This window comes from Salmo trutta, chromosome 24 (assembly GCF_901001165.1).
Source record: "Salmo trutta chromosome 24, fSalTru1.1, whole genome shotgun sequence".
Classification (NCBI taxonomy): Eukaryota; Metazoa; Chordata; class Actinopteri; order Salmoniformes; family Salmonidae; genus Salmo; species Salmo trutta.
Genome location: NC_042980.1, coordinates 43,348,414 through 43,408,574, shown reverse-complemented (window position 1 = coordinate 43,408,574; position 60,161 = coordinate 43,348,414). Strand labels below are relative to the sequence as shown.

The following is a 60,161-nucleotide window of genomic DNA, read 5'->3' as shown; positions in this document are numbered from 1 at the left end:
AAGAGTGTGATACCATACATTCTGCAGTGAAGAGAAAGAGCGTGATGCCATACATGATGCCATACATGCTGCAGTGAGGAGAAAGAGTGTGATGCCATACATTCTGCAGTGAAGAGAAAGAGTGTGATACCATACATTCTGCAGTGAAGAGAAAGAGTGTGATACCATACATTCTGCAGTGCAGGGGTGCAATACAATTCAGCTAAAGTGCTTTTTTATCACATCCTACAGAATGGTATTGCTGCCAAGAACCATTCATTCCTCGACTACTGAATACTCTGGCCGATGTGAAATGCACTTGTGATGAACTGACTATTTGTCGAAGGTAACATCATACCCTGATGCAGAAGGTAGAGGTCAATGAAAACCTTAATTTTCAAACCCAACCAACGACAGAGTATGTTTTGGTGCTTGAGGAGCGGGAAAATGAATTAACTGTTGCTGGCCTTTCCATTGTGAGTTATGTGACGACTGTGAAAGCCTGGAGGAATAGAATTGAAATGACCCTTCTCGCAAAGACAATGAATATTTAATTCAAGTTGAAGAATAGACTGTCCCTGAATGCGTCGTCCTTGACCGTAGATGCAGTCCTAACAATATCTATATGAAGACGAGAAGCGTTATCAGTGGAAGACCTGACTCTATTCATCTCGGGCTATGGGGAACCCGAACAATCCCCCCTACCTCAATCTATCATTTATAAACTCTGGATTGTTTATGCACCTGCTATAAGCGTATGCACTCCCTATCAGTCAGCCAAGCTGTATGAATATATTTAACAACACACTGAGACGGGCAACAATGGGACATCTGTTTTATGTTTGGAGCACTGAACGAAATGTAGTTTATTATATAAACCCACACTCTACAAATACACTGCCCAGTATGAGTGTGTCAGTTTGAGATACTTTTCTTCTTATCTCAACCAACAGGACAATGTTCCCCTGTAGGATGGATCTGTTGCCGGTCAAAATCAGATAATTAATTGGGTGGACATAGAGGAGGCGGGAGAAGGATATTGATTGGTTCACATATTACATTCAAGCATTCTCTTTCAATTATTAAAGGGTTATCCTTTCAGTACATAAGAAAGATTAAGTCTCTGATGTACAAAGACAACGGCATGTATCACGCTAAGTAACAGTCTGGGACGTCAACAACTCTTTCTCTGTTTCTAACGGTTACAATCCAGAGTAATTTAGTCTACCCAAAGCAGGCAGAGCTTTTTTTCTGAGGTATTATGCATATCTCCAGCCCATTTTATAGCAGTGAAGCCAAACACTTACTAATTTAGAGCAATGTTACTTCATTTATTCTCATGAGCTTTAGAGACTAGCTGAGAGCTGTTTCTAGAGAGCCCACAAATAGGGATTTTTTTTTGTAGAAAGAGGCTGTGGTTCCTCTCTCAGTCTGTCGTCGCTGGGAGCTGGTGTCACCATAGTTCAGGCTGTCAACAGCAAACTTAGTATGGCCTTTTCTGTCAGGCCACATTACTCCTTTGTCCTACACTCCCTCTCTCATTCTCCTCATTCTTCTCACTCTTCCCTCCTTTTTTTCAATTTCTCCAGGCATTCACTCCAAACTGCTGAGGACATTGCTAATCTTGCTAATCTGATCAAACACTGTGATTAGGCACCGTTGTATAAAATAAACATCACAAACACTTGATTTAATACGATTACCTTTTAAAGTGAATTTATGTAGAACAGCCCTTGTAATAGACACCCACCACTAGTGTATAATAGATAACTACAGTAACTTATCTATACATTTCATTTCATAGTCACTTTGTTCTATGTGGGGGAGGGTTTTGTATGAAAGTCTTCTGTTCTTTGTGCGCTGCACTCTAACGTTCTCCTCGTCGCTTCTCAGGGAGCTCATAAATCTTCTCAACACCCAGAGACATTTCAAATAAATTCTTCATTGGCCTGTCATAATGCCTTCCCTCTCCCATATCCCGGTAAGACACTGCCGTGATCCACTCTGAAATGGCCTCATGTGCGGGGCATCAAGGATTTCTCCAGCTCCATCTCCGGGAGAGTTCTCTGAACTGTGAATTCCTCCTTCAGACAGCCAAAGGCCCGGAGCCATGGGCCGCCAGCACTGTTGATGCACTATGCTGCTTCACATGTCTAAAACCGCATGACATGTTAAGGTTCGCCATACCCTTGGATTATTTTTCCCTGGCAACGATTATGTGATGGACATTGGTTTAAGCAAGACCAATGATTGAAGCACCGATGTTCTAACTTTGAAGTGTTAACATTGTGATGAGTTGATCAGACAATTCTAAAACATTCTCTTGAGATGTCTGATGCTGCTCTTCTATTGGTTGCACACCTCTCTACCAGCATGTACAGTCTTAGAATTAATAGTGACTCAAGGAACCCTGGAGACCCTCAAGGAACCGTGGAGATTCTCGAGGAACCACGTAGATTCTCGAGGAACCCCTGGAGTTCCTCAAGGAACCCTTGGAGATTCTCAAGGAACCCTGGAGATTCTCAAGGAACCCCTGGAGTTCCTAAAAGAACCATTGTGAGTCAATGGATGGTTCATTATTGCACCTTTTTTTAGATGAGGGATTCTTGGAGGAACCTTTAATGTTTCAATGTATTGTAGTAAAGGGTTCCTGGACGAACCCTGGACTGGAGGCGTGGCTTAGTAGGGACGTGGCTTTCAGATAGATATTTTTAGGCTACCAGTTCGAGTAAATGTAATTTGTGTTCTGTTGTATTGTCATCAAATGTTAAGGTTGAACACTGACCGTTTTGTAGCCTCAATGAGGCTTACAGAGGTGTATGAGTTAATCAAGATCCTATGCAAATCCCCAAGTTGAAAATGTTACCACATTATTTCTATACAGTGCCTTCAGAAAGTTTTCACACCACTTGACTTTTTCTACATTTTGTTGTGTTATAGCCTGAATTTAAAATGGATTACATTTCCATTTTTGGTCACTGACTTACACACAATACCCCATAATGTCAAAGAGGAATTATGTTTATTTAAACCCCTTTGTTATGACAAGCCTAAATAAGTTCAGGAGTAAAATGTTGCTTAAAAAGTCACATAATAAGTTGCATGGACTCACTCTGTGCGCAACACACGTGTTTAGAGGTGAAAGAAATGCACACCTATTTAGGTGAGGTGCTGGCCAGCGGAGTAGAACACTTAAAAAATAAAGGAGAGCCACACACTCTAGGAGCTCAGATGCAATAATTTAATAACCTAATATCCAACGTTTCGACAGACAAGCTGTCTTAAGCTGTCTTCATCTGAAGACAGCTTGTCTGTCGAAACGTTGGATATTAGGTTATTAAATTATTGCATCTGCACTCCTGGAGTGTGTGGCTCTCCTTTACTTTTTCAATACTAGTGTTTAAAATGATTTTTCTATGACTCCTCATGTCTGTACGCCACACAAACAATGATCTGTAAGGTCCCGGAGTCAAGCAGTGAATTTCAAACACAGATTCAACCACAAAGACCAGAGTGGTTTTCCAATGTCAATGCCTTGTTAAGGAGCCTTTTGGACCTAGACTTGGTGCTCCGGTACCGCTTGCCAAGCAGTAGAAGAGAGAACAGTCTATGACTTGGGTGACTGGATACTTTGACAATTTTTTGGGCCTTCTTCTGACACGCCTAGTATATAGGTCCTGGATGTCAGGAAGCTTGGCCCCAGTGATGTACTGGGCTGTACGCACTACACTCTGTAGCGCCTTACGGTCGGATGCCGATCAGTTGCCTAACCTAATTGACAGAGTGAAAAGAAGGAAGCCTGTACAGAATACAAATATTCCAAAACATGCATCCTGTTTGCAACAAGGCACTAAAGTAATACTGCTATAAATGTGGCAAAGAAATGAACTTCATGTCCTGAATACAAAGTGTTATGTTTGGGGCAAATCCAATACATCACATTACTGAGTACTACTCTCCAATATTTTCAAGCACAGTGGTGGCTGCATCATGTTATGGGTATAAATGTAATCATTAAGGACTGGGGAGTTTTTCAGGATAAAAAAATGTATGAAATGGAGCTAAGCGCAGGCAAAATCCTAGAGGAAAACCTGGTTCCACCAGACACTGGGAGACTAATTCACCTTTCAGCGGAACAATAACCTAAAACACAAGGCCAAATCTACACTGGATTTGCTTACCAAGAAGACAGTGAATGTTCCTGAATGGCCGAGATACAGTTTTGACTTAAATCTACTTGAAAATCTATGGCAAGACCTGAAAATGGTTGTCCAGCAATAATCAACAACCAATTTGACAGAGCTTGAAGAATTTTGAAAATCATAATGTTCAAATATGCACAATCCAGTTGTGGAAAGCTCTTAGAGACTTACCCAGAAAGACTCACAGCTGCAATTACTGCCAAAGATACCTCTACAATATATTACAAAAAATACTCAAAATCGAACCCCTCTAATCACAAACATTTTACGGTTTGAACGTTTACACAGGGGTTCCACGAATACCCTTTTCAGAGGGGTTCCTCAAGGAACCTTTTTTGAACTGAAAAGGTTACACCGTGTGGCAATTTTTAGAACCCCAAAAGGTTCTCCCATGCTCCTTTACTTCTAAGAGTGTAGATGCATAGACAGACCCAAAACAGAACCATAAGGAAACGTATGACTTTAATTGTAAGGTATTATATCTGCTTCTCTTCTCGTTATCTCCTCTTCACTACATTTCTACTCTGCTCCTCTGACCCCTGCTCTTTATATTAGCCCAATACTTTGTTGTGACCCACTGAGCCCACAGAAACACTATAACCCTCTTTCGTGAGTCACAGAATAGACAACGTGTAGTCTCTTCCAGAGACAAGGGTGAAAGTCAAGGACAGCATCTCAGGGTGAATTGGTTAAATCCTTGAGAGAAAATAAATACAAGAAAATCATTCTAGGAACATCCAAATAAGAACTTGGTTGTTTCAAGAATCTCTCCAGACTTGGTCATAAACATTACATGATCAGTATGAAGAACCCAGTAGTCTATTACAAACCAAAACACAGTCGTCTATTACAAACCAAAACCCTGGAGTCTATTACAAACCAAAACCCAGTAGTCTAATACAAACCAAAACCCAGTAGTCTATTACAAACCAAAACCCATTAGTCTAATACAAACCAAAACCCTGGAGTCTAATACAAACCAAAACCCAGGAGTTTAATACAAACCGAAACCCTGGAGTCTAATACAAACCAAAACCCTGGAGTCTAATACAAACCAAAACCCTGGAGTCTAATACAAACCAAAACCCATTAGTCTAATACAAACCAAAACCCGGTAGTCTAATACAAACCAAAACCCAGGAGTCTAATACAAACCAAAACCCAGTAGTCTAATACAAACCAAAACCCGGTAGTCTAATACAAACCAAAACCCAGGAGTCTAATACAAACCAAAACCCAGTAGTCTAATACAAACCAAAACCCTGGAGTCTAATACAAACCAAAACCCATTAGTCTAATACAAACCAAAACCCTGGAGTCTAATACAAACCAAAACCCATTAGTCTAATACAAACCAAAACCCAGTAGTCTATTACAAACCAAAACACAATCGTTTAATACAAACCAAAACCATGTAGTCTAATGCAAACCAAAACCCAGGAGTCTAATACAAACCAAAACCCAGTAGTCTAATACAAACCAAAACCCAGTAGTCTAATACAAACCAAAACCCTGGAGTCTAATACAAACCAAACCCAGGAGTTTAATACAAACCAAAACCCTGGAGTCTAATACAAACCAAAACCCAGTAGTCTAATGCAAACCACAATAATGCACTGCATGTGAATCCTACCAGCTTCACATAGAGGTGAGAAGAACTCACTTCCAAGGCTCTTCAAAATCTGCCTGTTAATTTTTCATGGCCCAGCCTTTTTAGAGAGATGTCAGTTTGATTTAATGTTCGACTGACAGTTATTGGAATTTGGTGTTTACCTCTTGTCACCACAGAAAACTGGGGGCCAATTCATACTTTGGATGCACATAAAACCGCATAAAACATTAAGAAGATCCTGATGCCTTGAAAACCGTTATAAAAGCTTTCCATGTCTCTCTCTCTCAGTGTTTAATTGATTATGTTCTTTTCAACTATGTGTTTAGCAGACCCAAACTTAATCTGAAAATGCATCACTATTTTCTACACTCCATGTTTAGAGTGATTTTCTCTCTAAGAGGGCCGTTTTCAATGTGTTTTTTTCCCCCCTCTCAGCCCAATCCACATCGTCACTCACTATCTGACAGTTCTGTTGACAGCTCATGTTTGAGCGATGGATCTGCAGCCTGCTTTAATGTTGTCAAACTGACGTTGGTGATGTTGAACGCTTGTTTTTCATCTGATCACATCCGCCATGAGGAAAAAACAACCGAGTTGCATTAAATGTTCAATAACATGTGTTAGCTAGTTTCTGAGAGAATCTTTATTAAAACAGAGCTTGCTGTGAAGAAAGTGTCTCCTGTGGTTCAAAGGCTTTGGAGGGGGAGAATAGAGGATTGATGTTTGCGCTGCAAACCCTGAGCGTAACTGGCCCTGGGTCTAATCAGAGACCAACAGCCCCCCCCCCCCACTTCCACACAGCCATAGGATTTTCTCTCACTATTCAGCTCTGATAGATGAGCCTCTCTTTGTATTTCAGCCATGTACTTTCTTAAATCTGAAAAGCCAATTCATCTGAGGCAAACGCAAGAGGAGGAAAAAACCGTATGGACCCCCCCCCCATTTCGCTAAAGTTCATGTGTCGCTCACAAGCTCTCCAAGCACTTTGTCTCACGCCCATTAATTGTCTTAGCACTCAGCCCTGTTTCACATGCACTGACTATTACAAGAGACCCCAAACCAAAACACTTGTTCTACTGTATGTTCTCCATGGCCATAACCCAGCTAGCACAGTGGATCTGGGCCAATTCCGGCTGAGAGTATGGACACTCGGCTGACAGTCAGACTCGGCATGTGACCCAAGTCTGGGCCGCCTTCAGCACTATTACTTATGTCTAGGATGCAGGGATTGAGCTCGGGCCGATTCCGATGAGAGTTATCTGGCCCAAACGTATTACTTGGGTCTCGGGACGATTGGGGCTACTGTCTGGCAGATGATTTGTAACGGCCGTCGAAGGGAGTAGACCAAGGTGCAGCGGGTTGAGTGCTCATAATTAACTTTATTTAGAACACTAAACAAAACAAGAAAACCACGACAGCCAAACAGTACTGTCAGGTACATAAAACACTGAACAGAAAATAACCACCCACAAACACAATGAGAAAAAACCCTACTTAAATATAGTCTCTAATCAGAGGCAACAAGATACAGCTGCCACCAATTCGAGACCAATCCCAAACACTTCCAACCTAGACATAGACAACCTAAAATAAACATAGAAATAGACTAACATAGAACATAACCGAAAACCCCCGAAACACACAAACCAAACACCCCCTGCCACGCCCGGACCAAACTACAAAAACAAATAACCCCTTTTACTGGTCAGGACGTGACAGTACCCCCCCCCCCCAAAGGTGCAGACCCCGAATGCACGTAAACACAAAAACCCAACAAAAATAACCCCAAACTTAAAGGGAGGGAAGGGAGGGTGGCCACCGTCACCGACGGCTCCCGTGCTACACCCCCCCTAATCCTCCAACTACGGAGGTGGCTCTGGCTCCGGGCTTAGTCCCCATTCTAACTTGCCCACCCCCGTTGAAGGCTCATGGCTGTAGACCACTGCTGAAGGCTCTGGGCTAAGGTGCGTCGCTGGAGACTTCGGGCTGAGGTGCGTTGCTGGAGACCTCGGGCTGAGGAGCGTCGCTGGAGACTCAGGGCTGAAGAGCGTCTCTGCAGGCTCCGGACTGTGGGCCGTCTCTGCCAGTTCCGGACTGTGGGCCGTCTCTGACGGTTCCGGACTGTGGGCTGTCTCTGACGGCTCCGGACTGTGGACCGTCTCTGCAGGCTCCGGACTGTGGGCCTTCTCTGCAGGCTCCGGACTGTGGGCCGTCTCTGCAGGCTCCGGACTGTGGGCCGTCTCTGCAGGCTCCGGACTGTGGGCCGTCTCTGCAGGCTCCGGACTGTGGGCCGTCTCTGCCGGCTCCGGACTGTGGGCCGTCTCTGCCGGCTCCGGACTGTGGGCCGTCTCTGCCGGTTCCGGACTGTGGGCCGTCTCTGCAGGCTCCGGACTGTGGGCCGTCTCTGCAGGCTCCGGACTGTGGGCCGTCTCTGCCGGCTCCGGACTGTGGGCCGTCTCTGTCGGTTCCGGACTGTGGGCTGTCTCTGACGGCTCCGGACTGTGGACCGTCTCTGCAGGCTCCGGACTGTGGGCCGTCTCTGCCGGTTCCAGACTGTGGGCCGTCTCTGTCGGTTCCGGACTGTGGGACGTCGCCGGAAGCACTGGACGGGGAACTGTCGCCGGAAGCTCTGGACGGGGCACTGTCGCCAGAAGTAAGGACGGGGCACTGTCCCCGGAAGCTCTGGACGGGACACTGTCGCCGGAAGCTCTGCACGGGGAACTGTCGCCGGAAGCTCTGGACGGGGAACTGTCGCCGGAAGCTCTGGACGGGGAACTGTCGCCGGAAGTTCTGGACGGGGAACTGTTGCCAGAAGCTCTGGACGGGGCACTGTCACCAGAAGTAAGGACGGGACACTGTCGCCGGAAGCTCTGGACGGGGCACTGTCGCCGGAAGCTCTGCACGGGGACTTTGCACTGTAGGCCTGATGCGTGGGGCTGGCTTAGGAGGCGCCAGACTAGTAACCCGCACCACAGGGCTAGTGCGAGGAGCAGGAACAGGACGTACTGGGCTGGGCAGGCGCACTATAGGCCTGATGCATGGGGCTGGCTTTGGAGGTGTCAGACTATTGACACACACCACAGAGCTAGTGCGAGGAGCAGGAACAGGACGTACTGGGCTGGGTAGGCACACTAGAGACCTGATGCGTGGGGCTGGCTTTGGAGGCGCCATACTATTGACACGCACCACAGGGTTAGTGCGAGGAGCAGGAACAGGACATACTGGGCTGGGCAGGCGCACTTGAGACCTGATGCGTGGGGCTGGCTTTGGAGGCGCCAGACTAGTAACATACACCTCAGGGCTAGGGCGAGGAGCAGGAACAGGACGTACTGGACTGGGCTGCCGCACTGGAGGAAGAGTACGAGGAGCAGGAACAGGATACACTGGGCCATGAACCCTCACCGGCGGTCTGATGCTTGCAACTTGTAACACCAGTCCTGGCTCGATGCTGACTCTAGCATGACACCTGTGAGGAGCTTTCACCAAACGCACCGGGCTGTGTACACGTATTGGCGATACCGTGCGTATCTCCGCATAACATGGTGCTTGCTTGATCCGTCGCTCCCCATAGTAAACACAGGTGCCCCTTCGTGCCCTTTCCGCCAGTACCTCTCTCCGGAATCTTGCGTCAAGCTCCTCGCTTGATTCCTTGACTGGCTCCCTTTTTCTCCATGGCTCTCTCCTGTATGACCGGGAAGTTAGGTCAGGGCTCCCCCTGACTCAATTAAAATCCCCGTAAGTCCCCCCCAAAATCATTTTTTGGGGGGCTGCCTCCTCTCCTCCTGAAATGGAGGATATAATGACTCATACCTCCGTCGTTCCCTTTTAGCTTCCTCCAGCCCCTCCTTCGGGCGCTTGTACTCCCCAGCCTGGTGCCATGGTCCTTTACCATCCAGGATCTCCTCCCATGTCCATGACTCCAAATATTTATCCTGCTGCTCCTTCTTTCGCTGCTTAGTGGGTGGTTCTGTAACGGCCGTCGAAGGGAGTAGACCAAGGCAGGTTGAGTGCTCATAATTATTAACTTTATTTAGAACACTAAAAAAAACAAGAATAGCACGACAGCCAAACAGTACTGTCAGGTACACGAAACACTGAACAGAAAATAACCACCCACAAACACAATGACAAAAAAACCCTACTTAAATATACTCTCTAATCAGAGGCAACGAGATACAGCTGCCTCCAATTAGAGACCAATCCCAAACACTTCCAACCTAGACATAGACAACCTAGAATAAACATAGAAATAGACTAACATAGAACATAACCCAAAAACCCCGAAACACACAAACCAAACACCCCCTGCCACGCCCGGACCAAACTACAAAAACAAATAACCCCTTTTACTGGTCAGGACGTGACATGATTAACGGGCTGCTTTATATAATTAACATTTCATTCTTTATTTATTTTTCCATATTTTCTCATTGTCTCTGTGATCAAAAAATACAATTAACATTTAAATTAAATTCTTTGAGTGTCTTGATAAAGTAGTATTTTAGTATTTTGATACTTTGTGCAAGTCAAACTGCGATGCCAGTTCGATATCCGTGCCAGCCGTGACCGGGAGACCCAGGAGGCGACGCACAATTGGCCCAGCATCGTCCGAGTTGGGGGGGGTTTGGCCGGACGGTATGTCCTTGTCCCATCGCGCTGTAGCGACTCATGTGGCGGGCCAGGCGCATGTACGCTGACACAGTCAACAGGTGTATGATATTTTGTCCGACAATTTTTTGGGGGTGGATGGGTATAATTTGCAAGCAGAAAATGTACAATAGTAATATTTAAAATTACTAAATTGGGTAATTTTGTATACATTTACATCGGGCCGCTTCTGGTAAGATGCCAGCAAAGTCTGCTCAATTTAGGTAGATGAAAACGGCCCGATGTACTTGGGCCGATTCTGGGCAGTCGTTCATTCTGATTCCGGGCCGAGTCCGACACCCGATTTCGGGCCAATTCAATCAGTTCCGGCACTCACCCTGATGAGGGACACACCTGGGCCGATTCCTCATTGCTAGCTGGGAAGTATGTTCTCCATGGTTACAAGTATGTTCACCATGGCTACAACACAATTTATTTTCTATAACTGGATACAGACCCTTTTTTCAGTTTTAGACATTTACCTTTGAGTTATTTATCAAGACACACTTATCAAGAGTTATTTACAGGCGCAATTAGGGTTAAGTACCTTGCTCAAGGGCACATTAACAGATTTGTCACCTAGTCGGCTCGAGGATTCAAACCAGCATCCTTTTGGTTACTGGCCTAACGCTCTTAACCACTAGGCTACCTACCACCCCTAGCAGAGGGAGATATCACACACTGGAAATATACAATTTCTATTGTCTGGTAGATAATCTGGTAAATAATCTAGTAGATAATCTGGTAGATAATCTGGTAGATAATCTGGTAAATAATCTGGTAGATAATCTGGTAAATAATCTGGTAGATAATCTGGTAGATAATCTGGTAGATAATCTGGTAGATAATATGGTAAATAATCTGGTAGATAATCTGGTAGATAATCTGGTAAATAATCTGGTAAATAATCTGGTAGATAATCTGGTAAATAATCTTATATATGCTATGCTCTCTAGGGAAAACAGTTTATTCAAACCTTTAACCATTGCTATCTCATTCATACATGTACTGAGCAACATGAATAACCCATGTAAACAATCATCTCATTCTCCTGGAGTAGGACATATCAACAGATATATTAGGACATAACAACAGTTATATTCTCCAGGAGTAGGACATAACAGTTATATTCTGCTGGAGTAGGACATAACAACAGTTATATTAGGACATAACAACAGTTATATTCTCCTGGAGTAGGACATAACAACAGTTATATTAGGACATAACAACAGTTCTATTCTCCAGGAGTAGGACATAACAACAGTTATATTCTCCTGGAGTAGGACATAACAACAGTTCTATTCTCCTGGAGTAGGACATAACAACAGTTATATTCTCCTGGAGTAGGACATAACAACAGTTATATTCTCCTGGAGTAGGACATAACAACAGTTATATTCTCCTGGAGTAGGACATAACAACAGTTCTATTCCCTAGGACTAGGACATAACAACAGTTATCTTCTCCTGGAGTAGGACATAACAACAGTTATATTCTCCAGGAGTAGGACATAACAACAGTTATCTTCTCCTGGAGTAGGACATAACAACAGTTATATTCTCCTGGAGTAGGACATAACAACAGTTCTATTCTCCAGGAGTAGGACATAACAACAGTTATATTCTCCAGGAGTAGGACATAACAACAGTTATTTTTATAGTTATCTTTATGGTTTAAAGATCCTCAAGTGAACTGAAGATCAATTTCTCTTCCTTAATACAGTAACTGCAATACAGAATCACTACCAACCCACTGGGCTAAAACTGGTTGAATCAACGTTGTTTCCACGTCAATTCCACATCAATTAAGTGAAAACGGATTCTGAAAACTGATTGGATTTACAAAAAGTAATCAACTTAAGGGAATTTCATCATTTTTTTTCACCCGACTTTTCAGCTAAATCCAATGACAGAGTGAAATGTAAATCAAAACTAGACGTTGAACTTACATCTGTGCCCAGTGGGAAGCTCTTATTTTTAGAGCAAATTATCTTCCAATTCTGGAGTCTGGTAATGTAAATATCCTCTCCTGTATTTTCATCTCAGTGTGAGACTGTATACTGCCATGTGTTGGGGAAGAAATGGTGTCATGTGTAATTAACCAATTTTGCCAGTGATTGTGAACACCTTGTTGACATCTTCATTCCACATGAGCTGTTACTGAATATTTTTTGGGACAAATTTGCATAATTATACCTCTTCCTGCCTTCTGATGCTACTGCCTCTCATTCAGTGTTGCTTCTAGTGAGAAAAAGGAGGGAAATAGCCACATCTTTAACCCCTGTGGCAAAAAAATTAAGTATTCGTGATGAGAGTGTTTCTCCCATCTGTACCATTTTTAAGGCGCGACGGCTTCACTAAGAGGGAAGTACGCCTAAAAAATAATTGTGGATCACATATTATTGAAATCACCGGTATGTTGCTTTAGTTCTTATTGATATTTCAGCTAATTCTGGTTCAGAGTATGTGCAGATCAGCTGGCTGTTGTGTTCTGTGACATTTCCAATCTCTCCCTAGCTCAGGCCTCTACACCCACCTGCTTCAAGATGTCCACTATCATCCGCGTGCCCAAGAAAGGGGAACTAACTGAACTGAAAGACTAAAGACAAGTAGCACTCACTTCCGTCATCATGAAGTGCTTTGAGAGGCTAGTCAAAAACCATATCAGCTCCTTCCTCATCGACACACTCGACCCTCTCTAATTCGCCTACCGCCTTGACAGATCCATGGAAAACACATTTGTCATTGCACTGCATACTGCCCTTACCCAACTGGCCAAAAAGAATGCATATGTGAGGATGCTGCTCATTCCTTCAATACCATAGTGTCCTATAAGCTCATTACAAAGCTCATAGCCCTGGGTCTGAACTCCTCCCTATGCAACTGGGTCCTGGACTTCCTGACGGGCCGCCCACCACACTGATCATCAACACAGGGGCCCCACAAGGGAGTATCCTCAGTCCCTTCATGTATTCCCTGTATATCCACGACTGCGTGGCCAAACACATTTCCAACTCCATCATCAAGTAGTAGGCCTGTCGACTGTATTCTCCAAAGTAACATTGGAAGTACAAAAACAACAATATTCTCCAAGAAGCCAGACAGCCTAATGAATGATAACAGACAGTTATAACTGGTCTGTCAGAATGTACTGTCAGGTACAGGAGATGCTTTTCCATTGAGTCTTACCCCTACACCAGGAGATAGTTTTCCATTGAGACTTACCCCTCCACCAGTGTGTCGCCAGTGTTTTATGTTCATATACAATCTAGTGTTATTGTGTTTTATGTTCATATACCATCTAGTGTTATTGTGTTTTATGTTCATATACCATCTAGTGTTATTGTGTTTTATGTTCATATACCATCTAGTGTTATTGTGTTTTATGTTCATATACCATCTAGTGTTATTGTGTTTTCCACCAGGAATAGTTTCTTTGTGAGAAGGTGTTAAAGTTCACAGTTAGCCATTGTTATGTTAATGCAAGTTGAAAGTACCCAGGGCCATGCCATGACTCCAAGTGAGAGCAGGTTCTCCGGAGCCATGGGCCCAGTGAAACACGGGTGGCGGCCCACGTAGATGGAAACAGAAATGTCTGAGCCTTTAGGGTAAAATACTGGGATAAATCCTCAGTGGAAATACGTCATGATCAGAGAGTTCCCTCACAGCTCTAACGCTTTGGATTTCCCTCTGTATCGTCGTCTTACTCATCTATAATAATCACTTTGTTTATCTCTGCTGAGGGACACCTCTAACAGACACCTTGAACATTGGAAGATACGTAGCTCTCAGTACAAGCATAAAGAGAAAAAAATACATTCAATATTCAAGCACTTCATTGTCTCCAGGCTCTAGGAGAAGAATCAATAAAACATCATATCTGCACCGATCTGAATTGATGGTTTCCGATGAGGTTTGAACCACTTGTGACGGGACAACCATCTATTCTTGCACAGAACACAAAAAAACACCACCAGAGTTTCATTTTGATCTTTGAATTAATCAGTTGAGAGCTCCTTCTGAACAAAAAGTACTGATGTTGCCTTTGGGATCTGCGGTCATACGGGAATTTATGGCAAGTGTTTAAAAGCATGTTTTTGATGAATGCGTTTCAACAGCTATAATAAGCTCATAGAGACTCGAACAAACAATCTAGGGACCTTCTTATATATGTGGAGTACAAAATCCAGCTAATCGCATTGTATTGTTCTACCACATATTCTCATTAGATAAATCTCACCCCATAGAGCAGTGATGGGCACAAAAACGTTGAACTCATCTTGAGGAGCAGCAGCGGCTCGCAGGTCTACGTACCCACATCCATACCCACACATGTTGTCAGAGCAAAACGTTTCAGCCATCCTCCTCTTGACAGGGGAGAGACATTTTTGAAGTTTTAGAGTTCATTTCCCACAATTCTATTTTGCCATGGGGCGTAGAGAAAATGTTGGAGTTTTATAGCAAGTTTGCTGCAATTCTACACATTTTGCCATGCGGGAGAAAAATGTTTGCCGTTTTTAACTTCACCCTAGTCAACAGCCATTGCGATCACGTGGCGCGAAATACAAAAACCTCAAAAATGCTATAACTTCAATTTCTCAAACATATGACTATTTTACACCATTTTAAAGACAAGACTCTCGTTAATCTAACCACATTGTCCGATTTCAAAAAGGCTTTACAGCGAAAGCAAAACATTAGATTATGTCAGGAGAGTACCCTGCCAAAAATAATCACACAGCTATTTTCAAAGCAAGCATATATGTCACAAAAACCAAAACCACAGCTAAATTCAGCACTAACCTTTGATGATCTTCATCAGATGACACTCCTAGGACATTATGTTATACAATACATGCATGTTTTGTTCAATCAAGTTCATATTTATATCAAAAAACAGCTTTTTACATTAGCATGTGATGTTCAGAACTAGCATACCCACCGCAAACTTCCGGGGGAATTTACTAAATTACTCACAATAAACGTTCACAAAATACGTACATAACAATTATTTTAAGAATTATAGAATTATATTATATTCAAAGGCTGAAAGAAAAAATTTGAGAATTCTCACGAACGCGCATCTCCAGTGTCACTGTCCCCAGGCTGACCACTCACAAATTCTCCTGCTGTTCTTCGCCCAGAGACAGCAGACACCCCATTACACTTTCTGGCGGCTTTAGAGAGCCAATGGGAGCCTTATAAAGTGTCACGTTACAGCACAGATGCTGTATTTTCGATAGAGATGCAACAGAAGGACAACAAATTGTCAGACAGGGCCCTTCCTGTATGGAATCTTCTCAGGTTTTGGCCTGCCATATGAGTTCTGTTATACTCACAGACACCATTCAAACAGTTTTAGAAACTTTAGAGTGTTTTCTATCCAAATCTACTATATATGCATATTCTAGTTTCTGGGCAGGAGTAGTAACCAGATTAAATCGGGTACGTTTTTTATCCGGCCGTGCAAATACTGCCCCCTAGCCCCAACAGGTTTTAATATGATATCCGAGTGAGAGTGACTAACAAAATCAGGGGGGGCCTCCCAGTTGGTAATTCGATCATGATTACTACAGGTTTAGATAGCTAACTAGACAAATTTACCAGCCGTTAGCTGACATGGCTTATTGAGTGAGTGACATGACAAGAAAAATACTTTTGATGCACAATGAAATGTCAAAATTGCACCTTGTGTATTCTACTATTCTAACTCTCAGCAGTATTATAATTATTTTATTTTTTCCGTTTTTGGATATCGGTCTGCGAGCCTTAAAAATGGGTTTCCCATCCCTGCTGTAGAGCACTGGTTTTCAACTGGTGTGCTGCTTCACACCCGTGTGCCCTGAGGAACTCTCAGGTGTGTTTCTTCACACCGTGTGCCCTGAGGAACTCTCAGGTGTGTTTCTTCACACCGTGTGCCCTGAGGAACTCTCAGGTGTGCTGCTTCACACCGTGTGCCCTGAGGAACTCTCAGGTGTGCTGCTTCACACCGTGTGCCCTGAGGAACTCTCAGGTGTGCTGCTTCACACCCGTGTGCCCTGTGGATCTCTCAGGTGTGCTGCTTCACACCTGTGTGCCCTATGGAACTCTCAGGTGTCCTGCAAACTTTTCCTAATCCTGATTTTTTTCAACACTAACTTATAACTGTGATCTGTGGAATGTACATGGCATTTTGACTTGGGAGCATTAGTGGGGGTCAGATAACAGATTAAGAGGCAAACGGCTACATCTGTACGGTTGTTTCAAGGCCAGTATGCTCAGGCTGTTGTTACATTTAGGGCACAGATTCGCGAGACGCTATTAAAGGGGTACACACAAATGAACCATCATGAATATGGAACTATTAAAACTATGAAAATATTTAAAAGAAACCCTATTTAATCTATAAAAAAAAAATTTTGTTGAGGGAAAATAGAATGTCTGCAGTATGGATCAGATGAGATGAGGTCATTATCACAAAATAAATGAATAGGGACATTATAGGTGTGAAGCAGGAATTAAATATCCCATCAAGCAGTGCCACGGTTCAAAAAAAGGTTGGAAACCACTGCAGTAGAGAACATAACCCTCTCTTCAAAAAGTGAGAGAGAAAAAATAAAACACTACAACATTAATGTATTCAAGCACACACGTTTAAAACCATAACAAAACCCAATGGTTAAAACCCCTCTTAGCAATGTGTCTGAACGCTGCCAGAATGATGACGACAAGGCAATTATGCAGACGGATCGACAGATGTTGATGGTTACTTGGGGAAAACTAAGGACACAGCTGAGAGGAAGGCTGGAGTGACCCCATCGTCACTATGTTTCAAAAAGAGCATAAAGATCCCCATTGGGCCCTACTTCATCTGAGATGAAACGGCAGAATACTATTAAGCCAAGGAAAAGGGGGATACCTAGTCAGTTACCTAGTCAACTGAATGTATTCAACTGAAATGTGTCTCTGAATCAGAGAGGTGCTGAGGGGCTGCCTTAATCGACATCCATGTGTTCGGCGCCCCTGGGAACAGTGGGTTAACTGCCTTGCTCAGGCACAGAACGACAGATTTTTACCTTGTCAGCTCGGGGATTCCATCCATCCCTACCTTCCCTACTATAATGTTGTTAATATAAAGTAGACGGCTATCATCTATGTAAGGTGTGTTGCCAAAAGAGCAACATAAGAGTAATCGCTGCAATATTCTGAAGAACATGAATGACTACATGGACTGCTTTGACATATATTTACATCAATGCAAATACAGAACATCTGGAAAATGAAAGATTAACGTTGGTGTCAGCGAAAGGCTAGAAGAGTACCCAGATGGCTACGCTAGTAGAGGCAGAGGCAGGGCAGTCACATGGCAGGGCATGGGACGAGGCTCTGACATGGTGGGTGCAGAGGCAGGGCAGTCACATGGCAGGGCATGGGACGAGGCTCTGACATGGTGGGTGCAGAGGCAGGGCAGTCACATGGCAGGGCATGGGACGAGGCTCTGACATGGTGGGTGCAGAGGCAGGGCAGTCACATGGCAGGGCATGGGACGAGGCTCTGACATGGTGGGTGCAGAGGCAGGGCAGTCACGTGGCAGGGCCTGGGACGAGGCTCTGACATGGTGAGTGCAGAGGCAGTGAACAAAATGCAACATGGTTAAGGAGTCATTGTGTCGAAGTTCTTGCTTTAAAAAGTCTAAAGAAATGATTTATTCTGAATTCTTAAAAGCAAGAAGTGATCTCCCATTGAAGAATGAATCAGTCCAGTTGAGCTCGAAAACCGTGTGATTTCTAATCTTTTTAAAAGAATGAGAAGCTAAGTGCGTTCCACAAAATGCAGACTATCATGGAATTTCTTCAGGCATGTTATGGACCGAAGTGATTAGAGAATTTAAAATGGAAAGGCATCCCCTGAAACTCAATGCATTTACAATCCCATTAAAAATGGAATTGTGTCTGTGGGCCAACGGTAAATGTGAAATCCCTATCTTCCCTGAAACAGTTCTCATGCATTTTCCTCTTCTGCCTGGGTTCCTTTCTCTGTCTTGTTCCATCCATTCAAGGCCATGAAAAATCACAGCATAAAATGTTATTATGGGCTGGTGGAGCCATGCCGTTATATCAGGATTCACAAAATCTGGTCCGTACTTTTATGGTAAACGTCATGCAGTGGACGGCAGAGAGTTCCAACGTTTGAATTTTAAGCTGACTGAGAAGTGAAGTTGGATAAGTAACACAGCTTCCAAGATGATACAAAATATTATGATAACAACAACAAAAAATATTTTGAGTAAAGGTTGAATTTCTCTCATAGAATTTAGACATTCTTTGTTGCAAGGGAACAGGACAATTCCGGTGTCATAAGAGGGATGGAATTCACCAAGTTTCCATTCACCACAAAACAAGAATCTGTTATTGTTTCGCTTAGAAAAGATGTAAACACCCACGGAGAAATATTCTTCTCCTGTTCAATTGTCAGAGCGATCATGGTCATACCACACTGACGGCAGCAACTACCAACCCCTACCCAAGAGTAGACACACACACACACACACACACACACACACACACACACACACACACACACACACACACACACACACACACACACACACACACACACACACACACACACACACACACACACACCCACACCCACACACACACACACACACACATAACAGAGCCTATTACTTAATACTGACTAAGCCCCCCAGGTACCCATTGAAATATTTGACTGATATTAGTGACGTCCACTAATGCAACACCAGAGAGAGCCAGAGACTCTGGTATTGCTTGTTTTAAATGTAAGAGTCTATGTGCTAAGAACACCTTTAATATACCGACGCTGTTGAGTGGAACAAACTACCACAGCAACTCCAAGGAAACTTTCCAGTATGTTACCGTAAATTCCAAAGAAACTTTGGTTTAACAGTTAAACTAAAGAGCCTTTGGAATTTACGGTAACATACTGTATTTTTTTATTTTTTTTTACAGTAACTTACAGGTAACTGGCTATCAGTAAATTACTGTAAAACAACAGGATTTTGTATTTTTCAGTGTAGCGTAGCCTGATGTAATGTTTTTGCACCATGGAAAGGGGGATACCTCATGCTTTTTAATTTCATTCAAGGGGAGGGATTATCATTTATTTTTTTATCTAGTCATGTAATTAGTAATTGATGAAATGTCAATATTTCTCAGTCTTTTAGTTGCTTATTAGAGTATATATTGATGTGTGCCTGATGCCGCCCCTCATCTCTGATTCTCTGCTTGGCGCATAATATCAAGTATGACTATTGGCTATTTAGTGTAGTCTCAATCAAATGATCCATAGCCTACAAGCTACGAATCGCATGCTTGGAGAAGCACAGAGCAAAGTTATATTTCCAAGATAGCTGCTGGGATGTTGTAAATAAAACTAGGCTGCATTACACACTGCAGTGGATATTCCAACCCTGATCCTCGCCTGCTCTGCTCTTGTTGATCAAACACGTTGTGTGCTGCCTAACCAATGGCTGTGCTGTGTAGGCCTACTGTACGTTGGCAGTTCAGGAGTCAAAGGCTTCTTTCGAAAATTATTTTTGATTATAATAAATACAAAATATGTACTATCTTGTGCACAGTCTAGCCTATAGCCTATGTTCTGTTCAGCTCAGTTTGAGAAGATGATCATTTTATTTTCCTTAATTAGGCAAGCCAGTGAAGAACAAATTATTATTCACAATGATGGCCTACACCGTCCAGACTCGGATGACGCTGGGTCAATTGTGCGCTGCCCTATGGGACTCCCAAACATGGCTGGTTGTGATACAGCCTGGATTCGAACTAGGGTGTCTGTAGTGACACCTCTAGCACTGAGATGCAGTGCCTTAGACCTCTGAGCCGCTTAAGGAGGACTGGAGGACAACTTTGATAGTTTTCTACTAATTAATTGATTTTATTAAAAACAATATTTTAATGACCACTTTAAGCCATACACTCCAGAGAGCTGGGCTTTACAGAAGAGTGGCCAGAAAAAAAGAAGCAAACATGTTTGGTGTTCGCCAAAAGGCATGTGGGAGACTCCCCAAACATATGGAAGAAGGTACTCTGGTCAGATGAGACTAAAATGTAGCTTTTTGGCAATCAAGAAAACGCTATGTCTGGCGCAAACCCAACACCTCCCATCACCCCAAGAACATCATCCCCACAGTGATGCATGGTGGTGCAGGGACTGGGAAACTGGTCAGAATTGAAGGCATGATGGATGGCACTAAATACATGGAATTTCTTGAGGGAAACCTGTTTCAGTCTTCCAGAGATTAGAGATAGGGACGGAGGTTCACCTTCCAGCAGGACAATGACCCTAAGCATAGTGCTAAAGCAACACTCAAGTGGTTTAAGGGGAAACATTTAAATGTCTTGGAATGGCCTAGTCAAAGCCCAGACCTCAATCCAATTGAGAATCTGTGGTATGACTTAAAGATTGCTGCTCACCAGCGGAATCCATCCAACTTAAAGGAGCTGGAGCAGTTCTGCCTTGAAGAATGGGCAAACATCCCAGTGGCTAGATGTGCCAAGCTTATAGAGACATACCCCAAGAGACTTGCAGCTGTAATTTCTGCAAAAGGTGGCTCTACAAAGTATTGACTTTGGAGTGGTGAATAGTTATGCACGCTCAAGTTTTCAGTTTTTTGGCCTTATTTCTTGTTTTTTTCCCAATAAAAAATATTTTGTATCTTCAAAGTGGTAGGCATGTTGTGTAAATCAAATGATACAACCCCCCAAAAAATCTATTTTAATTCCAGGTGCTAAGGCAACAAAATAGGAAAAATGCCAAGGGGGGGTGAAAACTTTTGCAAGCCACTGTAAGTACTTCACACCACTGCCTCCTGGTACTAATTGCTGATTGCCTAGGAAAGAAGAAACCACTCCCCCCAATACATCTACTGATTACAAAAAAAACAACAGTCAAATTGCCCTGCCCCTTAATCCTGGTTGATGTGTCAACAATCTTCTGCAAGTTATGAACCGTCAGCAGTTCACACACCAAGTAGGACACTGGGAAGACAGGCAGCACTTAAAGTAGATGTCCCTAGCACTTTTGACATTCTCTCACTGGGTTAAGCCACGGAAGAAGAGTAGCCAGCAGTTAAAGTTGACTTTTTTCTGTGTCGGTAGGCCTTCTCTGTCTGTGGTGGACAGGTAGACCTAACGTTTGAAAGTACCATGCTCAGATTCCTAATGACGTCCCAGATTGAATTATTTTCACAAAGGGATAGCTTCGTTGAAAAGAAGACACACTGATTTGGCATTGGAGAAATACGATAAGAAGAACACATGTCTGTCTCTCTGTCGGTTGTTAGCCTGTAATTTTGGTAATTTGTGTGGTATTAAAAAAGATTCTGCAAACATGATGATAGATTCAAACAATGTTTTTACTATGAAGGAGATCTTTGCACCCCTACTGTTGTCCACAGTGGTCTGCAAACTCACAACCTTCTGTGTTGTGACAAGGTAGACAAGATAGGGGTACAGAAGATAGCCCTATTTGGTAAAAGTCCAAGTCCATATTAGGCAAGAACAGCTCAAATAAGCAAAAAGAAACGACAGTCGATCATTACTTTAAGACATGAAGGTCAGTCAATCCGGAAACGTTTCTTCAAGTGCAGTTACAAAAACCATTTGGCGCTATGATGAAACTGGCTCTCATGAGGACCGCCACAGGATGGGAAGACTAAGAGTTACCTCTGCTGCAGAGGATAAGTTCATTAGATTTACCAGCCTCAGGAACTGCATGAATCAGGCCTTCATGGTCAAATTGCTGCAAAGAAACCACTACGAAAGGACACCAATAAGAAGAAGAGACTTGCTTGGGCAAAGAAACACGAGCAATGGACATTAGACTGGTGGAAATCTGTGAGACGCAGAGTAGGTGAACGAATGATCTCTGCATGTGTGGTTCCCACTGTAAAGCATGGAGGAGGAGGTGTGATGGTGTGGGGGTGCTTTGCTGGTGACAATGTCTGTGATTTATTTATAATTCAAGGCATACTTAACCAGCATGGCTACCACAGCATTCTGCAGCGATACGCCATCCCATCTGGTTATGGCTTAGTAGGACTATCATTTGTTTTTCAACAGGACAATGGCCCAACACACCTCCAGGCTGTGTAAGGACTATTTGACCAAGAAGGAGAGTGATGGAGTGCTGCATCAGATGACCTGGCCTCCACAAACCCCCGACCTCAACCCAATTGAGATGTTTTGGGATGAGTTGGACTGCGGAGTGAAGGAAAAGCCACCAACAAGTGTTCAGCATATGTGGGAAAGCCTTGAAGACTGTTGGAAAAATGTTCCTCATGAAGCAGGTTGATAGAATGCCAAAAGCTGTCATCAAGGCATAGGGTGGCTACTTTAAAGAATCTCAAATGTAAAATATATTTTGATTTGTTTAAAAAAAAATAGGTTACTACATGATTCCATATAGTACAATGTATAAAATAGTAAAATAAAGAAAAACCCTTGAATGAGTATGTGTCCAAACTTTTGACTGGTACCGTATAACATTTGTTTTTACCAGTGGGTGCTGCACCACCCTCAGCACCCTACTTCTCCCGGCTATGCCTGTACATACACATTCAAAGCCAGTGCAAAACTTGACTCCAAGCAATCCAAATCTTTTTTATTTTGCTGCTTGAGCTCTATGCACATTGAAAACAGGCTTAGAGGTCTTTCATACTGCCTGCCTATTTTTAATTCTAAAGCGGTGGGATTGGTCACACTTCGTCTCATTAGCATGGGGAGCTGTGGGTTATAACTCTTCCGCCACGGCAGGATGTGAAGCTGTGTGGAAGAAAAGCGGGAGGCAACAAGCGCGCCTGCTTGACTTTCAGCACAGTTCAGAGAAGCTGATGTTGGTACTGTTGAGAGGAGGCATTTTCACCATTTGAGGTGATCTAATCTGTTTAGTAAAAGTGAAGCGGCTTGGCTCTGTAAAACTAACCAACTAACCTGCGGGCTTTGAAAATGATGCGTGGCATTTTAACAGGTTGGCATCGGTGGATTTTTGGATTCATAACACTACAAATGTTATTTGTGTCCCTGGCTCAGTCTGAGGGAAATACTCTGAAATACCAGACTAACGAGGAGCGAAGTCCAGGAACAGTGATCGGAAACCTGGCCAAGGACATGTCCTTGAGTCGCTCTTTTAGCTCCAAGACTAATTTTAGAATGATGAAACAATTCAACAATTCTTTTATCAGGGTGAGAGAAACCGACGGGGAGCTTACTGTCGGGGAAAGGATTGACAGAGAGAGAATCTGCAGGCACACTTTACAGTGTCTCATCACTTTTGATGTTGTCAGTTTTTCAAAAGAGAGGTACAATTTGATTCATGTCGAGGTGGAGGTAAAAGACATTAATGATAACTCTCCGGAGTTTCCAAACAAGGAATCTACAGTGGAGATCTCTGAAAATGCTGATGTGGGGTTCCGTATTCCTTTGGACCCAGCCGAGGACGCAGACGTCGGATCAAACTACATCCAAAGCTATCAAATTTCTGTCAACAGTCATTTTTCCATTGATGTGCTTTTGAGAGCAGATGGGGTTAAATATGCGGAGTTGGTGCTAATGAAAGAGTTAGACAGGGAGACTCAGTCATCTTATGCGATGGAGCTTATTGCAACCGACGGAGGAAACCCATTTAGCTCGGGTTCAACAAAAATAACAATAAAAGTGACAGACTTTAATGACAACCGTCCTGTTTTTGACCAGAATAATTTCTCGGTCACTTTGCCCGAGGACGCACCGGTTGGATTCGTTTTATTGGACTTAAATGCAGTTGATCCAGATGAGGGTTTAAACGGAGAGGTGGTCTATGGGTTCGGAAAACAGGTTTCTGCGGAGATCCGAGCACTTTTCGAAGTGTACAGTAAATCCGGGCGCCTAACGCTCAAGAACCCAGTGGATTTTGAGACCAAGAAAACATATGAGTTAGACGTGCAGGCGACTGATCTAGGAGCCAACCCGATCCCCGCCATCTGTAAAATAATAATTAATGTCAAAGACGTTAATGACAATGCCCCAGAAATCAGTATTACGCCAATGACCTCCATCTCAACAGGCATCGCGTATATCAGCGAGACCGCAGAAAAGGACAGCCTAGTGGCGCTGATCAGCACCGCGGACAGGGACTCGGGCGTTAACAGCCAGGTCCATTGCACCTTATATGGGCACGACCATTTCAAACTTAAACAGGCCTATGAGGACAGCTACATGATTGTTACCGCAGCAGCCCTGGACAGGGAGAAGATAAGCGAGTACAATTTAACTGTGATGGCTGAAGATTTCGGGTCACCTCCATTGAGAAAAATCACACAATACACCATAAGGCTAAGCGACGAGAATGACAACGCCCCACACTTTACTAAACATGTCTATGAAGTTTCTGTGGTTGAAAATAATGCACCAGGGGCATATATTACAACTGTTGAGGCCAGAGATGCAGACTTGGGGACTAATGGCAAAATTACATACAGACTATTAGACAGTGTTATAATGGGATCACCTGTCAACACGTTTGTATCTCTAAATGCAATCTCTGGTTCAATATATGCACTGAGAAGCTTCAACTATGAAGTCATGAAACATCTGGAGGTACACGTCCAGGCAAGTGATGGGGGCTCACCCCAGCTTCAGAGCAGTGCCATCATCAATCTAAAAATAGTTGATCAGAATGACAACTCTCCGTCCATCATAGAGCCCGTCCTTAATAAGGGATCTGCTGAGGTTTTCCTGCCCAAACATGCACCTGCAGGTTATGTTGTAACCCAGATAAAGGCCATGGATGCTGATGAAGGCATAAACGCACAGCTGTCTTACAATATCACAGAGGGGGGACACTTGGGTTTCTCCATTAACAAGGTTACTGGGAAGTTACATGTGAGTTGTGAGCTGAACTACGACCTGTCTGAAACACTGAGAGTCCTAGTGGCTGTCAACGACAATGGAACACCTTCTCTGACCTCCACAGCCACTATACACCTCACTCTCATCGAAGGCACCCCTCCCAGTGTTCCCGCTATGGTCCAAAACGACAGCGAGGAAGTCTTTGAATGGGACATGTCCATAGCTATTATCATTGCCTTAGCAGGGAGCTGCTCCCTCCTCTTGCTAGGCATCATTCTGATCACTACCACCTGCAGTCGACACAAACGGGAGAAGAGAGAGGCGGGATGCAATGACAAAGTAGACATACAACATGTGGAGAAGGGGGAGAGCAGTCATATTGATTCATTGATCACCAACCACAAAAGCAATGTGTTTGATGTACACCCTTTTCCTGAGGAAGCACTGTTGGCCTCCAGCAACACAATAAAAACAGCCCCAGGTGATGGCAGACAAGAACAAGAGTGTGACTTTGACAATGGGATAATGGAGAGTAAATTAGAGGTAAGTCGTTGTGACTCACTGTATGGATTGGCTGTTTTGTTGTAGTTTTTTCCCCCATCACAACTTCCATGTGTGAGTATTGTGTTTGCCTCTTCACAGGGTTATTCAACACTGCCCGGTTATAGGAAAGAAACCCTCCGACCCATAACCATATGGAAGGGCAACTCATTCACAACCATCTCAGCCAGAGATCCTCAGTTCAGTGGGAAGGACAGTGGGAAAGGAGACAGTGACTTTAATGACAGTGACTCTGACATCAGTGGAGATGGACACAAAAAAGACTCCCCACCAATAAACAGTAAGTACTACTAATCAATCACAGGATGTTCATGTGATTTTAGACACGGTGATGACACATTATTAAAAAAATCCATAAAAGGCATCACCCTCTGTGTTGTTCTCAAGCTTTTTATGGTCAGATATTAAATGATAATGGTGTTTCATAAAATCCAGGCTATTAAACCCCAACATATGCAGCCCGGTTCACCAAGGGCTAACAGTTTTGGTTGTTGTGTTGTTTCCACAGGTCTCTGGGCCTGCACCAGTGAGTGTAAAATCCTAGGCCACTCAGACCGATGCTGGAGCCCCTCAGCCTCTAGACCCAACACCAGCCTCTCCCACGGACCACACCTCTCAACCTTCTCCAAGACAGCCTCGTTGCCACGGAACACTCTGCAAAGAGACACCTACTACCAACAGGCTCACCTACCCAAGACCAACGGTCTGCAAAGCGTCTATGAAAAAGTCCAGCACCAAGAATTTGATTATATTCTGGTTTGTCCACCAACACCAGCCAGGATACTAGAGACTGGTGAGATATCCCTCCCGGAGTATGGACACTCTTAAATGAAATGGACAATAATCAAAGCTAATGTAATGTGTAATATGCATCTTTATATACTGTATAGGCTATTGTTTCAATGGTATTGTTACGGTAAGTGTTTTGTGTGATTGTTCCCATATACTGTGTACTGTATGACTGTTTATTGTATAATGTGTCATATGCAAGATTTTATAAATGAAGAATATATTTTTTCATAATGATTCAATGTAAACTGTATTATAAATTTGAAAGAGCATGTTTGAAGTTGTACTATTTAAAAGCATGGCCATTGGACCTTCAGGCTGAAAGGACCCTTTGTCAAGTGGGAAACAATCAGTATCAAAATATGAACATGTTTGTAGTAAATTTTGTCACTAAGTCGCACAAATAAATATTTGAAACCAAATTAATGTTCTGTATGTAAAAAAAAAGACAGCTTAAATACATTCATTTTGTTTCATTGAGTGAGAAATCAGCTCATGCAGTAGGTTACGACAGGCAATATAATGCCTGATAGCAACGTTAAGTTACATTGCAGTTACGTTACATTGCTTAACTTCATCCAAATAAGATAAGGCATGATTTCAACAGAGGTTGCAACTTAGAAAAGCTAAATGACCAACATGTCGGCTGTATGGTGCTGATCCTTGTCTAATAAGTCTCAGAGGCATGACTCTATATAGGATGACTCTATATAGGATGACTCTATAGTTATTACCTCTGAGGGAGCAGGATGACTCTATATAGGATGACTCTATATAGGATGACTCTATAGTTATTACCTCTGAGAGAGCAGGATGACTCTATAGTTATCACCTCTGAGGGAGCAGGATGACTCTATAGTTATCACCTCTGAGGGAGCAGGATGACTCTATATAGGATGACTCTATAGATATCACCTCAGAGGGAGCAGGATGACTCTATAGTTATCACCTCTGAGGGAGCAGGATGACTCTATATAGGATGACTCTATAGATATCACCTCAGAGGGAGCAGGATGACTCTATAGTTATCACCTCTGAGGGAGCAGGAACGGCTCTATAGTTATCACCTCTGAGGGAGCAGGATGACTCTATAGATATCACCTCTGAGGGAGCAGGACGGCTCTATAGTTATCACCTCTGAGGGAGCACGATGACTCTATATAGGATGACTCTATAGTTCTCACCTCTGAGGGAGCAGGACGGCTCTATAGTTATTACCTCTGAGGGAGCAGGATGACTCTATATAGGATGACTCTATTATTATCACCTCTGAGGGAGCAGGATGACTCTATAGTTATCACCTCTGAGGGAGCAGGATGCTCTATAGTTATCACCTCTGAGGGAGCAGGATGACTCTATAGTTATCACCTCTGAGGGAGCAGGATGACTCTATATAGGATGACTCTATAGTTATCACCTCTGAGGGAGCAGGATGACTCTATAGGATGACTCTATAGTTATTACCTCTGAGGGAGCAGGATGACTCTTTAGATATCACCTCTGAGGGAGCAGGATGACTCTATAGGTATCACCTCTGAGGGAGCAGGATGCTCTATAGTTATCACCTCTGAGGGAGCAGGACGACTCTATAGTTATCACCTCTGAGGGAGCAGGATAACTCTATAGATATCACCTCAGAGGGAGCAGGATGCTCTATAGTTATTACCTCTGAGGGAGCAGGATGGACATAGGGACTGGCTAGACATTTAATCACATGAAATTCCAATGTAAGGTTTTGGAGACTGACATTCTTCTGATCCCTAATAAGCCATGCCTGATTAGAAGGCCAGATGAATCCAACCTCTGACAGTGTCGGTGTAGCCCCAACGTCACTACAATGTAATGACCAGGGGCCAGCTAGGGTAGCTTGAACCAACTTGTTACAAAGCAAGATTATTACCTCCTGTGCCATAAAGGTCAGGACCTCTTGGCCGAAGCTGTGGGAAACTTTAGCCTACCAGGGATTACTTATCTGTACTTCTTGTGGATTCATTACATGAACACTTGTGACAGTAACATCCAAGTTTATCTCATTAGTGCAGCCAATTAAGAACTGACATACTAACCCTATGCCAAAACAATTATAAAAAGTGATTGCCTGTAGCCTAGCTGTTGTCTTTAACCTCATGCTTCAACTTGTTGAACTACATGAACTGTAAAACAAACCATCAAAGAACACCATGTTGTGAAGACTTGATATAAATTCACTGCAATTCCGTTTTGCTGCCAAAGCACCATTTCCTCATCTACCTTCATTTCTCTTGCCCTCCGCCAGTGGCACGTCACATCACTCACAATGAAGTTTTGAAACTGGACCTGTGGCCATTTTGACCAACATAATCAACACCGGTGGCCATTATACAGATGGCATCATGGGCAAGACATTTCACAGGATTTTCAACAACACCTACCATCTGTGTGACGACCCCGCCCACTCTGTCTGCCGAATTCTTTCTCTTTGCTCTTCTTTTCCTTATTAGGATGTCGGTGGGCGGAGCCGGGAGGGTCGTCAGTGACATGGGACACACCTGGGCGTGTCCCGGGATAAATACACCTCTTCCCCATTCATTGAGGAGACTCTCTCCATGCAGACACACTGTTGGATGTGACAATTTTTTGTGGCCGTTTTGTTTGTTTTCTTTGGCATCTTTCAACACCCCTCATTATCACATCTATGCATGTAACCACTCAGTTACACTACTGACTACATACACCACTGTTTATTGTATATAGGTTACTTCAGTAATTAAATATATTTTTGTTATTCCTTATCTCCACGCTGTCTCTCTTTCTGTTATGGGCTTCGAGCCGGTTCGTGACACCTGTAAGTAGCCTAAATGCAATAATTCCAATACATTTTCCTGGGTGTTGTAGTCTATTATATTATTTTGAGATTTGCGAAGTTTGAATTGCAAAGGAAATATGATTTTCTCGTGGGGTTTTGATATTGACTGTGTGCATTGTTGCTCACTTAGCATTCGGACCTTTCTAAAGGCATGCATTATCAACGCACAAGGCGAGACCCAGATGCAGACACAGGAGGCAGATGGTTGGAGTCTTACAATGTTTATTAATCCAAAGGGGTAGTCAAGAGAATGGTCGTGGACAGGCAAAAAGGTCAAAACCAGTTCAGAGTCCAATAGGTACTGAAGGACAGGCAGAATCAAGGTCAGGGCAGACAGGATGATCAGGCAGGGAGGAAAGTAGTCCAGAGTCAGGCAGGGGTCAGAACCGGGAAGACTATAAAAAGAGAATAGAGAAGGAGTATGGGAAAAACACGCTGGTTGACTTGACTATCATACAAGACGAACTGACACAGAGAGACAGGAAACACAGGGATAAATACACTGGGGGAAAAAAGCGACACCTGGAGGGGGTGGAGACAATCACAGGAACAGGTGAAACAGATCAGGGCGTGACATACAGTTCGTCGGCTGCGAAGCCTCCTGTTGCTGTTGGTTGTCTCTTGAGATTTGGGGTTGCGGCTCTCGTCGCCGGGGCAGTGTCGATGCTTTGCGGATCCATTGGAGCTTTTTACCTTTGGAAAGTCAGTGACAAAAATGTAAGTCTTAATTTATCCTTCATGTGCCTCAATATGGGTCATTTTATTATGTCATTTACAGTTTAAAATGAAGACGAGACAGGTAAATCTACCTCAACGTCAGGTGGGAGATTTTCAATGGCCTACCTTTAACCCTGGGACCGAGTGGTATGCTGCAGTCGCTGCACCTTTTTCAGTGTCAAGCACAGTAGAAAATCAAAAAATATAATATCTTAGTTAACAAATCTCTGCATAATGTCTATCATTCATCATAAAACAACTATGCAATGTATCTAATATAGCCTGGCAGTGGATGGTGTGTTGGACATTGGAAATTACATTTGGATTTGCTGGTCGGAATCTTATTAAACATCTGTTAAATAATTACATTATTTCTATACCAACCTATTGAATTTCACATTAGAATCACATAGCTTTGATGTGAATATTTTGGGCATGTAACTCAGGCCTGGTGGTGGTGACTGTCTCATTATAGATACTTGAATATTTATTTATGTAATAATGGGCTCACCTGTAGGGCAAAACATCTCAGGATAGATCCATGTCAAGGCCCTGCTGCCCTCCCTCTGAGACGTTCTATTCAAATCAGCTATGTGATTGGACTACACATCATACGGTCTTTTAAGTGCTGCACAGGAGAACACAAGGAGGGAAGCAGTTTGAAGTATTGTGTCATGGCAGGACCTTGCAGTGAATATTATTGTTAGATAGCTAGAGATATGGCAGGAGGCTATTGGAATTGTAGGTTTGGGTTCTACAACTAGGGGTTTTGACCATGTGTAGCTGATAGCTGGCAGTTAGATGTGTTTACTGTATGTATTATGCATAACCTTGAATATCCCTGTAACTTTCCATTTTTTTCAATCTCATTAGGTGTACAATGTACATTACAGTATGAGTGTCAATGGAAAGGTGGAGGAGGGATCCATGGAAATCGTTTCCAATAATAATCTGGAAAAGTTCCAAACTGGAAGTGAGTAGAAATGACGAGGCGTTGGAGATTCATGACTTTCATACTGTGAAGTTGTCCTTTTTTTCTCTTCGAAGTAGTTCAACTGAGAGTTGGCATGTGTAGCAAAGTTGTGAGTGTAAATATCCCATCTCTGTGACTCCTGATTCAGGGAATTACAGGAATTCAGTTCTCTGGAGGGAAGAAACATTATATTAAATCTCAAATCAAAACATTCCAGAGGTCAAGACGCTCAACAAGGAGTCACTGATGTTTGACCTGGTACCGTGAGCTTTACTAAACATAACTAAAACATAATGTTATAACTGAACATATTACTAACTTTATGCAAAGGTATAGACCCCCCCCCCCCCCTTCTGTTTTAGATACTCAAGGACATGTCAATAATCCATTAGTCGATTGGGCTTTACAGAAACAAATTGATTTTGAAATGGAATGACAATTTAATGCCAATTGATAAGCTTGTGTACATAATGTAGGAGTAATGGCCTGATGAGGTGTATTTCGCCCAGTCAGGAAGACGAAATAATGCCAGTGAAGTTTGACAAGAAGTCTCTGATCTGGGTAGCTGCTGACCGGCCCCTGAAGACCAGCAGCTTCCTCAGCACCAAGGTCCTGGACCTCTGTGGAGACCTGCCCATCTTCTGGCTCCAACACACATATCCTAAAGGTTCCTCTCTCATGGCTCCTGCTATTCACATGGCTTAGTCATAGAATAAGAACCAGCACAAAGTTAGATGTACTGTAGAACAATAGTTAGTTTTTCTAGAATGTGAAAGAGATATAGTTGTTACATAACGAGATTTTAGATTGTGATAGAGATATTCAGGTAACTGATTATAGATTGTGATAGAGGTATTCAGCTAACTGAGATTATAGATTGTGGTAGATATATAGTTGTTATATAATGAGAATATATATTGTGATAGAGATATTCCGGTAACTGAAATAATAGATTGTGATATAGATGTTCAGGTAACTGAGATTATAGATTGTGATAGAGATAAAATTGTGATTTAAAGAAATTATAGATTGTGATATAGATATTCAGGTAACAGATTGTAGATTGTGATGGAGATATTCAGGTAACTGAGATTATAGAGATTCAGGAGCGGCGACGGAAACTGCGTTTTACACCACCATCAACAAAACACCAAATCACGGAATTTCTCATCGACAAATGATGTCACATCCCTCCAATAGAGTTCTAGACACTTGTATAATCTATGCCAAGGTGCATTGAAGCTGTTCTGGTGGCTCGTGGTGGCCCAACGCCCTATTAAGACACTTTATAGTGGTGTTTCCTTTACTTTGGCAGTTACCTGTAGTTATTATACAATGAGTTGTGATAGAATGTACAGTTTTACATTTTAGTCATTTAGCAGATGCTCTTATCCAGAGCGACTTACAGTAGTGAATGCATACATTTCATAGATTTTTTCCGTACTGGTCCCCCGTGGGAATCAAACCCACAACCCTGGCGTTGCAAACACCATGCTCTACCAACTGAGCCACACGGGCACCAACTAGTTACCTGTAGTTGTTATAGAATGAGATGTGATAGAGATGTGACCGGAGTGTTGTTGTAGAACAGGGAATCCTCATTTACAGTAGAACTGTCCTGATCATCCACCTAACCGTAAACACAGACCAGTCAGTGAGCTGTAAACATTATTTACATGCTTTTACCATTCCGATTTGTGTTTCAAAAGTTACTGAGACACCCTGAACACACTCGAGGTATTTGGAGATCTAAACAAAAGCGCACTACTGTCTTACATTACAAAAAAAAAATAATGATCTTGAAATATGCAAGGAATCCTTGATATCATTGTAACTAATTCAATTATTCAGCACGACTGAGCAACACCGAGTGTCTGTAGAATTGTGCTCGGAGGACATGTGTGGTGTCTAGTGGTTGTTGACCCAATACCCATGCCTCCTGTGGCTGCCTGGAACAGATGGAGAGAGGAGAACGAGAGACACGTAGAGAGCCAAGCGTCAGTTTGACATGGAGGAGTTTGAGGCAGCTGCTGAGGAGAAGAACACAGTAAGTCATGCAGAGAATAGCACCTCCGAGCAGGAGGAGGAGGAGGAGGAGGAGGAGGAGGAGGAGGAGTCCGTGGGCTCATAATCCACTGGCTCTACCAACAACCCAGAAAACCCTACCATGTAATACTGAGAATATTGTATACTTTAAAGAGGAGTTGTTTTCTTCAAGCTTTGATTTGATTTTAGCCCCCCCCCCCCCCCGGTTTTCTTTGTAAGACACAGTACTTCACTGAATGGTGAGTTTGGAGGTCTGTGTGCTACAGTAAGTGATCTGTGCAAAACCACATTCAATGATCACAAAATTAGTTGTAATTGGGTGGGTAGGTGTTAGATGGACAGCAGTAATCTAAAGTCACTAGCAGTAGGTGATAACAGACACCCCATGTTTATGACCCTGTGTTTCACAAACTGAAGTGAAAATCATTACCCCCTTAGACACTGCATGTTGAATAAGGCACATTAGAACCGTGGGCTATGATTCAGCTCGTTAGAACCGTAGGCTATGATTCAGCTCGTTTGAACCGTGGGCTATGATTCAGCTCGTTAGAACCGTAGGCTATGATTCAGCTCGTTTGAACCGTGGGCTATGATTCAGCTCGTTAGAACCGTGGGCTATTATTCAGCTCGTTTGAACCGTGGGCTATGATTCAGTTCATTAGAACCGTGGGCTATGATTCAGCTCCTTTGAAACCGTGGGCTATGATTCAGCTCGTTAGAACCGTGGGCTATGATTCAGTTCATTAGAACCGTGGGCTATGATTCAGCTCCTTTGAAACCGTGGGCTATGATTCAGCTCGTTAGAACCGTGGGCTATGATTCAGTTCGTTAGAACCGTGGGCTATGATTCAGTTCGTTAGAACCGTGGGCTATGATTCAGTTCGTTAGAACCGTGGGCTATGATTCAGTTTGTTTGAAACCGTGGGCTATGATTCAGCTCGTTTGAAACCGTAGGCTATGATTCAGCTCGTTTGAAACCGTGGGCTATGATTCAGTTTGTTAGAACCGTGGGCTATGATTCAGTTCGTTAGAACCCTGGGCTATGATTCAGTTTGTTAAAACCGTGGGCTATGATTCAGTTTGTTAGAACCGTGGGCTATGATTCAGTTTGTTTGAAACCGTGGGCTATGATTCAGTTTGTTAGAACCGCGGGCTATGATTCAGTTTGTTTGAAACCGTGGGCTATGATTCAGCTCGTTTGAAACCGTAGGCTATGATTCAGCTCGTTTGAAACCGTGGGCTATGATTCAGTTTGTTAGAACCGTGGGCTATGATTCAGTTCGTTAGAACCCTGGGCTATGATTCAGTTTGTTAGAACCGTGGGCTATGATTCAGTTTGTTAGAACCGTGGGCTATGATTCAGTTTGTTTGAAACCGTGGGCTATGATTCAGTTTGTTAGAACCGCGGGCTATGATTCAGTTTGTTTGAAACCGTGGGCTATGATTCAGCTCGTTTGAAACCGTAGGTTATGATTCAGCTCGTTTGAAACCGTGGGCTATGATTCAGTTTGTTAGAACCGTGGGCTATGATTCAGTTCATTTGAAACCGTGGGCTATGATTCAGTTTGTTAGAACCGTGGGCTATGATTCAGTTCATTTGAAACCGTGGGCTATGATTCAGTTTGTTAGGACCGTGGGCTATGATTCAGCTCGTTTGAAACTGTAGGCTATGATTCAGCTCGTTTGAAACCGTGGGCTATGATTCAGTTTGTTAGAACCGTGGGCTATGATTCAGTTCGTTAGAACCCTGGGCTATGATTCAGTTTGTTAGAACCGTGGGCTATGATTCAGTTTGTTAGAACCGTGGGCTATGATTCAGTTTGTTTGAAACCGTGGGCTATGATTCAGTTTGTTAGAACCGCGGGCTATGATTCAGTTTGTTTGAAACCGTGGGCTATGATTCAGCTCGTTTGAAACCGTAGGCTATGATTCAGCTCGTTTGAAACCGTGGGCTATGATTCAGTTTGTTAGAACCGTGGGCTATGATTCAGTTCGTTTGAAACTGTGGGCTATGATTCAGCTCGTTAGAACCGTGGGCTATGATTCAGCTCGTTTGAAACCGTGGGCTATGATTCAGCTCGTTAGAACCGTGGGCTATGATTCAGCTCGTTTGAAACCGTGGGCTATGATTCAGCTCGTTTGAAACCGTGGGCTATGCCTAAAAGAGGATCGTTGGAAAACTGAAAAGAAACTATGTACTGTATATCAAGTTCACGTGAAAACATCGAGCAGAAACATAAATAATTGACCTATCACTCCACAGCTCGATCAGGAGTGAGAGGAGGGTGCCATGACCTTTGACCCCATGCTAGACCACCAGGGGGTTTGCTGCTCATAGTGTCGACACAGCTACACCCACTGCCAGAGGATATGCGAACCCTTGGGCTACAACTACAGAGGCTGCCAGGTATCTTATAGAGATATTCTGCCTTGCTGCTGGTGGGTGGCGTGCATATTAGGTGTTGTGTAAGTAGTACACACCCACTTTCTCAAGCCAAATACACAAAAGGTCTTAAAGGTCATGTTCTGTAAGCAACAATGTAATTTATATGCAGATAATTATTGTGTAACTTTGTATTTGGTTGTAAATACCTGCTAGAGGCAGATGAGTTATGTTTGTTAGGATGAAACAGAGACTACAACTCATGATTTAGTAAGAAAAACCCCAGTTAAGACAAATTTCCACCTGGACCCTTGAGGCGATATTTAACATATACAGCACGTATACCTTTTCTGCAGGCAATGCTCCTCTGCCGGCAATACTGTACTTCTCAGCGGGCAATACTGTACTTCTCAGTGGGCAATACTGTACTTCTCAGCGGGCAATACTGTACTTCTCAGCAGGCAATACTGTACTTCTCTGCCGGCAATACTTCTCAGCAGCCAATACTTATCTGCCGGCAAAACTTCTCAGCAGGCAATACTGTACTTCTCAGCAGGCAATACTGTACTTCTCAGCAGGCAATACTGTACTTCTCAGCAGGCAATACTGTACTTCTCAGCAGGCAATACTGTACTTCTCAGCAGGCAATACTGTACTTCTCAGCAGGCAATACTGTACTTCTCAGCAGGCAATACTTGAAAAAAAAACAAATGTAGCACAGCAGTTTGCAGCTTTTGATTTACAAATTAACATACCTTGTTTCTTTCTTCCCCTTTCAACATATCTTTTCAGTAAACAAAGCCTACCAATGCTTTTTTTTGCACAGCACTGTATTTGATGGAATGTATGGAAATGAATACAGTGATCTTTATAAATGCTTAATGAAGATAATGTACAGTTTCTATGACTGATACGGTTATGGTGTAATGTTACCCCTGGTACTTAGTACAGTACATAGGGATTTTCATGTCGATCTATCCATTCAATGTCTGTTCTGTTTCATCAGCAGTACGGGGCCCTGCAGTTAAAACTGATGTGACAGCAATGGTTACCACAATTCCCATCACAATTCAGCACCAGGTTGAAGGCAATGTAATTTGTGCACGTTGACATCTTCGTTGATGTGAACTAATGTGAAATGGGTGTCAGGGCAACCGCGAGGACATTTGAGTAAAAATGACATTTCAGTAGAAACAACAGGAGAAAGACATGGAGGGAGGTTAAGCAGCCACATAACGTGATCACAACGTCTGGCCAGAACATTTCCCCACCGCAACCAAGATTGGAATACATCTTAAATGTTTCCCCATCTAGAAATCATAGGCTGATCTGATTTCCTATCTAAAAGCCATATGTCACCTTCCTATATAATTGAAAAGAATCACACTGAGATCGAGTCGATGTCACAAGGGGATGATCCCTGCCCGTCAAATTACAACAGATGTGAAATTCCATCCGATTTGTCTGTGAAGCGCCCATTGAAAGCATGTAGCAGTGTAAATACGAAAACAAAGAGATGCTTGTCTTGGTGCAGAGGTCTTTCCTGTTTTCTTTTTTTCAGGGGGGGGGGGGGGGGCGAGGTGCTTATCACATCTGCAGTGCCCCTGTGCCTCCGTAGGCTATACAATATTAATCCCCCTCCCACGTCTGCAAATGCACTTAAAGGAAGGTGACAAGCATGACATATCCAGGACCTCCTGATGGCTCGTGTTCTGGAGTGCAACCTCTAAAGAGAGGCCCCAAGTACCCTGAAGTGATGTAAATTTGCAGAGGGAGTCCAATTTCCATCACGGTGCTGTCACTGCCAAGGTCATTAAACTAAATCAACCCGCCGTGTGTCACATAGCTCCCATTTTAAAGTCCCCTCAATAATGGAGCTATACTTGTACTGCAGATTGCAGAACACTATTGAATCTCTGACCTGACAGCACCAAGAAGCAAGATTAGCCTCGGCTATTTCATCTCTTGGAAATCACAGCCAGAAAAGCGCGTATGAATATGAGGTTACCACAAAATAATGAATTGATCATTTTGACTCTATTGGATGTTAGAACGATATGAGCTTTAGTAAAAGACGTGTCTATATGGAACTTGCGTCATTTTTAAAAACACTTTTTATTTTACTAGGCAAGTCAGTTAAGAACAAAGTCTTATTTTCAGTGACAGCCTAGGAACAGTGGGTTAACTGCCTTGTTCAGGGGCAGAACAGCAGATTTTTACCTTGTCAGCTCAGGGATTTGATCTTGCAACCTTTCAGTTACTAGTCCAACACTCGAACCACTAGGCTACCTGCCGCCCCCGTCATTGAAGGTTAATGAAGAAGATCCTGTAAACTGAAGGCTGCTACTGTCAACCTTCTTGCACAGTGTGGATATATCATTGTTAATGAAACGACACTAGGAAAAACATTCTGACTCCATAGACAGCCAGAGAAGAAGACAGGAAATACTACCACAAGAAAATTAAAAAAAGCATTTATACTGAGAGAAATCCATTGCCCAGAACAACAGAAGTTATGGTATCCTCGGGCCGCGTTCTAAGAAACGAGTTTTCTTTCACCCCCCTTAGAAGAGAAATGTACCGCTGTAGAGGAGAAAGAGATGAATGTATTGGAGGAGCAGCAGCCCCAGTTTGAGACAGTGGGGCCTTTTTGTTGTTGTTGTTGTCTCACCTCTGGAGCCATGCTTACCCAGGGAGCCCTTCAGGCCAGGGAACAAACAGGCCTTTGTGAACACTGACCCACTGTGCCTAGCAGCCAGACAGCAAACCTCCCCTCCCATGTTAATGGAAAACATAGACACAGAGTCCACCGCAACCCAGGGATGGAGGGTGCTAGGCTTTTCTTGCATCCACCTGCACTTTGATTATCGCCCATCAAAACAAGGACAGGCTGACATGGTTTTGACTGCAGCCATGTGAAACCGCCAGACCGCAAACTCAAAATGTCTTTTTTTTTTCTTATATATATTTTTTTAATTCACAGGTATTCACAGGCACCTATATACCTCAATGTAGTACAATGTCCACTCTTTAGCCTTGTAACAATTTTATTTGATACATGTGGTCTTAATAATCAAGCTTCTCCACTTTCAGGGAATTTGCAGTGAATATATTGGCTTGTCTGTTGGACATGGCTTCCTACCCCGGTGAAATTACATTGAACCAACGTGGAATAGACGTTGAACTGATGTCTGTGCCCAGTGGGTTGTTGTTGCGTCTAACACATTAGTAGCGCGAGCCACTCTGGCAGGCATTCACTGCATTTGATTGCATGCTTGCCATTACATCCAGACGTGAACAGAATAAACGGTAGTGACAGTCCGTTTTGCACCTAACCCAGTACACAGAAAACCTTTTCTCATTATGTTTACCCACAAGAGAGCACTGAAATGCTTTCATTGTTAGTGGCATTTTCAGAAAAGAGCCCTAAACACAACTTGATTTTTTTGCCATGGCAACATCAGCATCTAGACATTACTTTTATTTTCTCTGGTATGGTGAGAATGAGCCTGGTTTTGGTACATGGATTAAAAGCTTTTTAATCCTATGGTTGAGTGACCACTAGCAGCTCTGTGTAGTGATCTGGCTCTCCCTGCTGTTTGCAGGTCTCTCTGAAGTTTTCTTGCATTAGGCTGTAGTGGCAGCCTTCCTTCTCACTGTTTTAGCATGCAAGCCCCAAATGCCCATTAATTAAATGCCTGCTGGTTCTGTACAAGAAGTCTTGCCTTGTTAATTCCAGTCCGTTCAAACTGTATATTTCTTATCAAAATCTGCCGCATCCAACAAAAAAACACTATTTAATGAAATGTTGCCATTCTCCTGGGTGTCAGCCTGTCTCTGTCTAATCAAATCAAATTGTATTTGTCACATGCACCGAATACAACAGGTGTTGACCTTACCGTGAAATGCTTACTTACAAGCCTTTAACCAACAATGCAGTTCAAGAAATAGAGTTAAGAAAATATTTACCAAATAATCTGAACTAAAAAAATAAATAATTGAGGCTATATACAGGGGGTATCGATACCGAGTCAATGTGCGGAGGTACAGGTTAGTCCAGGTAATTGAGTTAATATGTACAAGTAGGTAGGGGTAAAGTGACTATGCATAGATAATAAACAACCTCTCTGTTTATTGAACGAGGTTGCATCTATAGTGTCCTTGTTTTACTTAAATGTAGGTGGAGTGTAGGTGTAAACAGACCATTATAGAGGACTGTATGATTGTTTTTTGTGGGGAACAACAAGAGAGATGTTAAGTCTAGTGAGAGTTTCCATATTATGTCTGATTGCAGAGAAAGCCACAATGACAGAGGTGAGTTTTCTTTATTATACAGAGAGTGAGGGTATCACATTTGAGGTAAGACCCGGATACAGACAACGTTGAATTAACCACAGTTTATTCATCCAACAGGGACAGGCAAAAGACAGGTCAAGGACAGGCAGGGGTCAATAATCCAGATAGGTGGGGCAAAGGTACCGGACGACAGGCAGGCTCAGGACCAGGGCAGGCTGAAAAGGTAAAAACCGGGAAAACTAGAGAACAGGAACAATCAAGAGACATGAACAAAGGAAAAAACGCTGGTAGGCTTGACGAAACAAAAGAAACTGGCAACAGACAAAACAGAGAACACAGGTATAAATACACAGGGGACAATGGGGAAGATGGGTGACACCTGGAGGGGGTGGAGACAATGACAAGACAGGTGAAGCAGATCAGGGTGTGACAGAGGGATTGTATAGACTTGGTTTGAGAAAGGTTTACCACCCCTAAGGACGGACACTTCCTGCTTCCTGTCTCCCTAATGGACTTCCTGCTTCCTGTCCCCCTACTGGACTTGTACCTTGTTAGTAAAAAAAACATTAAGCACACACAGTGTTTTGTACACTCAGTGTATATTATACAATGGGGTTGTTTCTCAAGCTTTCCCAATGTGTTTGCAGAAGCCTTTCCACTGGTTTTGTACTCATGTTCTAAATGCACTTTAGCAGAGCAATAGATATCTCAAGGTACAAATCAAGACTTCACATGTCAAACTGTAAAGCTAGAAGGAAGTTCCTTCACACAAATATCAAGAGGCTTACAACATGAAAGCGCAAGTTGTCCAAAGCGTTGCTGGGAGTACTGACAAAGTTTATGAAGAAGAAAGTGAATGTGTTTTTAATCCTCTGCAGCACGTGCAACAATGAGAGGCTGAGTGCTTAGATATGCCACCCCTGGGGCAGGTGCTATACTTAAGTCTTACAACAGCCTCATTATCGCCTTCCACTCACATCAGGTCCTAGCAGCAGTTTGTCACAGACAGACTCCTCTCTGCCTGCCAGTAGGCATCAGACCAATACTCCTGCAACACTACTGTACATAATTACCATATGGACAGCATTTTGAGCCAGACTGAAGACTAAAAAGCCCTCCAGGCAGATTCCCTAGATAACAAAATGAATATTTTATCTCATTTCCATCTAATTTGCACCAAATTATTATACAGAAGTGAAATTTGTAATTAATTTATAGAACAGATCAAACACAGGTTCATACTTTGATTTTTTGGGGGGAGCTGTTATTTTGATGCTTTTAATCTCCACTGCTTTTCACAGCATCTCTATATATAATCAAGCACTATTATAAAACATGCTGCAAATGAATAGCTGTCAGCACACATAGAATGCTTGTCTGGGTTGTGAAAGCAGTTCCAGGGAGAGGTCCCCTTTACCTGCCACCCAACTGATTAATTAATTTCACACTGTTAATTAAATCCACAGTCTGGGGAGTCTCGGCACCACCCTGGGAAACCATATCTGGGTCTTGTGTGCACAGATATTACTTAGGGAAGGTCTGAGACAACTGCTCTCTCTGTCTCTCTCAGAAGTTGACACTGACGTCACCGTCTCTGAGGACGAAAGACCATGATGTGTCTCAATGTCATCTGCCAGTCATGGCAACACACTGCAGGGAACAGGACAGGACCACACCATTTTGCTGTGACAGGACAAGGTCCAACAATAATTGACAACAAGAGAATATGAGAGAAAAGTGGGAATCTGATACAAAATACAAAGTTAACCAATTTATTTTCAAAATAACCCCTAGATGATTATAAAACATTTATAGAAAGAAAAACCCTTTCACACCGTGCATTGTCCAAGTATAGCCGGTTATTTTAGATGTCCAAGTATAGCCAGTTATTTTAGATGTCCAAGTATAGCCGGTTATTTTAGATGTCCAAGTATAGCCGGTTATTTTAGATGTCCAAGTATAGCCGGTTATTTTAGATGTCCAAGTATAGCCGGTTATTTTAGATGTTCAAGTATAGCCGGTATAGCCAGTTATTTTAGATGTCCAAGTATAGCCGGTTATTTTAGATGTCCAAGTATAGCCGGCTATTTTAGATGTCCAAGTATAGCCGGTTATTTTAGATGTCCAAGTATAGCCAGTTATTTTAGATGTCCAAGTATAGCCGGTTATTTTAGATGTCCAAGTATAGCCGGTTATTTTAGATGTCCAAGTATAGCCGGTTATTTTAGATGTTTAAGTATAACTCGTTATTTTAGATGTTTTGTGTGATATTCAAATCAGATCAGTTGCTATTCCAGATCGTCTCTGAGATCAAAACAACACGCATTGGTTCTGTTGTAAAGGAGTTTTCCATGACCCCGGTGTCTGGGCACCCACATCACCATATGTGCCAGGCTGGCAAAGCGCTACAGCAGCTCCAACGTGACAACAGAAGATGAAGTGCAGGAGTCTAACACAGCAGACATCAAAGCAGTGTGGGTTGGAAGGTACGCTCCCCCTCCCTCTTCCCTTTCTTCACTACTAGGAACATACAGTATGTTAATCATGAATGTAATGCACAGATTGAATAGGATGTTCAAATGAGCCTGTAATTGCATAATGATGATATCATTTAGGAGATTATGAATAAGAGTTTCATACTGATGTTTGGTGAGAATTGATCTGTTTTCCATTTCAACAGGGATTTTGTAAGTGTTGAGATTGATTCAGTTCAGTCTGTTAGTGGCTGATATGTGGAAAATGGGCAGAGATGAGAGACAAAGGAGGAAACTGTTGTTTTCTGACACTCATGAAGAAGAAAAAAAGGTGATAACAACCACACGTAATGTATAAATAGGAATGTGTTTGACGTTTATATTCATTAAAGATCTAAAGAAAAAAAACAAGAAACTGTATGGGACCATAAGAGTGACTTCTAGCAATATCTTACATAAATCAAATTTGCTATCCGTTATTTGATTCATGGATGCTGTTTAATATGTCTGGGTATAAATCATCATATCTCCAAAAACAAAGGAAAATGCAATTAACTGACATCCTTATAAATAATTCCCATACTGTACATACAGTCAGGTAGAGTTACAGTACAGAAACTATCGTACAGAGCATTATTATATTCCATTAAAATGATCTGGCCCTGACAACAAATTACTCAATTTTCATAACAGGTTGAAAGTCAGCTTCTCTCTCTAGAAGGCTTCCCTCTATGCTACGGGGTGGAATATAATTCCAACCTAAAATAGTTCACTAGATTGATAAGGTATTGGATGGAAGAAATACTTCCTATCTGTGCTTGCCTTGTCCTGTAACAGGACCCATCAGGTGCTCAACTCTTCCCTCACCCCTCCTTCTGACCTCATTCTGTCATCTCCGTTTCCTTATTTTCAACTCGCAGGTCTTTTATAAAGTGTCTCCATTCATTACACATCTAACAATGCATTACAAATAGGCCACCATCAATCAGTCATTCAGCAGTGAAGGCAGAATCCACTGGTGTCTCCGATGCGATAGGTTTAGGAACTAAAGGAGCAACACATGTGAGAGGACGGCTTTCTCTCAGAGAGACGGAAATATACATTTGTGTCCTAATAATTTGTCATGCCCTCTCTGACACAGTTTTGATATTGAATAGGAGAACTAATTTGGTTATAAGCTTTTTCAAAATTCTCATTAAATTCTCAATATATATATATTTTTTTTGAAGCTAAGCAGTATTTCTATGTAATTGGGTAATCTCTTTACAGGTGGTTAGAGTGTGTAATGCTGGATATGTGTCAAGACTAAGTGCCTTGAGGCAAAGGTTTCCAGGTAAACATGTTACGGGCCAGGGCATATAAACTTACAGTGCGTATGATATAGGTGAAACATCACATACATAGTTAGGAGTGAGTCAAGGCCCGAGGGAATGGAGTCAGAACTGTCTGACTCTCTTTGTCTGAGTGTGTCATATCATAAGCAGATGTTCTACTGATAACAAGCTCACAACAGACAATGCCACAGGATTTGTTACTAAGCAACTCTATACCACTAATGACGGTACATTACATTGTCTACTGAGTCAGAGTCTACAGAACCAATAAAGACATTGAGGCAGAGCCTAAGACTATAGGTCATGTATAGACCCTCACACTGAAATTACATTCATTAAATATTCATAACATTAAATAAGCCATCTTTGAAATGATTACAGGGAAACATCCATAGACACACTGAGCAAAAGAAAAGAAAAAAATCTGTGCATATGTCATAGTAATATATTGTTTAAACAGTCAAGTGTCCTCTCACTCAAGTGGAGGTGGGTGTATTAGCTCTAATGTCGCTGTGCTTCGAGGCCTGGTCCTGCTTCTTGGACTTCAAGATAGACTGCACCTCTTCAAGCATCAATACTTCAGGATTTATGCACCAACAACATAGGCGTTTCTAAGGGACAGACAAAAAGACAATGAGTTAGAGAAGTCCAAAGGACAATACATCATTTTCAAATACAGTCAAACACAAAACTATCAATGAATATGTTGTGAACAGGCGTAACATAGTTGGCCAGAGATTTTGGTTCTGGGCTGCCAAGATTACTATCAATATGCTCAGATATCCAAGTTTTACTTTACATTCTAACACCGTAAATGCTCTTAGATTAAAATGCAAACTAGCAGCACTGTGAATGCCCTTAGATTAAACCTTAGCTATGAGTGTTGCTGATTCAGCTATGACCTGTCTGGTGTCTAGTTCAGCTCTGGTCACTGTTTTCAAAGGACTGCATTCTTTACCCACCTCAAGTCATTGCCCTCACAAGTTTAACTGTTAAAAGTCAACGAGTCAGAAATGACTTGAACATATAGTCCATACAGCACGTGTCACATCGTAAGACTTCATCCTTTACCTACCTTGGTCTCGTGTGTGTAAGAACTGATATAACAAACAACAAATAAGGAAGATTATATGAAATCTTACCTTGAAACATGTTTTGAATCGTTTGCTGACCATGTACAGAGCGATGGGGTTGATGCAGGAGTTCAGCGATGCCATATTAATGCCAATATAGTCCAGGACAAGAAACACACTGAAAAGGTTGAGAGGATCAGGTCAGTAACACATACCACAATTGAAAACAGCAGTGACAGTCTAATGTATCCTTTCTTACCTCAGTAGTTGACACCTTTTAGAATCCTTCTCATCATAAATGGTGAGTTTTAAGATTCTGCTCAGGTACAGTGGTAACCAACAGAGAGCAAACACAAGCACTAAGCAAAACACCGTCTTGGCCACTTCTCGTCTCTGGGTGAAAACAGATAAGGAGATTTATCTTAGACATTTTAATGACATCATAAAAAATAACGGCATTACAGCGCTAGCACTACAATGTCTCTACTGCACCATGGGCCTCCATGTCCGGTCCCAGAAAGCTACTGGGATGTGCAGGCTTTTATTCCACCCCAGCACTAACACATCTGTTTAAAATAATCAACATATCTTCGTCTTCGGGCTGGAGCATGATTAGGTGAACCAGCTGTGTTACTGCTGGTCTGAACCATGATTAGTTGAATTAGCTGTGTTACTGCTGGTCTGGAGCATGATTAGTTGAATCAGCTGTGTTACTGCTGGTCTGGAGCATGATTAGTTGAATCAGCTGTGTTACTGCTGGTCTGGAGCATGATTAGTTGAATCAGCTGTGTTACTGCTGGTCTGGAGCATGATTAGTTGAATCAGTTGTGTTACTGCTGGTCTGGACCATGATTAGTTGAATCAGCTGTGTTACTGCTGGTCTGAACCATGATTAGTTGAATCAGCTGTGTTACTGCTGGTCTGGAGCATGATTAGTTGAATCAGCTGTGTTACTGCTGGTCTGAACCACCATGATTAGTTGAATCAGCTGTGTTACTGCTGGTCTGAACCACCATGATTAGTTGAATCAGCTGTGTTACTGCTGGTCTGGACCATGATTAGTTGAACCAGCTGTGTTACTGCTGGTCTGAACCACCATGATTAGTTGAACCAGCTGTGTTACTGCTGGTCTGGACCACCATGATTAGTTGAACCAGCTGTGTTACTGCTGGTCTGGACCACCATGATTAGTTGAATCAGCTGTGTTACTGCTGGTCTGAACCATGATTAGTTGAATCAGCTGTTTTACTGCTGGTCTGGACCATGATTAGTTGAACCAGCTGTGTTACTGCTGGTCTGGAGCAGAAGGCTGTACATCTAATACCTCTCTAGTACCAGAGCTGTAATCACCTGTATGGTGTAGTTCCCCAGGATATTCTCATTCTTCCTCAACATTTTCCGGGCCATCAGGGTGTAGAAGACAGCCGTGCAAGCCAGCGGCATGCAGAAGTAGAAACCGAAGAGCCACCAGTCTTTTGCTGATTTATAAAACTTATGGAAAAATCAAGTGTTTAGTATTGTGGTTTCCGGTTTTATCTACCTACTGGAAAGTGATGATAAGCACACCTCACTGGCTGCATTATATAATCAATCTGTCATTTTCATTTATTATCTAAAGAAAACCAAATGAAACACATTATTGACCTTTTATATTTCCTTATTACTGCATGTTGTCAGGACTGACATTACCTGCATGAACTGATTGGTCTGTATGGGGTGAAGCAGACATATTGTCAGATGCTGTCCTTTATACTCCATCGTTATCATATCAAAGCCAACAACTTCAGGCACAGCCAGGAATGTTGATATCACCCATATCAAAGTTATTTCCACTACTGTCCACGTTGAAACCCCAATGCCTTTGATTCGATTCCAGGATGCAACAGCTTGATACCTAGAAAATCAACAGGGAAATTATGTGGCTGGGGAGCGTTTTGTTCATAACAATAAAACAAAAATCATATTACAATGAAAGGGAATTTCAGGGCCTACTTCAAAGAAATATATTTGTTGAAATGTTAACATCAGCCAACTCTAACCATGTTACTCTTCTTATAACCGTTTGTATTCTATTCTCTGGTTTTGCCTTGTAAAATCTAAGTAATACAGTGATGTCCAACTATCTTGATACAGAAATGTGAACTGAAGGTGTAATCCTCTCACCTGTCATACCTCTCACCTGTCATACCTCTCACCTGTCATACCTCACCTATCATACCTCTCACCTGTCATACCTCTCACCTGTCATACCTCTCACCTGTCATACATCTCACCTGTCATACCTCTCATACCTGTCATACCTCTCATACCTCTCACCTGTCATACCTCTCACCTATCATACATCTCACCTGTCATACATCTCATACCTCTCATACCTCTCACCTGTCATACCTCTCATACCTCTCACCTGTCATACATCTCACCTGTCATACCTCTCACCTATCATACCTCTCACCTGTCATACATCTCATACCTCTCATACCTCTCACCTGTCATACCTCTCACCTATCATACCTCTCACCTGTCATACCTCTCACCTGTCATACCTCTCACCTGTCATACCTCTCACCTGTCATACATCTCACCTGTCATACCTCTCATACCTGTCATACCTCTCATACCTCTCACCTGTCATACCTCTCACCTGTCATACCTCTCACCTGTCATACCTCTCACCTATCATACCTCTCACCTGTCATACCTAACCTATCATACCTCTCACCTGTCATACCTCTCACCTGTCATACATCTCACCTGTCATACCTCTCATACCTGTCATACCTCTCACCTGTCATACATCTCACCTGTCATACCTCTCATACCTGTCATACCTCTCACCTGTCATACCTTTCACCTGTCATACCTCTCACCTGTCATACCTCTCACCTGTCATACCTCTCACCTATCATACCTCTCACCTGTCATACCTCTCACCTGTCATACATCTCACCTGTCATACCTCTCACCTGTCATACCTCTCACCTGTCATACCTCTCACCTGTCATACCTCTCACCTGTCATACCTCACCTATCATACCTCTCACCTGTCATACCTCTCATACCTCTCACCTGTCATACCTCTCACCTGTCATACCTCTCACCTGTCATACCTCTCACCTGTCATACCTCTCACCTGTCATACTTCTCACCTGTCATACCTCTCACCTGTCATACATCTCACCTGTCATACCTCTCACCTGTCATACCTCTCACCTGTCAATGCTCAAGGCACATAAACTCAACACTGTGATTCCAACAGAGGTTTTCTGGATGAAAGGGATTAGTTTACAGAGCGCCAAACCAAATGGCCAGTCCTCAGCCACGAGCTGCAAAAACAACATGTCAATATTGTATTACAAATCAACTTGTACTCAATAATACAAATCCGATTTGATAGATCAGGATAGACAGATCACTGCACACCACATTGCTAACAACTCACCCTGTAAGCATTGACTGGAATGTCTATCACGATATGCAGCAGGTCTCCCAAAGCAAGGTTGGCAATGAGAATGTTAGGTCCACTTCTCATACATCTGTTTTCATATATGATTCTCAAGAGTGCTGAATTTCCAACTATTCCAACGATGAACACAAGAGCAGACACCACAGTACTGATGTATTTGAAAGTGTCTCTGATTCCAGTCGACACTAAGCACATGGGATGGGGTCGGGTGTTTGGTCCTGCTGTTTTGAATAAGGGAACAGAACCATTGGATTTGTGCACCTCTGTAAGCTCTACAGCATCTGAAGAGGCAGTTGCAAAGAGTTCAATAGTAGGAGCTGGTTGTGGATTCTGATCATTGGTCGCTGCACTGATTAAAACCATTCCATTGGTAAGCAGCAGAGAGAGAACAAGAGCTACAATTTCCATCGTAGATGATTTCCTGAAAAGGCCTTGCAATTTATCCCCGGGAAGTAGTCTGCGAATGAGAATGGAAATCATTACTGGACATATTACAGCCTGGAGTGATACCAAAAAATGAATCAAGGTGGTATAAAGTCTATTGATTACAACAAGAAGCATTGATGATTGTCTGTGAAATTCTAGATAACATTGAAAAATGTCCGTTCACCTACTGTACACGCCAATCGATCCAGCATCAAATTTTTCCTCCACAATGCAGTGGCAATTGTAGTCTACACATGCAGTCTGTGGCTTAGCTAAGGCAGATTAAGGTTTTATAGACCGAGATTTTATTGGCATGGTTAGTCATCAATCTGTCACCACATTACTGTTCTTGGTGCATCATTCTGGATGACAGGGCTTCACTGAAGTCTTGTACTCAGCAGATGACTCTATACAAGTTAGAGCTGTGTTCTAAATCCAATGCTTGTCTTGCCATTGTACATACAAATACAAAAACAGCAATGATTAAAGGACTTTTAGGGACACACCGACCCAGTAGTTGTATTTGTGACAAAGGCGAATCCTATTATGATCTTTGACATTGAAACAAGTGTCTATCTTGAGAGGATTGGGACTTATATAACTATGAATTTGAATACTATACATAATATGGACCTGCACCTTCTTATGATAGGATAGAAGTCAGCCATTATGGTCAGGGAGTTGGTTAACCATGGTTTGCCAGTGCTGTGATAAGATAATGTGTAAAATAATGTATTAGGAGAATGTATCTGCACTGTCTTTTATCTAGCTAGCCAGCCTGTTTTAGAGGGACTGAGCCTTCCCTGTGGCTCAGTTGGTAGAGTGTGATGTTTGCAACGCCAGGGTTGTGGGTTCGATTCCCACGGGGGGCCAGTACAAAAAGAAAAAAAAAAATGAAATGTATGCATTCACTACTGTAAGTCACTCTGGATAAGAGTGTCTGCTAAATGACGTAAATGTAGGGATGAATCCTTTAATTGTTCAAATTAACTGCCAACATTCCATTCAAATAATGCAGTCAATCCACAGCCATACACTACAGCATTTTTGACACATAAGTTTTTTTTTTTACATATATTTTAGAGGCTATTTATTCAGAAAATTGGCATTTATAATTATATGACAATATTTTGGGTTGACAATAATGCTATTACACAATTTCTGAATATCACATGCCTTACTTTTATTTTCCTGCATAAGTAAAATCGGGATTATGCCTCTTCTGACATTTTCACCCCATTCTGGAACTTTTAGGGTTTATGACATAGCCCCTCTAATAATTTAACCGGATGTCTATGCTTAGACCTAAAGGGCATCACCGAGTTCTACATTTCATATGATGTAATAATAAAATGCACACGAAGCTGTTGCCATGTATTTTATTTAAAAAATCTATATATCTCATTGACATCATGAAATAGGAAAAAACAATAACACGTCATTCAATTGATTCCTCGAAAGTTTCTACATGATTTCGTAAGTATTTGTCATTGAACAGGGGCTATTTGTTTTCATGTGGGTGCCGCTTACCCCATTAAACCCAGTCAGTGTGAGTGGGGTGCCGAATTACCCCATTAAACCCAGTCAGTGTGAGTGGGGTGCCGAATTACCCCATTAAACCCAGTCAGTGTGAGTGGGGTGTCGCTTACCCCATTAAACCCAGTCAGTGTGAGTGGGGTGCCGAATTACCCCATTAAACCCAGTCAGTGTGAGTGGGGTGTCGCTTACCCCATTAAACCCAGTCAGTGTGAGTGGGGTGCCGAATTACCCCATTAAACCCAGTCAGTGTGAGTGGGGTGTCGCTTACCCCATTAAACCCAGTCAGTGTGAGTGGGGTGCCGAATTACCCCATTAAACCCAGTCAGTGTCAGTGGGGTGCCGCAGACAGATGCTGGTGTTGCGCAATAATGCAAGATTCTGGACAACACGACTGACCTTTCTACCCCTCGGTTCTTAGCGGAAAACGTGCAAAACCCGGTGGGCCAGTTGACCTGTGACAATCAGAAAGACCCCGTTGCAACTCTTGTGACGGACAGGTATCCACGTTTATCTGACAACATTGAAATTTGCCCACGTATGGCGTCGGATGACATTTGGAAAGTGGGTGAGTAGGGTGAGTAGGGGTGAGTAGGCTAGCTCACGGATGAGATGGCATGTTCACTACCTTCTCGTTGTATTGTAATTGAATAACGTTACATTCAGAAGCAGATAGCCTACTTAACGTTTCCTTCGCTGTGCAATGCTAGGTGAGAAAACAATAACGAGCCATGCCAGGACTACTTTGAGCACAGATGAAAAAGTTGTAATGTAAGACATTTTGTGTTATTTCAGGTTGAATGAGAGATGTTTAGAGAGATATGTAGCCAATATGCTGGTAGGGTTTAGCCCAGGTAGCCTGTTGGAGGACAGTGGAACTGGACACAAGTGATTTTAAACCAACCAGCTTCAGCCATTCGCCTACATTAAGTTCATATGCTGATGATAAAATGAAGGAGGATTTTAGATATTATTTTAAAGTGGCCCAGGTAGCAATTACAATCGGCATGCAAAAAAAACAAACATGATGTGATTGGCAAATGAGTTGCACACACAATATATTGGTCAGCATGTGTACCAATCTCATCATGTTTTTTTTTTGTATTCCCGTTGTGATTGATCCCTGAACCCATAGAGGGCATTTTGAAATGTATAAAATCCTCCTTCATTTTATTTTCTTAATCCGCGAAGTAGGCCAAATCCTGGCCCTGATGAAGGGTGGAAATGCGTTCATTTTACTTTGAGCAATGAAGCAATTTTTATACACCTCCACTGCCCTCCGAGAGTTCAGTTTGCTTCTCAATTCATGCACCTTTGGAGAGCGAGGTAGCAGCGTTGCTACCTTCCCCCAGTAGCCTAAGTATTCACATCATTGTCATACAATTATTAACAACTATTGCATTTCATAACAAAATTGGCATGCACTTGAAACTATTTTGACCATAGTCTGAACATGCTTGAAGAGCAGGCCCTCTTTTTCCCTACGCCATCCAGCACACTGCCAAGGAATGATTCTACCACAGCAGAGTTCATAGAGGTCCACGTGCTGGACGGCAGATCCATCACCATAGTCAGCGCCAGCACCCAGACAGACTGGGAGTGGGTGGAGCAGGCACTCACAGACAGCTGTCAAGGTAGTCAGAATGTCCGATGGGTTTTTGGTTCGAATGCGTCACACCTTTCTGCTGCTCTCCTCCTCTGACAACTCAAACATCTGTCAGCACCTTCCTACAATTATTTCCTCTCTCATAGTTCAAAGTAACGTGGAGAGGTTTGAGCCAAAAGCCTCATCACAGACAGCCCCCCAGAGTATAGTTATTGGGCCAGATTCAGAGGTAAGGTAGGCTAATGTATATAGCCTATGGTATATGATTAGTTAACAGAAAACAGTTCAATCACAGTAGGCTATTCAATCAACCAATTTACTACCAACCCAACAAACTGAAACTAGATCACAACAAACTGAAGAATTGATATGGTATAACAGGGTTTATCTTGTGTGTCCTCTTTGGAAGAATGAAGAGACAGATATGGAGAAGGAAAATGAGTTGTATGGTATACCTAATGTGGGGCCACCTTCCATGTTGGCCTACAAACCAGAGTCGAAGCAACCCCCTGTTCATTTTGAAAAGGTAAGCAACCTCAAGCACTTTGGATGAGAAATGATACAATGACTACAAAGTTAAAGTGTTGACTGTCAGCTTTAATTTGAGAGTATTTTCATCCATATCAGATGGACCGTTATTTGTATTAAAGTAGTAAAAAGCGAAGTATTTGGTCCCATATTTCTAGCATGCAATGACTTACGATAAGGGCTGTGTTTTGTCTAGGCTTACCCTGGCGTGACGTTTTGATAACCGTGTACTCCAAAATGACACAATACATCATTTACTGTTCATTTCTATTGCGCACAAAAATAATCTGAAACACAACCAAAACTAACAGCAAATGCATCCGACAAATTTGTGGAGTCACAACAAGCTTGATTTAGCCATTAAGTGCTATGAATATGGGACCAAATACCTAACTTTTTACTACTTTAAAAAACGTACAAGTGAATTTTTCTCTATACTTTTGATCCCCTATATATACACAAAGTGCTGTAATTTCTAAACAGTTCCCCCGATATGAATGAAAATACCCTAAATTTAAAGCTTACAGTCTGCACTTTAACCTCATAGTCATTGTATCATCTTTTTTTGTATCATCCAAAGTGCTGGTGTACAGAGTCAAAACGACAACAAATGAGTGTCACTGTCCCAACACTTTTGGAGCTCACTGTATTGTTTCTATTCCCACAGTGCTACTTGTTTTCATGATGACATATTTCATGTTACATACATAATATAGTACTGCACATGCGTACACTACCGGTCAAAAGTTTTAGAACACCTACTCATTCAAGGGTTTTCTTTACTTTTACTATTTTCTACATTGTAGAATAATAGTGAAGACATCAAAACTATGAAATAACACATATGGAATAATGTAGTAACCAAAAAAGTGTTAAATCAAAATATATTTTATAGCCACCCTTTGCCTTGATGACAGCTTTGCACACTCTTGATATTCTCTCAACCAGCTTCATGAGGTAGTCACCTGGAATGCATTTCAATTTACAGGTGTGCCTTCTTAAAAGTTAATTTGTGGAATTTCTTTCCTTCTTAATGCGTTTGAGCCAATCGGTTGTGTTGTGACAAGGTAGGGGGCTATTCAGAAGACAGCCCTATTTGGTAGAAGACCAAGTCCATATTATGGCAAGAACAACTGAAATAAGTAAAGAAAAACGACAGTCCATCATTACTTTAAGACATGAAGGTCAGTCAATACCGAACTTTGAAAGTTTCATCAAGCGCTATGATGAAACTGGCTCCCATGAGGACAGCCACAGTAATGGAAGACCCAGAGGTACCTCTGCTGCAGAGGATAAGTTTGTTAGAGTTACCAGCCTCAGAAATTGCAGCCCAAATAAATGCTTCAGAGTTCAAGTAACAGACACATCTCAACATCAACTGTTCAGAGGAGACTGTGTGAATCAGACCTTCATGGTTGATTTGCAGCAAAGAAACCACTATTAAAGGACACCAATAAGAAGAAGAGACTTGCTTGGGCCAAGAAACACGAGCAATGGACATTAGACCGGTGAAAATGTGTCCTTTGTTCTGGGGTCCAAATTGGAGATTTTTGGTCCCAACCACTGTGTCTTTGTGAGACGCGGTGTGGGTGAACGGATGATCTCCGTATGTGTATTTTCCACCGTAAAGCATGGAGGAGGAGGTATTATGGTGTGTGGGTGCTTTGCTGGTGACACTGTTTGTGATTCATTTAGAGTTCAAGGTATACTTAACCAGCATGGCTACCACAGCATTCTGCAGCGATACACCATCCCATCTGGTTTGGGCTTAGTCCCACTATCATTTGTTTTTCAACAGGGCAATGACCCAACACACCTCCAAGCTATGTAAGGGCTATTTGACCAAGAAGGAGAGTTATGGAGTGCTGCATCAGATGACCTGGCCTCCACAATCACCCGACCTCAACCCAATTGAGATGTTTTGGGATTTGTTGGACCACAGAGTGAAGGAAAAGCAGCCAACAAGTGCTCAGCATATGTGGGAACTCCTTCAAGACGGTTGGAAAAGCATTCCAGGTTAATTTTTAAATTTTTTTTTATTTCACCTTTATTTAACCAGGTTGAACAAGTTCTCAATTACAACTGCGACCTGGCCAAGATAAAGCAAAGCAGTGCGACACAAACAACAACACAGAGTTACACATGGAATAAACAAACGTACAGTCAATAACACAATAGAAAGTCTATATACAGTGTATGCAAATGAGGAACGATTAGGGAGAAAGGCAATACATAGGCTGTAGTGGTGAAGTATTTACAATTTAGCAATTAAACACTGGAGTGATAGATGTGCATGTAGAGATACTGGGGTGCAAAGGAGCAAAAAAAAACAATATGGGGATGATGTAGTTGGATACGCTATTTACAGATGGGTTGATAGAATGCCAAGAGTGTGCAAAGCTGTCATCAAGGCAAAGGGTGTCTACTTTTGAAGAGTCTCAAATATAAAATATATTTTGATTTGTTGAATACTTTTTTGGTTACTACATGATTCCATATGTGTTATTTCATAGTTTTGATGTCTTCACTATTATTCTACAATGTAGAAATGAGTAAAAAAATTAAGAAAAACCCTTGAATGAGTAGGTGTGTCCAAACTTCTGACTGGTACTGAACATGCATACACAATATAGTACTGTACATACATTCTATAGTACTGTACATGCATACATAATATAGTACTGTACATGCATAATATAGTACTGTACATACATGCTATGGTACTGTACATGCATAATATAGTACTGTACATACATACATGCTATGGTACTGTACATGCATACTATGGTACTGTACATGCATACTGTTACTGTACATACATACATACTATGGTATTGTACATGCATAATATAGTACTGTACGTGCATACATACATATTATAGTACTGTACATGCATACTATGGTACTGTACATGCATAATATACTACTGTACGTACATACTATAGTACTGTACATGCATAATACAGTACTGTACATGCATAATATAGTACTGTACATGCATACTATGGTACTGTACATGCATACTATAGTAATATAGTACTGTACATGCACTTAGGTTGGAGTCATTAAAACTTGTTTTTCAACCACTCCACAAATTTCTTGTTAACAAGTCGGTTAGGACATCTACTTTGTGCATGACAAGTAATTTTTCCAAAAATTGTTTACAGACAGATTATTTCGCTTATAATTCACTGTATCACAATTCCAGTGGGTCAAAAGTTTACATACACTAAGTTGACTGTGCCTTTTTAAACAGCTTGAAAAACTCCAAAAAATTATGTCATGGCTTTAGACGCTTCTTAAAGGCTAATTGACATAATTTGAGTCAATTGGAGGTGTACATGTGGATGTATTTCAAGGCCTACCTTCAAACTCAGTGCCTCTTTGCTTGGCATCATGGGAAAATCAGAAGAAATCAGAAAGACCTCAGAAAACAATTGTGGACCTCCACAAATCTGGTTCATCCTTGGGAGCAATTTCCAAATGCCTGACGGTACCACGTTCATCTGTACAAGTGTAAACACCATGGGGTCACGCAGTCGTCGTACCGCTCAGGAAGGAGACGCGTTCTGTCTCCTAGAGATGAATATACTTTGGTGCGAAAAGTGCCAATCAATCCCAGAACAACAGCAAAGGACCTTGTGGAGATGCTGGAGGAAACAGGTACAAAGGTATCTATATCCACAGTAAAACGAGTCCTATATTGACGTAACCTGAAAGGCCGCTTTTTGGAGAAATGTCCTCTGGTCTGATGAAACAAAAATAGAACTGTGTGGCCATAATGACCATCGTTATGTTTGGAGGAAAAAGGGGGAGGCTTGCAAGCCAAAGAACACCATCCCAACTGTGAAGCATGGGGTGGCAGCATTATGTTGTGGGGGTGCTTTGCTGCAGGAGGGACTGGTGCACTTCACAAAATAGATGGCATGAGGCAGGAAAATGATGTGGATATATTGAAGCAACATCTCAAGACATCAGTCAGGACATTAAAGCTTGGTTGCAAATGGGTCTTCCAAATGGACAATGAACCCAAGCATACTTCCAAAGTTGTGGCAAAATGGCTTAAGGATAACAAAGTCAAGGTAAATGGAGTGGCCATCACAAAGCCCTGACCTCAATCCTATAGAAAATTTGTGGGCAGAACTGAAAAAGCGTGTAGGAGCAAGGAGGCCTACAAACCTGACTCAGTTACACCAGCTCTGTGAGGAGGAATGGGACAAAATTCACCCAACTTATTGTGGGAAGCTTGTGGAAGGCTACCTGAAACGTTTGACCCAAGTTTAAAAATGTAAAAGCGACGCTACAAAATAGTAATTAAGTGTATGTAAACTTCTGACCCACTGGGAATGTGATGAAAGAAATAAAATCTGAAATAAATCATTCTACTATTATTCTAACATTTCACATTCTTAAAGTAAAGGGGTGATCCTAACTGACCTAAGACAGGGAACGTTTACTTGGATTAAATGGAATTGTGAATTGTGAAACTGAGTTTAAATGTATTTGGCTAAGGTGTATGTAAACTTCCAACTTCAACGGTACATGCATACGTACATACTATGGTACTGTACGACATTTTGCACGAGAGGAGTGATGATGGTGAAGCTTTCCTTCTCTAGATCTCAGTGTTGTCCATCTCTGGATCCAATGAGGCTCAGTCCAAACGGAAAATAGAGTTTGTTCTATGTGACTACTGCCAGCAACCCTGTAACCCTTTCATACGCCGGGAACAATTGGAAAATAATCGTGACCTGGAATTGGTGAGTCCTGCTGACAGTGAAGTTGTTCTTTAGACTATCAATTCAAAGCAAATCAATGCAAGTGACAATGGGCCAGTCTTTAAATACCTGTTTCAGAGAGAGACTGGAATGATTGCATTCTTATGTTCCTTAATCGTTCCTGGTGTGGATCACATGCTGCTAAGATTGTAGATATGGGTTACAATTAAGTTAAGCATTAAGTTATGTCCTACTCCCATTGAACAGTTGTTTTATTATGTTTCTACTCAGCTCTTTTGCTGTGAACGGGCTCAGAAAATGCGAGCGTTTCTCCTGGAAGAGGAGCGGGCCTTAGCTGCTGTGGAGATGAACAGGAAGATTGATGTTGGCCCTCACCCACCCTTCATGAACAAACACGAGAAGAGAGCTGCAAAGGAGCGGGCAGAGCAGAGGTGAGTGGATCTAATTTAGGTTTTACCCTGTTCATTTTGGTGTCAGCTGTTTGAAACCCCCTGCAGTCGTCTCCTGTAAAAGGCGCTGCGCGGTCAGTCTGTGGTCTGCATTGGCCATGCAGTATTTATGGTGATACGGCCTCTGCAGAAGTCAGGACATTCATACAATACTTATTGAGTTTTGCGGAGCAGCGCAGAGCTGTTGTGAAGGAAGTTGTCAAGGGAGTGAGTTTGTGTTTATACAGGACCTCCCGCCCCCATCTACCATCAACAATCATGTGAATGCGGAGCTATACGGAGCCCTATGCATTGTTACAAAATTTGGGAGGCACACAGCAATGGGGTATGGAGCTCAGTTTGGACTCTGTGTGCCTCCAGAGGCTCCGCAATTGCGTCACACCCTCCATACGGAGTCCCCGACCACGTTTTTGGATCAAGCATAAATTGTCTCTAATCGGGCCTCCAGAACGGCGCAGCGGTCTAAAGTACTGCATCGCAGTGCTAGAGGCGTCACTACAGATACGTGTTCGATCTCGGGCTGTGTCGCAGCCGGCCGTGACAGGGAGATCCATGAGGCAGCGCACAATTGGCCCAGCGTCGTCCGGGTTAGGGGAGGGTTTGGCCGGCTGGGATGTCCTTGTCCCATCGCGCTCTAGTGACTCCTTTTGGCACCCGGGTGCATGCACGCTGACTTCTGGTCGCCAGCTGTACAGTGTTTCCTCCAACACATTAGTGCGGCTGGCTTCCGAGTTAAGCGAGCAGTGTGTCAAGAAGCGGTGTCGTGTTTCGGAGGAAGCATGGCTCTCGACCTTCGCCTCTCCCGAGTCCGTACTGGAGTTGCAGCGATGGGACAAGAATTTAACTAACAATTGGACATCATGAAATTGGAGAGAAAAGGGGGTATAAAGTACAAAAAAAATATATATATATATGTATATATATATAATTAGCCTCTAATCGAATGATGGTGTACCTCACACCTCTCAACATACATGTGTAATAGAGTACCACAGTACAAGTCATATTACCCATAAAACCTTGCGGTCAAACAGGGAAATGGTTCCAATCGTTTTTCCACCATTTATTTCTCCCAAAGGGATTTTAAAAATACTTAAAATAAGGGCAGTGGTCTGTGTAGGCTTACCATGGCGTGACGTTTTGATCTCTCTAGGGCAAGGTGACTTTTATCAAATACTCGCCTGTATTTACCACCCAAAAATGAAGTGCTAAAATGTTTGGAACCATTTCCCTGTTTGACCGCTAGGTTTTATGGGTATTATGACAACCCCACTGTGGAGCTCTATGGGCCCTTTTTAGACTTAAAAGCTAAACGTGGTCAAAGGGACACATTTCTGTCAAAGTCTTGAGTTTTGGACAGAAGAGGAGGATGGCTTGGGATCTCGATCTTCAGAGAGATTTCCACTTAACCTCCCAATGTAGTCTCCATCACTCCAAGCTGTTCTGATGATACACTCTGAGGAAGGCCACACTCTATTTTAACTTAAGGTTGCGGGAATGGGAACTTCAGAAGGTCCTGAAGAAAGGCAATCAGAACCGATTTTTTTCAGGTAAGAGTCCATTTTCATGTTCTCACTAAAACACCTTGATAGATTATAACAATTGTAAATATTTAATGTAACTAATATGAGATACTGAGTATAGTGACTTTGCACTCTTAGACAAAAATGGCAATACTGCGTTATTTTTCTTGTGTTTTTAAGGTCAGATCAAAACCATCTCCTACAGACTGTCCAATGAGGTTTGGACTATCCGAGAAGAGTCTCACTTCCCTAAGATGGACATCATGAACTCCTCAGATATCTTCGCCCTCCGGGGGGAGACGGACAGGCAGCACAGAGAGAGGGTAGGTTTCTGTATTAACACCATCCCTGTACTGTCATTGACACCAGCTTATCTCATCTGAGTGCTCTCTACACCTATTCCCTTACTGTTCAGGTCCGTGTTATTCCCTTACTGTTCAGGTCCGTGCTATTCCCTTATCCCCTTACTGTTCAGGTCTGTGCTATTCCCTTATCCCCTTACTGTTCAGGTCCGTGCTATTCCCTTACTGTTCAGGTCCGTGCTATTCCCTTATCCCCTTACTGTTCAGGTCTGTGCTATTCCCTTATCCCCTTACTGTTCAGGTCCGTGCTATTCCCTTACTGTTCAGGTCCGTGCTATTCCCTTACTGTTCAGGTCTGTGTTATTCCCTTACTGTTCAGGTCCGTGCTATTCCCTTATCCCCTTACTGTTCAGGTCTGTGCTATTCCCTTACTGTTCAGGTCCGTGCTATTCCCTTATCCCCTTACTGTTCAGGTCCGTGCTATTCCCTTACTGTTCAGGTCCGTGCTATTCCCTTACTGTTCAGGTCTGTGCTATTCCCTTACTGTTATTGTCTGTGCTATTCCCTTACTGTTCAGGTCCGTGCTATTCCCTTATCCCCTTACTGTTCAGGTCTGTGCTATTCCCTTATTCCCTTTACTGTTCAGGTCTGTGCTATTCCCTTATCCCCTTACTGTTCAGGTCTGTGCTATTCCCTTATTCCCCTTACTGTTCAGGTCTGTGCTATTCCCTTACTGTTCAGGTCTGTGCTATTCCCTTACTGTTAGTGTCTGTGCTATTCCCTTATTCC

General features: G+C 42.6%; 3 protein-coding genes and 1 pseudogene across 3 annotated transcripts in view; 3 read left to right on the top strand and 1 right to left on the bottom strand.

The window, feature by feature from the left end:
• Positions 1 to 23,257: 23,257 nt before the first annotated feature.
• LOC115161355 (protocadherin-8) lies at positions 23,258 to 27,078 on the top strand. Its single transcript, XM_029712283.1, has 3 exons — positions 23,258 to 25,849; positions 25,949 to 26,147; positions 26,376 to 27,078. The coding sequence occupies exons 1-3, from the start codon at positions 23,426 to 23,428 to the stop codon at positions 26,693 to 26,695; spliced, it is 2,943 nt and encodes a 980-aa protein (XP_029568143.1). The 5' UTR covers positions 23,258 to 23,425; the 3' UTR covers positions 26,696 to 27,078.
• Positions 27,079 to 29,452: 2,374 nt separating this feature from the next.
• LOC115160564 (leukocyte cell-derived chemotaxin 1-like) lies at positions 29,453 to 33,322 on the top strand (annotated as a pseudogene).
• Positions 33,323 to 42,866: 9,544 nt separating this feature from the next.
• Positions 42,867 to 48,743, bottom strand: LOC115160563 (endothelin receptor type B-like). Its single transcript, XM_029710724.1, has 7 exons — positions 48,240 to 48,743; positions 48,011 to 48,123; positions 46,487 to 46,691; positions 46,148 to 46,288; positions 45,057 to 45,190; positions 44,867 to 44,975; positions 42,867 to 44,335 (listed from the first exon to the last, which is right to left on the bottom strand). Exons 1-7 carry the CDS (start codon positions 48,741 to 48,743, stop codon positions 44,201 to 44,203), a joined length of 1,341 nt encoding a protein of 446 aa, XP_029566584.1. The 3' UTR covers positions 42,867 to 44,200.
• Positions 48,744 to 50,631: 1,888 nt separating this feature from the next.
• LOC115161354 (glutamate-rich protein 6) overlaps positions 50,632 to 60,161 on the top strand; it is a 12,559-nt gene continuing 3,029 nt past the window's right edge. Inside the window, exons 1-9 of the mRNA XM_029712282.1 lie at positions 50,632 to 50,793; positions 50,936 to 50,996; positions 51,720 to 51,859; positions 51,978 to 52,060; positions 52,241 to 52,357; positions 56,979 to 57,119; positions 57,369 to 57,529; positions 59,036 to 59,097; positions 59,251 to 59,393. Coding sequence (XP_029568142.1) covers positions 50,766 to 50,793; positions 50,936 to 50,996; positions 51,720 to 51,859; positions 51,978 to 52,060; positions 52,241 to 52,357; positions 56,979 to 57,119; positions 57,369 to 57,529; positions 59,036 to 59,097; positions 59,251 to 59,393 — 936 coding nt within the window. The 5' untranslated portion in view covers positions 50,632 to 50,765. The remainder of the gene's footprint in view (positions 50,794 to 50,935; positions 50,997 to 51,719; positions 51,860 to 51,977; positions 52,061 to 52,240; positions 52,358 to 56,978; positions 57,120 to 57,368; positions 57,530 to 59,035; positions 59,098 to 59,250; positions 59,394 to 60,161) is intronic.

What these genes read in the sequence shown, in the direction of transcription:
- LOC115160563 (XM_029710724.1), bottom strand. Translation starts at nt 48,743, where the DNA reads ATGATTTCCATTCTCATTCGCAGACTACTTCCCGGGGATAAATTGCAA. An exon ending in TGGGGAACTACACCATACAG is followed by an intron (nt 45,191 to 46,147) that starts GTGATTACAGCT and finishes GTTTTCACCCAG; the next exon opens with AGACGAGAAGTGGCCAAGAC. An exon ending in GATTCAAAACATGTTTCAAG is followed by an intron (nt 44,336 to 44,866) that starts GTAAGATTTCAT and finishes TCTGTCCCTTAG; the next exon opens with AAACGCCTATGTTGTTGGTG.
- LOC115161355 (XM_029712283.1), top strand. Translation starts at nt 23,426, where the DNA reads ATGATGCGTGGCATTTTAACAGGTTGGCATCGGTGGATTTTTGGATTC. An exon ending in TAATGGAGAGTAAATTAGAG is followed by an intron (nt 25,850 to 25,948) that starts GTAAGTCGTTGT and finishes GCCTCTTCACAG; the next exon opens with GGTTATTCAACACTGCCCGG. An exon ending in AGACTCCCCACCAATAAACA is followed by an intron (nt 26,148 to 26,375) that starts GTAAGTACTACT and finishes TTGTTTCCACAG; the next exon opens with GTCTCTGGGCCTGCACCAGT.